General features: G+C 45.3%; 1 protein-coding gene across 1 annotated transcript; it reads right to left on the minus strand.

Moving 5' to 3' along the window:
* Window positions 1-6,138: 6,138 nt before the first annotated feature.
* On the minus strand, window positions 6,139-48,519 carry LOC138670885 (chymotrypsin-like elastase family member 1). Its single transcript, XM_069758634.1, has 8 exons — window positions 48,465-48,519; window positions 31,217-31,308; window positions 27,845-27,945; window positions 27,035-27,160; window positions 20,430-20,566; window positions 16,619-16,764; window positions 9,911-10,048; window positions 6,139-6,265 (listed from the first exon to the last, which is right to left on the minus strand). Exons 1-8 carry the CDS (start codon window positions 48,502-48,504, stop codon window positions 6,257-6,259), a joined length of 789 nt encoding a protein of 262 aa, XP_069614735.1. The 5' UTR covers window positions 48,505-48,519; the 3' UTR covers window positions 6,139-6,256.
* Between the last annotated feature and the right edge of the window lie 23,570 nt (window positions 48,520-72,089).

Below are 72,089 nucleotides of genomic sequence, written 5' to 3' on the forward strand. Positions count from 1 at the left end.
ACCAGGCCATAACATATGAAAAAAATACAAACTTTATTTTGAACATATCTAAAATCAATAAATTAAATTATGATTGATTGGAAGGTTACTCCTTTTATATATATATATAGTCCTTTGCCACTGTTCCAGTCATACCTGTTGGTTGTCTCTGTATTTTGGTTGCTCCATAATTTTATGTGTGGTATATGGTTTTAGATATGTTCAAAATAAAGTTTGTATTTTTTTCATATGTTATGGCCTTGTGTTCATTCTTGGTGTTAGTAATAATTATCACTTGGCTTAATTTTGATTAAAGGCGATATTATAGGTGTCAATAATGGAAAAATGTTAAGAAACAATCTTTCAAGGATAATGTCTTGTATATAAGGCAAAATATGCAAGAGGAAAAAGAAATGCTCCTCCGCAATTTGGGCTATGTTCACATGCAGTGTTTTTGCACGTCTGCATTGCTTTCAATTGTGAAAAAACATTCAATAGGAAATGTAATGTTATCATTTTAATATCTTATCTGGCCATGTGGTGTGTGAGACATGATCAGACATATTGAAAGTCACAATTTTTTTTAGGGCCATCAGCCAGCCATCATTATTTGTAGAGGGCCATCAGGTGGCACTTTCTATTTTTAAATGACCAGCAGATGTCTTGTGGACATATAAGATCAAGATAAAGTTTTTTTGTAAAACACATAATTCTACGGTTTACTGTAAATTGAATGAGGCCTACAAATAAAAGAACATAGTAGTTACAGTCAAATATGGTAGAGGTTCAAAGATATTTTAGGGTTGTTTTGCTGCCTCTGGCACTGGGTGCCTTGAAATGTGAAGATTCCCAAAGGATTTTGGGTCGCAATGTAGTGCCTGTGGTCAGAAAGCTGGGTTTGCTTTGAAGTAGGTCATGGGTCTTCCAGCAGAAAGCACCCAGAAATAAATGGAAACAAAGCACTGGAGAGTTCAGATGTGGTCATTCCAGCTCCAGTAGCATAAAGTCTCTCACCACTACCTCTAACATACAGATGCTAGAGAGAAACTGTAAATGGACACATTAAATCAGTTAATTATGCCTGATTCGATGAATTTCGGAGTAAGGATCACAGTAAAAAACCCAAATTGGTCAATGAGTGTAAAGAAGCAACAGCAAAGCTTAGAAATTATAAGGCAATAATGCCTGACTACATGCCTGTCATACGCTATACCTACTGCAACACCTCACCATAGACAAATTGCAAGTAATAAAGGTGTTATTGTAGAATATAGAATGGATTTGAACTGGCCCTGAAAATATTTTTTCTTGTGTGTGGCAGCCTCAAAGTTTGGAGAAGCGTAAATAACACTTGCAGCTTTGATGAATCTCTAAACACAGAATACCATAAAACACATGAATCGGTCAATGAGTGCATGGAAAAAAACAGCAGCAAGGCTTAGAATTGGAAATGTTTTACATAATTCTTTGTCTAAGGCCTTCTGGTACTGCAATATTTTATTAGACCTCTCAGCCATGAGGAGAGATGTAAAGTAGCATGGGTCTAGAAGGGTGACCAAAAGCAATTAGTGTTAGCCAAAATGCATACAACGTGTATGTCACGAGAAAGGCAACAAAACATAAACTCAGCCATGTTTTCCAAACTGCAAACAGCAAAGACTTCCCTGTCCCCAGCAAGAGGGCAACTGTCCATGTTGTCCTCCTCCTCATACTCCTTCTCCTCCTTGTCTTAAGGCCATCCATGCTGAACAGACGGACTGAAGGTGGTGTGGGTACTAGTGTCTGTAGTTCAGACAACCAGCTCCTGTTCCTCCTCATTATCACTCAATCCTCATTGAGAAGATAAGATAATGCTGGGCTGTGTAGCATCACCCAGTATAGTTTCTTGCTTCATCTCAACTTGCTCTACCTGCAAAGCCTCCTCTTTAATTGTGAGCATAGAGTTCAGTAGACAGAGAAGGGGAATGGTGATGCTGATTATGGTGTGTAATTGTGATTAAATTTAAGCAGTGTGTTACTTTGAATGGTTCAAGCCTATGTCCCATCCCCTGATGACGCCGCTAGCGTGGTGAAACATGTAGGGGAGACGCTGGTGCGAAAATTAACTGTCCTATTCTGCCAGATATGTGTTGGCATCCTAGGTACTATGCAAATCAATAAAACAAAGTAGCAGGCACACTGCTTAAATGTAATCGCAATAATAGAGGCAGATTAAGGACAAAAACTTTTTATACTTTTTAATATTTTAAAATTTAAATAAAAGTTTAATAAAAGTTAATTTTTTGGGTCTTCTTGTGGGGGTTTATTTGGGGTTCTCCCCAATTTATTAATCCAACAACCTTTTCACACTTGTTCTAGCTTCAAGAGTTGTTTTCCGCGCCCCCAAACAAAGTGGACCAGGAAGCTAGCTCGACATGATGCATGTGTTGTGCTCCCTTGGCAGTCACAGTTTCATCTTGCCCATGGCCTCTACCTCTACCCTCACTATCAGATTCACATCCACTTTCCCGTCCCTTACCAGGTGCCTTGCCCATTTCTCCCTGTTGAGAAAGTGTTGCAGACAGCATTACAAAGGCAGCAAACATTTTCCCACTTCAGATGGACATAGAGTATAAGAATGCAGCATCAATACAGCAATGCTATTTTTTTAACAAATTTTTTTGGGGAGGTTGAGGCACAATTATGGCACGAAAAGTGCCATATTAAATGTCACTGTCGAAAAAAACTGCAGTCTTACAATGTCAGCAAATTATGCTCATTTCAGATGAATATATACGTCTGAAGTATCAATATAGCAATGCTATTTGTAAGCAAACAATTTTTTTATGTTTTGAGACCCAGCTCTAGCACGAAAAATGCTGTATAAAATTGCAGTATTACTATTGCAGGAAAATTTTCACCTCAAATTAACGTACAAGACTGCAGTATCAATATAGCAATGCTATTGAGATCCAACCAAGTCTGGCTGTGTGTCTACTACTGCAGTATAAACGATAAATAACATTCCCCTGATCATAATAATTTGCAGGATTAAGAGCAAAAATAATATTATTGGCACCAAGAAGCTGGTTTTGGTATAAATTGCAGGCTGCAGAATAAAGGGCATGCAATTCACCCTATCCTGCCCTACACCATCCCTTCAGCACAATCTCTACTTAAGTGCTGCTGCCAGCAGTATTACTATTTATTGTAATTAGCCTTAAGAATGGCTGTTGTTGTGCTTAAAAGAAATGTTAATGTGGTTGATTTCCTGGCTAATACGCAGCTACAATTCTGTCTCACTTTCACCAGCACCTCTTCCTACCCTGCCTGTTTCTGGGGTACAGTGTGACAAGCATGGCGTCACGGCTCTTATCTAGACCTGATGATGACGGTATGCGGCCAGCCAATTACAGTAATGTCACAACCATGATAGCTACAGTATTACAGTGAATGGAAGGCAATTCGTTCTCCACTTGTTCATTGGCTGTTTAAAAAGCGCCAAACATACGAGGCAGGGACTTGAACTCTCGATCGAATGTTTAAACTAATACTTGCCGAGTAACAAGCATCCCGAGCACACTGATGCTGGTGCGAGTTACGAGTATTGGCGAGCATGCTCGCTCATCACTAATCCTTACCAATGGTAAGAAGATGCTGGGAGTTACCAGCCATCATCAGACTGATAACTATACAGGAATCACAGCACTGAAGAGACATATCCCGTTTCACAAATAAATGTTTGCATCCAGGTGCCTTATAGGTGACATCTCCTCTGATTCAAGTTGTTTCCATCCCTTTTGTCTCTGTGTAGTACAGATGCCATGATGAGATTTTACACGCAGAGCAGGTCCCTGCAGACTTCCTTCTTCTCTGTCTACAGCAGCACATCCTGAAACGGTGCCCTTAGAAAAAAAACATATTATATTACCCCATAAATATAAATATTTCCCCTGCTGTGCCCCTAAATAAATAATTGCCCCTTACTTTGCTTCCTGTACAAAATTCCCCTTACACTGCCCTCCTCCATAGTATCCCCCATACCACCCCCTCTCTATAATGTCCCCCTAAATTGCACCTTTCCAAAATATTTTTCCCCCACTGCCTCTCTGCATAATGATCCCACTCATAACCCTTTTAAATGCCCCTTAATGGCCCCATAATGGCCCCACAGTGTCCTCCATTATGTCACTCATTGCCCCATAATGGCCCCCATTCCTTCATAATGGCCCCACAGTGTCCTCCATTATGTCACTCATTGCCCCATAATGGCCCCATAGTGTCCTTCATTGCTCTATAAGGTTCCCATTGCCTCAAAGTGCCCTACAATGGCCTCCATAGTGTCCCTCATTGATCCACAATGTTCCTCATCGCCCCCTAATTTTCCAAATTGGCTCATAATGTCCCCCCATAATGGTACCCATAGTGTCCCCCATTGCTCCATAAAGTCCCTCAGTGCCCCATAATGTTCCCCATAGCCTCATCATTATATTCCCCATAATGACCTCCATAATATTCTACGTTGCCCCATAATGTTCGCCATAGCCTCATAATGTCTCCTATAATGGCCTCCATAGCGTGCCCAATTATCTTTCCCAATGCTCCATGATGGCCTCCAAAAACTAACACCAAGCAACAAACAAACTGAAAAGACTCCTGAAACGCTTAACGGTGCACGCAGCGTTCTCTGCACCTCTGCGGCCCTGCACCAGCAGCAGTGTGATGTCAGCAGCATGCTGACGTAATCACGCTGCTGCACGTCGATGCTGGCACAGAGTAGTGCTGCTCTGCCCGCAGTTTTCAAATGTATTCATGTCTGAAAGACGTTAATACATTTGAATTTAGGATGGAGGGAGCGGCGTCTCCCGGGCAGCTCTGCGTGCCGCACAACATACTTCGTAAGGCCGCATGGTCTGCAGGCCTGTCATATACTACATTAAAATGTACATACTATTTATTAGTGTTCATTCAGTAAAGTGCTGTTAGAAAGCATCAGCACCACTCACTTTTGCATCAGGAGGTGAGCAGTGCTGACGACATTACATGGACAGATGCCCGCTAAGGACATATACTGGTCTAATGCACCTGCCTTATTAAGTAGAATAAAACATGATGCCTGCTGGCTATGCAAACGTTCTGGGAGGTTCTTTTTGACACAACATTACTAGTACTAAACACCTTCCAATGAAAAGGTGAGTGGTGCCTGGGAAACCCCTTTTTGGATCTACAGTTGAGTGATAATTTTGGATGATTTTGTGTAGGGCAGCAGATTTGGAGATATGTTTGAGTTGTGGAGCACTCTACCCCTAGATGAAGGCACGCAGCTGAAACGCATGTTAGGGCCTTGTCACCACACCACCAAGACATATCTTATATATTAGATTACTTGCCCCATGTTTACCACTTTGTATTAACTTCTGCTATACTCTTTGCTGTTACATGCTGATATCGATTTGGCACATGGTTTCTTTTTGCATGGTTTCTTTTTGGCACAACCCGTTATATTACCATACTATTCTGCCTCTTGCTGTTTTGTGGTGCCAGCCATTGGATGACTCACATGTTTAATCTCTATTTTATGTCTCATCTACCTAATAAAGGTGCATTTTTATACCATTGGTTCCTTGTGCACATCTTCCTTCTCCTGTAGATTCTATAAAATCTTATCAGTCACAACTACCTCTTCCGACAAGCCTACAACCTCCAGCAACCACCGATTGACCAAACCGCTTCACGACCAGCTCTACTTCGCCAACTGTATCCTCACCCATACCTTGTAGCATGTGAGCCCTCGCGGACAGGATCCTCTCTCCTCCTGTACAATCCGTGACTTGTATTGTTAAGATTACTGTACTTGTTTTTTTTTATTATGTATACCCCTCCTCACATGTAAAATACCATGGAATAAATGGCGCTATAATAATAAATACTAATAATAATAATAATAACTGGCATTTCTTGCCTCAGTAATGTACAAAATCTGTCTTTATTGAGTGCAGATTTTACCCGGGAATTGAGGATTTTGAGAATGAAGCATCAGTTCTGCTTGAGAAATTAGCAGATTTCTCTCATAAGATATATTACAAACTTGCTTATTTATTGATTTATGAAATAAAAAATAAAATGAGGGTTACACTTTAAGGGACAACTGTAGTGAACAAACTGACACTAAAGACAGTCTGTGAGAAAGAAGTCTTTTAATGGAGTAGCATAGAAAAATATTTCCACTGGTGTTAAAATAAAGTGATAAGATAATCTATTCTGTATTTTCTGAGATTGTCCAAGTCCAAGTAGCAATTTAGACATTCTGAAAGAAAAAAAAAAGTCCAGGTCAATTACTTCAGCCAGCAACCAGTGGTATCTGGCCCCTTTCTGTAGAAATACATCTTTATAAAAATACCAAGCTTCATGGGATTAGTAAATGTCTGTTCTCATTGCTAATATTTTTTCATCCCTATGACAGAGTTGTTCATTTTTTTCCAGCAAAAACAGATGATTTTTCCTCCGTATAACCATCCCACCATGTGCAGTTCTTTATTTCCTTTACTATATACGTCCATATAAGTCAATAAATAAATAATAAAGGTCACATACAATTTTATATCATAATTATTGTAAAATATCAGGGAAAAATGCATATACATGCGGATAATAACCCATTTGTAATTCTTTTTTGGGCACCCATTGACTTATATACTTATTAGACAAGTCAGTATTTTGACCATATCATCATTTTTATGCATCTTTTCCGACTCCAAGCTGTATAACTTGAATGTTTATTGGATGAAGCAGATCAGGTGATGTGTATTTGTTTAATGCGGGAGTATGCGGTCTAAGGATACAACACCCTTTATCAAGGTGTGTAGAATTGTTAGGCTGGTTTCACATTTGCGTTTTTTTTTGCGTTTTAGCGCAAAAAAACCGCAAAAAAACGCATGCGTTTTTTCCTATACTTGACATTAAAAACGCATGCGTTTTTTTGCATGCGTTTTTTTGCGTGCGTTTTGACGATGCATGCGTCATTTCTATGCATGCGTTTTGTTGCAGAAATGCAACATGTAGTAATTTCTAGCGGCGTTTTTTTGTCGCAAAAAAACGTATTGATGTCTATGTAAATGCATGCGTTTTTAAGCACATGTGTTTGCATGCGTTTTAATAGAAAAACACAAGAAAACACACTGATAAGCCAACCCCCAACCCTAACCCAAACCCAAACGCTAAGGGATCCTAACCCTAACCCTAACCCTAAGGGATCCTAACCCTAACCCTAACTCAAACCCTAAGGGATCCTAACCCTAACCGTTAGGGTTAGGGTTAGGGTTAGGATCCCTTAGGGTTTGAGTTAGGGTTAGGGTTAGGATCCCTTAGCGTTTGGGTTTGGGTTAGGGTTAGGATCCCTTAGGGTTAGGGTTAGGATCCCTTAGGGTTAGGGTTAGGGTTAGGGTTAGGATCCCTTAGCATTTGGGTTTGGGTTAGGGTTAGGGTTAGGATCCCTTAGCGTTTGGGTTTGGGTTAGGGTTAGGGTAGGATCCTTTAGGGTTAGGGTTAGGGTTAAGATCCCTTAGTGTTTGGGTTTGGGTTAGGGTTAGGGTTAGGATCCCTTAGGGTTAGGGTTAGGATCCCTTAGCGTTTGGGTTAGGGTTAGGGTTAGGATCCCTTAGCGTTTGGGTTTGGGTTAGGGTTAGGATCCCTTAGGGTTAGGGTTAGGGTTAGGATCCCTTAGGGTTAGGGTTAGGATCCCTTAGGGTTTGGGTTAGGGTTAGGATCCCTTAGCGTTTGGGTTTGGGTTAGGGTTAGGGCTAGGATCCTTTAGGGTTAGGGTTAAGATCCCTTAGCGTTTGGGTTTGGGTTAGGGTTAGGGTTAGGGTTAGGATCCCTTAGGGTTAGGGTTAGGATCCCTTAGCGTTTGGGTTTGGGTTAGGGTTAGGATCCCTTAGGGTATGGGTTAGAGTTAGGGTTAGGATCCCTAGGGTTACTAGGGATCCTAACCCTAACCCTAGCTATTTCTGCTTATAGTGGGTTTTATTGTTGATTTTGATGATTGGCAGCTGTCACACGCATGTAAACGCGTCAAAACGCCGCGTTTGTATTAAAACATGCAAAAACGCTTGCGTCTAAAAAACGCAGCGTTTAAACGCGTTTAAACACGTTTTTTTACCAAATGCGTTTGCGTTTAAAACGCTGCGTTTTTAAACGCAAATGTGAAACCAGCCTAAGACAGCTTATTTTTCTCTGTTGAAATGGACCAAAAAAGAGATTTAGCTGACTGTAAGACTTGTAATATTCTATTTCTTTTCAGTGGGATGGGGAGTGACCAAAGAACCATCAAAAGTTTTGTTGTAAATAGCAGGGCAAAAAACAAGTTGAGAAGGAAAGATTAGTTAATTGCGAAAGATTTGAGAAGAATCAAATCGGAAGCGACCAGGAAGCCATTATCCTCCAGGGCTGTCATTTTCCAGAACTGCAGCCTCCTTGGAGAGCCCAGGAGTACAAGGTGTTCAGTGACGTCACTTGTTGGGGTAGCACTGGTTGCTGCACTCGAGATGTTCTTCTTACAATGTGCTCTTACCGGTTCGTTACTTCTGATCTGAGCCGGGAGTGCACTGTCACTATGTATATTGTATAGTGACAAGAATCTATTGAGCATACATCAGAATTGACAACCAACACATGCTCACTAGAGCAGGGACTAGCTTAGCCCCTGAAATGGAGGTCAGTGATGACACTTTGTTTCAGGGAGGAGGAGGCTGCGGCAGTGACAGCAGCCTCTATTTCCTGTTCCGGATGATGTTTCGATTCAGTATCCCAGCTTGCACTGGAATTCTGAAAATGAAGTGTCATCAAAGAGGAGGTAGTAAAAAAAAATATATATAGCAGTCAGATAGTGTTGTGAGGGAAGGATATGGAATTTTTGATTAAAGTGTATTAGAAGAAAAGTTTAGATTATGGCATTAAATAGATAGGGATTTAGGATTAAAATTAATTTGTGCTACGAACCACACTTTAAAGATGAAGAAATAATGACATGGCCCCTTCCTCGCCTGACTTAAACTCTACTGAGAACTTGTGGGCCCTTCCTAAATGGGAGATTTACTGAGCACCTCTCTGATCAGTGACTGGGAGGCCATGGTTGGTGCTGCCCAAAATGTTGATCATCAACAGATTAAGAAACTGACAGACTCCATGGATGGACGGTTTATAACTGTTATTGAACAGAAGGGCAACTATGTTGGTCGCTGATATTTTTTAAATGACAGAAATATATTTTGTACATTTTGAGATATTTGTTATTATTTTCATTATAAAGGATGAAAATAAACAAGTGAGATTAATTAAATTACAATTTTTCATTTAGTTGCATAATAATTTTGGTCACTAATTGTTTCCAATAATTCTACACACAGATATTATCCATACGAAAAACAAAATCTCACTTTTACTTTTTTAAATATTCATGTTTATTAACCTTTTGGATTGACCGACAGCACTGAAGTTGTTCAGTAGTAAAATTATTCATCAAAATTATAAATTGCCCAATAATTGTGCACATTGTGTAATTGGTGAGTTTGATTCTAAATATGAACCAAAGTACATGATGCTGTGATTTGTTTATATGTAAATCATCAGTTCCAGTGTAAAATCGTTGAAGTGAACTACCACATTGACGTGTATTGGGCAGTGTGCTATAAGTTTTGCATACTGACAGCACATGGACATTTAATATGTTTGTCTGAACGAGTCCGAAATAATAGTGCTTTGAAAATACAAGAAAATTGTGGACTTAACCCCAACCACGATTATATCTGCATTTCTCCTTTAGATCCTACCATTCTCCATGAGCATGATTAGGTGAATTAGACAGTAGCCCACTAGTGCCAACTTCTGTGCATTTTTGTAATATGATGTAGTAGAATATTAAAACAATTACAATTTTTTTTAAGTGTGAACTTACGCTGTTGATCCAGGGGATGTGAGAAGATACTCTGGTGAAAACAGCAGTATTGCATCCCTGGAAAGCCAAATAGCTAGCAAGACCGTGAACTTGGTAGCCACCATCGACGTCACAGTTCAGAGGGCCACCAAAATCTCCCTAAAAAGAAAAGATGGATCCATAAACATGATTTTGTGATAGATAATTCTATTAGGCTGATTCAGAGGTGTCGCTTGAAGCTTTTTGGTTCCATTACAAAGCTATGATGTACCATTTATTTTACAAGAGTGTCCTTATATAAAGGGTCACATGACATGTCATGTGATTCTGGCAGCCAGTCAGAGGCTGGCGATCAGCTGCAGCCTTTCAGCATTTTGTCAAATTAGAAGTCCAGTCTGGACTTAAGGCCCCTTCACATTAAGCGACGCTGCAGCGATACCGACAACGATCCGGATCGCTGCAGCGTCGCTGTTTGGTCGCTGGAGAGCTGTCACACAGACCGCTCTCCAGTGACCAACGATGCCGGTAACCAGGGTAAACATCGGGTAACTAAGCGCAGGGCCGCGCTTAGTAACCCGATGTTTACCCTGGTTACCATGCTAAAAGTAAAAAAAAACAAACACTACATACTTACCTACAGCCGTCTGTCCTCCAGCGCTGCGCTCTGCTTCTCTGCACTCCTCCTGTACTGGCTGTGAGCCGGAAAGCAGAGCGGTGACGTCACCGCTCTGCTTTCCGGCTCACAGACAGTACAGGAGGAGAGCAGAGCACAGCGCTGGAGGACAGACGGCTGTAGGTAAGTATCTAGTGTTTGTTTTTTTTTACTTTTAGCATGGTAACCAGGATAAACATCGGGTTACTAAGCGCGGCCCTGCGCTTAGTTACCCGATGTTTACCCTGGTTACCAGTGAAGACATCGCTGGATCGGTGTCACACACGCCGATCCAGCGATGTCAGCAGGAGTCCAGCGACGAAATAAAGTTCTGGACTTTATTCAGCGACCAACGATCTCCCAGCAGGGGCCTGATCGTTGGTCGCTGTCACACATAACGATTTTATTAACGATATCGTTGCTACGTCACAAATAGCAACGATATCGTTAACAATATCGTTATGTGTGAAGGTACCTTTAGAATGGGTGATCTAACTATTCAGAAGGGCTTTGTCCAATAGTGGACAATCCATTTAAGCCATACAGTAGCTTGGTGATATAAACTCATCTCTCTCACCCACAAAGCTCTCCACAGTTCTGCACTGCCTTATATCTCCTCTCTCATCTCCGTCTATCGCCCTAAACGTGCCCTCTGTTCTACAAATGACCTAAGACTAACATCCCCCGTAATCTGAACCTCGCACCTCCGTCTCCAAGACTTCTCTCATGCTGGGCCAGCTCTCTGGAATGCACTTCCCCAGACGATCAGACTGATACCTAGCCCCGACCTATTCAAGTGCGCTTTGAAAACCCATCTCTTCAAACAAGCCTACCACATCAACTACTCAGTAAACTAACTTTGTCCTGTTCCTTCCTTCCAAATATTATCTGCATGCGAATCTGCACCCTACTATTCATCTGTCTCCACACCCTCCATGCACACGATAACTGCACTTGATACTTGACTATTGCACTTAAACACACGGGCTGATGACCGGATCATGCAGCTTCATATGAAAATCCCTATTTATTATAATTGCCAGACCTGAAATAACAAGCACTTTTCACCTATTGTGTCCCCCCATTTCCTTGTAGATTGTAAGCTTGCGAGCAGGGACCTCACCCCTAATGTCACTGTTTAAATTGTCTTAACTTGTACTGAATTTATTGTCTGAACATGTCCCCGCTTATTGTAAAGTGCTGCGGAATATGTTGGCGCTATATAAATCAAAAATTATTATTATAAATTATTATTATTTCCAGATGCTGTCCACCTCACGTAGCTGCCAGTAAAGTATGCTCAGTTTATGCATTAAACACTTACCGGTCACTGTCTTCTGCCATTTTGGCTGCTACGGTCATCTCCAGCATCAGGTGACCACAACTGTCACCAGCCAGCTCACACGGCATTTCTGTGTGGATTAGAAGTAACTTTTTCAATGGAAATCTATGAGACTCAGAATGGGACTCTCATAGACATACCTCAAGAAAGGAAGTAATAGTCCAATGTGTGATTCACCAAGAAAAATCTGTGGTCACATAATGCAGGAGAGGAATAGAGCAACTCTAGAAATGGCAGGAGACTGTAACCTGTAAGTATTTTAATGCACACGATAGAGAATATATATATATATATACATACATATACACACACATACACACATACACCCATAGAGTACACACACATACACACACACACACATACACACACATACACACACACATACACACACACACACATACACACATACACACACATACAAACATACACACTACTCATTGATATTAGGTAGGGGAAAAAAATAAATTGCTGGAGTGGTGCTTTAGTTTCAGTGAACTGTCCTCACCCTGAAAATGGTTCTACAAAAATTTACACACAATTGAACAAACACTGTAGCCTTGATTAATGAAGACTAGCAGTATAATTGCCTGTCTTGACAAAAAGTGCAGTGGAGTAAGGCACCAAATTAATTAAGAGGTGTGTACCCCTTAACCCCTTCCCAACCTTTGACGCAGCGTATGCGTCATGAAAACCTGTGCCAATCCGACCTGTGACGCAGCATATGCGTCATGGCCGGATTGCGCTCCTGCAGGCCGGGTGAAAGGGTTAACTGTAATTTCACCCGGCCTGCAGGGACAGGAGGAGTTCTACTTTAGCCCAGGGGGGATGGCTTCACCCCCACGTGGCTACGATCGCTCTGATTGGCTGTTGAAAGTGACGTTTCACTTTCACTTTCAATCAGAGCGATAGTAATATTTCACCAATGAAAATTGGTGAAATATTACAATCCAGCCATGGCCGATGCTGCAATAGCATCAGCCATGGCTGGAGATCGCGATCTGACCCCCCCCACCGCCACCGATCTCCTCCCCTCCGGTCCTCCGGTCCTCCGTCCTGTCATCTAGCATCCCCCGCTCCCCTCCCGTCTCCTGTCCGCTCCCTCCGCTGTCCGATCCCCCCCCATCATACTTACCGACCTCCCGTGTGCCTCCCGGTGTCCATCCGGCTGCTGCATGGGCGCCGCCATCCTGGAAAATGGCTGGCGCATGCACAGTGCGCCCGAGGAATCTGCTGGCTGGCAGATTCGTTACAAGTACATTTTGATCGCTGTGATAGGCTCTATCACAGCGATCAAAATAAAAAAAATAATAAATAAACCCCCCCTTTATCACCCCCATGGATAGGGACAAAAATAAAATAAATAAATTTTTTTTTCTTTGCCCCACTAGGATTAGGGTTAGGGTTAGGGTTAGTTGACACTGCGTCTAAGCAGTCCGTTAGACGGACTACGTTACACCATGGCATAAACGCGGTGTAACGTAGTCCGTTATGGCCGCCATTGACAGCAATGTCGGACGCATCACTAGCGCACTCCCACAATAGGTGTACACTAGGGATGTGCCGTCATTGAGTGACGGACCCGGAGACGCGGGCTGCAGCGTTTCCGGGTCCGTCACTGCTAGCGCAGATAGAGCTAGCAGATGCTCTATCTGCGCTAGCGCGATGCAAACGTCGGCACTTGCGCTAGCAGCAGCCCGTTAGCGTATGTGCTGAACGGGCTGCTGCTAGCGAATTGTGAACCTGGCCTTAGGGTTAGGGTTTGGGTTACGGCTAGAATTAGGGTTAGAACTAGGGTTAGGGTTAGAATTAGGCTTTGTGCACACAGTACGGATTTGGCTACGGATCTGCAGCAGGTTTGGCCGCTGCGGATTCGTAGCAGTTTTCCATCAGGTTTACAGTACCATGTAAACCTATGGAAAACCAAATCCGCTGTGCCCATGGTGCGGAAAATACCGCGCGGAAACGCTGTGTTGTATTTTCCACAGCATGTCAATTCTTTGTGCGGATTCCGCAGCATTTTACACCTGCTCCTGTATAGGAATCCGCAGGTGAAATCCGCACAAAAAACACTGGAAATCCACGGTAAATCCGCAGGTAAAATGCAGTGCCTTTTACCTGCGGATTTTTCAAAAATCTCACACGAATCCGCAGTGTGGGCACATAGCCTTAGGGTTAGGGTTGGAATTAGGGCTAGGGTTGGAAATAGGGTTAAGATTAGGCTGGGGTTAACGGTATGGTTAGAATTAGGGGTGTGTTGGGGTTAGGGTTGGGATTAGGGTTAGGAATGTGTTGGGGTTAGGGTTGCGATTAGGGTTATGGCTAGAGTTGGGATTAGGGTTAGGGGTGTGTTGGGGTTAGTGTTGGAATTAGAATTGAGGGGTTTCCACTGTTACGGCACATCAGGGGTCACCAAACGCAACATGGCGCCACCATTGATTCCAGTCAATCTTGCATTCAAAAAGTCAAATGGTGCTCCCTCCCTTCCGAGCCCCGACGTGCACCCAAACAGTGGTTTAGCCCCACATATGGGGTGCCAGCATACTCAGGACAAACTGTGCATCAATTATTGGGGTCCAATTTCTCCTGTTACCCTTGTGAATATAAATTGCTTGCTAAAACATAATTTTTGAGGAAAGAAAAATGATTTTTTATTTTCACGGCTCTGCATTGATAAGTTCCCTGGGGGGTCTAGTTTCCAAAATGTGGTCACTTGTGGGGGGTTTCTACTGTTTAGGCACATCAGGGGCTCTGCAAACACAACGTGACGCCCGCAAAACATTCCATCAAAGTCTGCATTTCAAAAGTCACTACTTCCCTTCCGAGCCCCGACGTGTGCCCAAACAGTGGTTTACCCCCACATATTGGGTACCAGTGTACTCAGGACAAACTCAGCAACAACTATTGGGGTCCAATTTCTCCTGTTACCCTTGTGAAAATAAAAAATTGCTTGCTAAAACATCATTTTTGAGAAAAGAAACATGATTTTTTATTTTCATGGCTGTGCGTTGTAAACTTCTGTGAAGCACTTGGGGGTTCAAAGTGCTCACCACATATCTAGATAAGTTCCTTGGGGGGTCTAGTTTCCAAAGTGGGGTCACTTGTGGGGGGTTTCTACTGTTTAGGTACATCAGGGGCTCTGCAAACGCAACGTGACACCCGCAAAACATTCCATCAAAGTCTGCATTTCAAAAGTCACTACTTCCCTTCCGAGCCCCGACGTGTGCCCAAACAGTGGTTCCCCCCCACATATGGGGTATCAGCCTACTCAGGACAAACTGGACAACAACTTTTCAGGTCTAATTTTTCCTGTTACTTTTGTGAAAATAAAAAATTGTTGGCTAAAAAATAATTTTTGAGGAAAGAAAAATGTTTTTTTATTTTCACGGCTCTGCGTTATAAACTTCTATGAAGCACTTGAGGGTTTAAAGTGGTCACCACACATCTAGATTAGTTCCTTGGGAGGTCTAGTTTCCAAAATGGGGTCACTTGTGGGGGAGCTCCAATGTTTAGGCACACAGGGGCTCTCCAAACGCGACATGGTGTTCGCTAAAGATTGGAGCCAATTTTTCATTGAAAAAGTCAAATGGCGCTCCTTCCCTTCCGAGCCCTGTCGTGCGCCCAAACAGTGGTTTCCCCCCACATATGGGGTATCGTTGTACTCAGGACAAATTGTACAATAACTTTTGGTGTCCAGTTTCTCTTTTTACCCTTGGGAAAATAAAAAAATTGTTGCTAAAACATCATTTTTGTGACTAAAAAGTTAAATGTTCATTTTTTCCTTCCATGTTGCTTCTGCTGCTGTGAAGCACCTGAAGGGTTAATAAACTTCTTGAATGTGGTTTTGAGTACCTTGAGGGGTGCATTTTTTAGAATGGTGTCACTTTTGGGTATTTTCAGCCATATAGACCCCTCAAACTGACTTCAAATGTGAGGTGGTCCCTAAAAAAATGGCTTTGTAAATTTTGCTGTAAAAATGAGAAATCGCTGGTCAAATTTTAACCCTTATAACTTCCTAGCAGAAAAGAATTTTGGTTCCAAAATTGTGCTGATGTAAAGTAGACATGTGGGTAATGTTACTTATTAACTATTTTGTGCCACATAACTCTCTGGTTTAACAGAATAAAAATTCAAAATTTGAAAATTGCTAAATTTTTAAAATTTTAGCCAAATTTCCATTTTTTTCACAAATAAATGCAAAAATAATCGACCTAATTTTACCACTAGCATGAGGCCCAATATGTCACGAAAAAACAATCTCAGAACCGCTAGGATTCGTTGAAGCGTTCCTGAGTTATTACCTCATAAAGGGACACTGGTCAGAATTTAAAAAAACGGCCAGGTCTTTAAGGTCAAAATAGGCTGGGTCATGAAGGGGTTAAATTCCTTGGCACATTTTTCAGCTGCTGTGAGCCAATGTGAGAAATGTACTTTGGTGACAAATTATAATAAATTTGCCAACCTAACTTGGCCATGCCCTCTCTTGGCTATTCCCTGCTCGTCCTTCAAAAAGATGTCCTAGGGAGCCAGGAGTGGCATAAAAATGGTAAAAGTTGTCAATTTTACTACAAATTGTGCAACAAATAGTTTTGCACTAAAATTATTTAAAAAAACCTGTTTGATGAATCAAGGCCTGTGTTCCGTTCATTCTGTATGTTGTTCATAGATTTGACCAATTAACATATACTGTATGTAAAAAAATATGTATGTTGAAAGAATAAAAAATGACTGATCTTACCTTGCATCCGGCCTGAATTCCATTACCACCGGCACACACCGTCCTAGTTTTAGCACTGCTGCCCCAGTAGGAGCTGGTAGAGCAGGTAGAGTAATCTACGATGGGCAGAGGGGCCTGCTGGAGGATGGATGGCAGAAAGCCACAAGCTAGGAAAGTAAAGCAAAACAAATTATGTTACTCATTAATATGTTCAAATGATAGAAATTACCTATATATAACTGGCAAAATGATATAATGATAATCTGCAGGTAAATGGTGTAATAATCAGCTGAGGCTGGTTAACTGGAGCAATGTCTGCAGGGAGAATATGAATTTGTATTTCTCCCTGCAGGCATTCTCATCCAGTCTTGGGGCACAATAAGCTCAGCGGTAGTCGCTCCTCTGCACCCTGAGTGATCGCTTGCTCCTCAGCGTATGTGTGCAGAGTAGGCTATTGGTCAAGGTGCAGGGAGGGAGTGATCACAGTCTGCTCACTGTATAGTGATAGGTGACTGTGATGGCTCCTAGCACTGTGCCCATGACTGGAAGTGAGCGGCTACAGGGAGAATATAACTTCCTTTTCTCCCTGTAGCCGCTGCATAATATACACACATAAGCCCCAATTCATCAAAGCAACTACGCCAGCATTCTGGGATAAATTGCCTTGAAAATTTGACAGCTACATAGAAATACATACTGTAATGTTCATGTCAGGAGAGCAGATGGCCAGTCCGAGGGCTGCAATGTGACCCTCGGGCATACAGCAATCTGACTCACAGTGACGTCGGCTGGGAGGTGTGGGCGGGTTTATTGGCGGGGAAGAGGTGAATATTCATTAAGCGTATATATATTTGGCTAATCAGTAACACTGGCAGAGGGGTGGGCGGGATTATGGGTGAGGGTAGGGGTGAATATTCATTAAGCATATATACACACATCGGCAGAGGGGTAGGCGGGATAATGGGCAGGGGTGAGTATTCAGTTATCATTTCCATATGCTTGATTTGCCGGCATGAGACAATAAATTTGCCCAGGGCTTACAGGAACAACAGGGCCACGTACAGAAATAAAGGTTACAAATCCTGAAAAGGGTTGCCCAAGCCCTATTTCAGGATATTATTGGTATACTACAAAGAAATGATGATGTACAATAACAAATTGTAACAGATTCCCTTTAAGAGGATAATAATTTTGATGGGAGTGCTTCTTAAAACATGAGTTATTCATTCAGAATCTTGGTGTAAATTTATTATTTATTTATTACGCTTTGCTTATATAGCACCGTCAAATTCCACAGCACTTTACAGACATTGTCATCACTGTCCCCGATGGGGCTCACAATCTAAATTCCCTATCAGTATGACTTTGGAATGTGGGAGGAAACCCACGCAAACATGGGGAGAACATATAGGAAATGTGCACACATTGCGGATTTACCTGCGGATCCGCAGTGGATTGGCTGCTGCGGATTCACATGTAAACCTGTGAGAAAACGCTGCGTTGTATTTTCCGCAGCATGTCAATTCTTTGTGCAGAATCCACAGCGTTTTACACCTGCTCCTCAATAGGAATCCGCAGGTGTAAAACCGCAGGTGAAATCCGCATAAAAAATGCAGGAAATCTGCCATAAATCCGCAGGTAAAACGCGGTGCGTTCTACCTGCGGATTGTTCAAAAATGGTGTGGAAAAATCCGCATATGAATCCACAACGTGGGCACATAGCCACACACTCAGTGCAGATGTCGTCCTTGGTGGGATTTGAACCCAAGACCCCAGTGCTGCAGTGCTAACCACTGAGCCACCGTGCTGCCCACAATTATTTCTACCAAGGATATGTACAAAATATATTCCTCAAATTTGATAGACATACGAAACCATCTCTCTGTACAGTAACGCAACCTCATATATTAGCTCACCTTTGCCACTAGCTGAAGAGGGCATATTTAGCTCCCATGATAAATAATATTAGATGCTACACTCTGGAAGTTATACAGGTCCTTCTCAAAAAAATTAGCATATAGTGTTAAATTTCATTATTTACCATAATGTAATGATTACAATTAAACTTTCATATATTATAGATTCATTATCCACCAACTGAAATTTGTCAGGTCTTTTATTGTTTTAATACTGATGATTTTGGCATACAACTCCTGATAACCCAAAAAACCTGTCTCAATAAATTAGCATATTTCACCCATCCAATCAAATAAAAGTGTTTTTTAATAACAAACAAAAAAACCAACAAATAATAATGTTCAGTTATGCACTCAATACTTGGTCGGGAATCCTTTGGCAGAAATGACTGCTTCAATGCGGCGTGGCATGGAGGCAGTCAGCCTGTGACACTGCTGAGATGTTATGGAGGCCCAGGATGCTTCAATAGCGGCCTTAAGCTCATCCAGAGTGTTGGGTCTTGCGTCTCTCAACTTTCTCTTCACAATATCCCACAGATTCTCTATGGGGTTCAGGTCAGGAGAGTTGGCAGGCCAATTGAGCACAGTAATACCATGGTCAGTAAACCATTTACCAGTGGTTTTGGCACTGTGAGCAGGTGCCAGGTCGTGCTGAAAAATGAAATCTTCATCTCCATAAAGCATTTCAGCCGATGGAAGCATGAAGTGCTCCAAAATCTCCTGATAGCTAGCTGCATTGACCCTGCCCTTGATGAAACACAGTGGACCAACACCAGCAGCTGACATGGCACCCCACACCATCACTGACTGTCGGTACTTGACACTGGACTTCAGGCATTTTGGCATTTCCTTCTCCCCAGTCTTCCTCCAGACTCTGGCACCTTGATTTCCGAATGACATGCAAAATTTGCTTTCATCAGAAAAAAGTACTTGGGACCACTTAGCAACAGTCCAGTGCTGCTTCTCTGTAGCCCAGGTCAGGCGCCTCTGCCGCTGTTTATGGTTCAAAAGTGGCTTTACCTGGGGAATGCGGCACCTGTAGCCCATTTCCTGCACACGCCTGTGCACGGTGGCTCTGGATGTTTCCACACCAGACTCAGTCCACTGCTTCCTCAGGTTCCCCAAGGTCTGGAATCGGTCCTTCTCCACAATCTTCCTCAGGGTCCGGTCTCCTCTTCTCGTTGTACAGCGTTTTCTGCCACATTGTTTCCTTCCAACAGACTTACCATTGAGGTGCCTTGATACAGCACTCTGGGAACAGCCTATTTGTTGAGAAATTTCTTTCTGGGTCTTACCCTCTTGCTTGAGGGTGTCAATGATGGCCTTCTTGACATCTGTCAGGTCGCTAGTCTTACCCATGATGGGGGTTTTGAGTAATGAACCAGGCAGGGAGTTTATAAAAGCCTCAGGTATCTTTTGCATGTGTTTAGAGTTAATTAGTTGATTCAGAAGATTAGGGTAATAGGTCGTTTAGAGAACCTTTTCTTGATATGCTAATTTATTGAGACAGGTTTTTTGGGTTATCAGGAGTTGTATGCCAAAATCATCAGTATTAAAACAATAAAAGACCTGACAAATTTCAGTTGGTGGATAATGAATCTATAATATATGAAAGTTTAATTGTAATCATTACATTATGGTAAATAATGAAATTTAACACTATATGCTAATTTTTTGAGAAGGACCTGTAGTGCCAGGAATATTATAGATTGTTAAAGTATATATATAAAGTATATATATAAAGTATATATATATATATATATTTTATTTTATTTTGCATTTTGTCTACTTTTATATTTACTAAAAATAGTTTGAGAATGAACCTGGACCACTCAAAATTCAGTAATTGTAAAAAAAAAAACCCTAAATGTTTAATCAGCCATCTAACATGTACTATGGACTGTAGTAAAACTTACTGCGAATTCTTCCCCATCCTGTAATGGTACATTCGTGGTTATTGGCCAGGACATCACCATCAGCTGGGAGAGCAGCCAGTTGTACATAGCTGTTCAGGGAAGCGCTTGAAGCCAGGGACAGGATGGCGATATCATTACTGAAAGGAAAAACATGACGGCAAGCTTTAATCAGTAATGTTACCTTTCATTCAATCCTAACACTGTCATTAATTAAAGGGAATCTATCGCCAGGTCTTTCTACCCCATCAAAGAGCAGCATGATGTAGAGGAAGAGACCCTGATTCGCGTGATGTATCACTTACTAGACTGCTTGTTCTGTTTTATTTGCTACAGATCTAGCACTTCTCTGAATAAGCCCAACCAAACCACTGATTGGCAGCCTTCTGTGACACTGTGCATAGTCAGAAAGCTGCCAATCAGTGGTGGGGGTGGGTTATACAGAGCTCATGAATATGGAGGTCTAGATGGCAGCAGGCTTGCTTGATCTCTAGTCTTAATATTCTGCAAATAAAGCAATGATTTTATTAAAACTACAGCAAGCAGCCCAGTAAGTGACTCATCATAGGAATCAGGGTCTCTGTCCCTGCATTATGCTGTTCTCAAATTAGGTGGCAAAAACCTGCTGACAGATTCCCTTTAAGGCTCATTGAGAATTAGTAAAGGGCGGGTGGTGACTTTGTATTCTGTTAAGAAGCTGAATAATTTAAGTAACCTGTGTAGTCTCGAAAGCTTGCAATTTGTTACGATCTTTTCAGTTAGCCATTAAAAGGTATCAACCACTGAGGACTCTCAATTCTAAATATTAATTTAAGTAAGTCACTAATGAATTGTCAAGTGTTCCTCTATACAGAGACCAACATCTGGATAAAACTAAAAGGGAATGACCCTTTTTTAATCAGTTGGTTTCCCTGAGGTTAAGCTAATCACAAGATGTCCTACTGCTGAGGCTTTGAGGAATTAGCTGTGATATGTAACATTAAAATCCTTTTTCTGATTGCATCTCTTGGAGCGCCGTAGATCATGGTTATCTTCTTCTACATTTGGGTGGACTTCCACTACCATCGTAACCGCCTCATTGAACAGTTGCTGCCCAACCATTATATCCAGTGATCTTAATGTGACCTTGTTCCCTTTCAGTCTGCTATGATGTAGCATTCTGATACTGTGATCTTCGCCTGCTCAACATGAGTCGCCCTCCAGGGCCGTGGAGTACCCGGTACCGGGTTCAATATTCACAGGGGGATGTCACGGTGGCGACCAGGACCCTGGGACACCACAAACATCTTATCACTCTTGCCAAAGTTGCACAAAAAAAGGAAATAGAGCAAAAATGAAACAACACATAATTATATGCATTCTAGGTCTGAGTGATGGCTTATTGATGGGCTAAGTAATGTCTCACGTAATCTAGTAGTGGATTTGGCACACATAACAATATGGAAGAAAAGCAATTATATAATGGTCAACAACAGCTAGACAGGAGGCCTTATGTGGTTTAGGCCATGTTCACACGTTCAGTATTTGGCCAGTATTTTACCTCAGTATTTGTAAGTCAAAACTAGAAGTGGGTGAAAAATACAGAAGTGGTGACGTGTTTCTATTATACTTTTCCTCTGATTGTCCCCCTCATGATTTTGGCTTGCACATCCTGAGGTAAAATACTGAACGTGTGAATGTGGCCTTAGTCTGAGTCAGAACAGCACAAGAGTAGGCTCATTTATCTGTCAGACTGAGGTCACATACTGGAGTAGAGGATACAGAATTGGCTCTCGAAGTAATGAAGTAATCATGTAAGGCTTTATCAGCTGGACTCACTTAGGGAACACTTACACTGACCGACATGCGGGCGTAAACGACTACTGATTGACTACATAGGAGCCGAATAGCAGATGTTTAGTAACGAGTTTAGGCAGGCCGACCGTGCTTCCAATGGAGCAGAGAGATCAGTAATAGATTGTTCAGTGCTCATAGGCTGCCATATTTCTCGGCAGCACATATTCTGTTTCCACAGGTCGATGTGCTGCCAAGAACAATGATTTTTTTTTTTAAAGCAAACTAAAAAAATCTATTTATCTAATGAATGAGCGATTGCTCATTTGTTGGGTGATTGATTGGCAGTTTATTTAGTCTATTTATACTGCATGATTATTAGGATATCAGTGCTCCTAGGAACCCTCATTCCCAATAATCATGCAATAATAATAATAATAATCTTTATTTATATAGCGTCAACATATTCTGCAGCGCTTTACAGTTTAACAGTTTCAAACACAACAGTCATAAGTAACAACGTTAACAATACAATAATTAAAGCAAAATAAGACGACCCTGCTCATGAGAGCTTACAATCTACAATGAGGTGGGGGAGATACAAAGTACAGGTGTGTAGTTACAATGATGTATTTACAATGATGGTCCAGCCATCTTCAGGGGGTGGGGGATAGATGGAGATAGTGAATGGGCTACACACACACACAGACATAAAATGACTTTGATTAGTGAACGTGGTAGGCCGCTCTGAATAGTGCAGAGGTTACTCAAAAGGCATTTGCAGAGCGCAGCGGTCGGCTAGGCCGATAGACCGAAATGAGGGAGGAGATGTATGGGGGTGCCGCACTGTGGAGAGCTTTGTGGGTGAGAACAAGTACTTTGAATTGTATCCTGTAATGAATGGGCAGCCAGTGTAACGACTGGCGAAGAGCGGACGCGTCCGAGTAATGATTAGCTAGATGGACAACCCTGGCTGCTGCATTAAGGATAGACTGGAGAGGGGAAAGTCGAGTAAGGGGGAGGCCAATTAATAGAGCATTGCAGTAGTCCAGGTGGGAGTTGATCAGGGTGACAGTGAGGGTTTTTGTTGTTTCCATGGTGAGAAAAGGGCAGATTCTAGAGATGTTCTTTAGGTGTAAGCAGCATTAGCGGCAAGAGATTGTATATGGAAGGTGAAGGATAGATCGGAGTCAAACATAACACCCAGACAGCGCGCCTGCTGCCTAGGCATTATTATGGTGCCACCCACGGAGAGGGAAATGTGAGAATTAGGGAGGTTAGTAGACGGCGGGAGCAGAAGAAGTTCAGTTTTGGAGAGGTTGAGTTTCATATAGAGAGCGGACATGATGTTGGAGACTGCAGACAGTCAGAGGCGTTCTGTAGTACACGTGACTACCATGACGTGTATAGTTGTGTGTCATCAGCATAAAGATGGTACTGAAAACCAAATCTGCTGATGGTCTGTCCAATTAAGGCTGTGTAGAGGGAGAAGAGAAGGGGCCAAGGACTGAGCCCTGAGGTACCCCGACAGTGAGGAAGAGGAGATGAAGTGGAGCCAGAGAACAGAACACTGAAGGAGCGGTCAGAAAAATAGGAGAACCAGGAGAGAGCAGTGTCCTTAATGCCTAGTGACTAGAGCCTAGAGAGTAGGAGAGGGTGGTCAACAGTGTCGAAAGCTGCAGAAAGGTCGAGAAGAATGAGCAGAGAGTGGTCACTGTTACATTTTGCTGTCAGAAGGTCATTGGTTACCTTGATGAGTGCAGTTTCTGTCGAATGTAGGGGGCGGAAGCCGGACTGTGAAGGGTCTAGGAGGGAGTGAGTAGAGAGGTAAGGGGAAGGCGGGAGTATATCAGGCGCTCCAAGAGTTTAGAAATGAAGGGGAGATTGGAGACCGGTCTGTAGTTGTTTGTGCAGGATGGGTCGAAGGTGGGTTTCTTTAGTAATGGAGTAATGATACAGTGTTTGAAGGAGGAGAGGAAAATGCCAGAGGAGAGGGAGAGATTAAAGATTGTAGTTAGGCGAGTTGTGACGACTGGAGAGGGACTGGAGGAGATGTGAGGGAATGGGGTCAGTGGTGCATGTAGTTGGACAAGAAGAGGAGAGGAGCTTGGAGACATCTTCTTCTGTGATGGGATCGAATGTGGAGAGTGAGCCAGGGCTGTTTGACTCTGTTTGGAGGTTCTGAGGGTGAGGGGAGCTACTTGGTCAAGGGTGCTTCTAAGAGTGTCATTGAAGTGATGTACAGCCAGCTCAGGACAGGAAAAAGAAGAGATTGGGGACAATGATGAGTGTAGGGAGTCTGAAAGTGCGTGAGGATTAATATCATGTAGATTTCTGAATTTGTGGTAGGTAGGAGAGTGCTGGGGTGGGCGAGGAATTGTGAGTGTGAAGGATAGAATGTTATGGGCAAAGAGGGGAAGCGGTGAGTTATCTAGGTAGGAGATTGAACAGAGCCGGACAAAGGCCAGGTCCAGGGTTTTACCGTCTTTGTGTGTTTCAGAGAGCTGTTGAGAGCTGTGAGAGGCCTAGAGAAGTGGTTAGTGATTGAAGCTGAGATGCAGATGTGGAATTGGGGCTGTTAATGGGGATGTTGAAGTCTCCCAGGATAAGGGTTTGTAGTTCTGAGGACATGAAGTGTGGCAGCCAGGCAGAGAAATGGTCCAGGAAGTGGGTGGGTGAGCCTCATGGGGCCGATATATGACTGCTACTCTGAGGGAGAGGGGGATGAAAGAGCCTGATGGTGTGGACCTCAAAAGAAGAGAATGAGAGTGATGGAACTGGGGGGATGACCTGGAACGTGCATTGTGGGGACAGGAGTATGCCTACTTTACCACCATGTCTGTGGAGCGCCCCCAGACACAGGGCCACGAGTTCTCGGTATCGGGCCTCTCTGGTTCTGTTCTGAGGCTGTCACGGTTGCTAAACCCGGTCCGCGACCCTGCTAAGGGGCGTCCAATAAAGGTGGTGCAGTCTGTCAGGGGTTCGTGACGCCACCTGTGGTGTTCGGTCAGGGTGACCGACGCTGCTGTGGGGTCCGCTGGGGTGAGGGAATGGCAGCTGGATGGTATACCTTCCCACAGGTGAAGGATGTCCCCAAGGCTTCCCAGTAACGTGGATGGTAATGGTGTGAGGTGCAGACAATAACGAGGACACAAGGTTGCAGTCTCTTTACCTCTTTACTGAAGACTTCAGGATCCTCAATCCAGAGCACGCTTAACAGGGCTATCTGAGACCGGCCGGTCCGATGGGCACATCCAGAGTTTCCTTCGCAGATGGAAATCGTTGCCTACCACTAGCACCTGTGTGTTGTAGTCCTACCCTGCTGAGCATTTGGAATAGTCCTCACAACTGCTGTCCTTGTTCGTTCGTTCTCTACAGCTCTCTCTCTCTTTGGTTCCAGATGTTTCTAGTTCAACGTCCCCCAGGTATGTTATGGCTAGGACGCACCCGTATGACGGGAAGGCCTGGAGGTCTTCCGGGACCCTAGAGACGCCCCTCTCCCACTGTTGCCCCCTATGTCTTCGTAGGTGTAGTAAGGTAGACAGCCAACCTATGATTAACTGTCCTGCGGAGTTCGAAGTAAGACCTAGAGTCACTTACTCCCGCAGTGTTCCGGCCACCGGCTACGCGCCTCAGTAGGATGTTGCCTCGGTCTCATGGCACGACTCCTACTGGTACTCCTTTGTGCTTGATCTCGTTTACACTGTTCCACAATATCCTTCCCTTCGTGTCTCTCTCTTGGATACCGCCGCGGGGTGTGCAGGCGCGGTTCCGTTACGTTCTGCTCTGTTCGCTAGGCACCTGCCAGGTTCCCACTCCTGACAGAGACCCCCCTGTGTCTTCTCCCTGCAACACCCCCTGCCACGGGATGTTGCCTGAATCCAACCCAGTCAGCTTCTGACTAACTTCCTCCCCAACCCCTAGTTTTACCAGTGTGAGGAGTGGCCCAATAAATAAAGCCTTTTTCTCCCCCTAGTGGCCGGAGTGTGAAGTGTAATGTGTTCTGGTGATACCTGGTCAGGAGAACTCCTTTAGTGCCATCAGACGTACCATCACTCCCCTTAGTGGCAGAGCGTCATACTGCAATGACCAGGTCTCTGGGGCGCTGCATCTGTTTGTGGGTCTCGGGGAATGTGAGAATTGTAAGCCACCATGGGAAATGGCAGCAGGAGAGACAGTGTCAGAATCCTGAATCCAGGTTTCTGTGAGGGCCAACAGATTAAGAGAGTTTTTCCAGAAAGTAATTGTGTAGGAAAGGAAGCTTGTTACATTCAGACCATGGATTCCAAAGGGCACAATTAAAAGAAGGAGATGAAAGAGTGCAATTAATATTAGTAATATTATTAAGGTTTCGATGTGAGGTAGGGTAGGGGTTGAGGTTGGTGGATGGTGGACCAGGGTTGGGGGGAGATATCCCCTGAAATCAGTAGGAGTAGGAAGATAAAAAGCATGTAGTTTTTGGAATTGTATGAAGTTTTTTTGTGCAGTGTGTTTGGGCAAGATGGGCTGAGGTTTTTCAGGAAGGTGAGAAGTGCATGGGAGCTGTACATGGGAGAGGGAAGGGGAAAGGAGCTGATGTATATGAGTTGTGATGGAGGGGGGATGGAGCGGTGAATATGGATAGCAAGGGAACATAGGAGGATAGGAATAAAGCACATGGTTAGAAGGGAGAGCAGAGTGTGGGTTACCTGACTCCTGTCCTTACTAACTGCCGTGGAATAACTGCTGTATCATGACGCAAATGCAACTTCACTTTGTTGGAGTGAATTTTCTGTATTCAATTCAATAGTCTAAATAATGATATGACAACATCTATGAACGGAATTTCCTCTTACCCAGAAGCCACACTTTTGGAGTTAAAGCTGTCATGCTTCGTGATGTTGGACACAGCAATGATCTGCTCAGTACCTTCATTCACTCTAAGGTTATGTTCTCCAAGTACCACACGGAAGTTGACATCCCTGTTAAACAGGAAGCAACATCATTTATTTTGGTTATGATTAGGAGAGCAATAACATTTATTTAGGGCGGAAAAATCAATATTGTCAATTTATTGTCCAAAGTAATCTGAAGTAGGCCATATACCACAAATTATAGTATGGAAAAAAAATATTCCATAAGTGTATGCATTGAAACTAATGACTTCTATACCTGCTCCAGACTATGAGTTTTGGAAACTAGACAGTTACTGAGTCATTTATAGGCATTTCTTCACCAGTGTGGAACATTAAGTTCTCTGCCCTGTCCTTCCAGTTGCATTGAAAATATAATATTTCCACCTCTATTGCAAATGAGATTTATTGTCAAAATGTATTCATTTCTTGCTGTAAACCGAAGAAACAAGACCAATTATTTACCCGAGCACAACTAATATAACAAATGGTTTCTCCAAATTCACCACAAAGTGCCACTTTTACTGACTACTCCAGTGTCGGGTCATTAGTACATAGTAGAGCACCTTAGGCTGTTATAACCTGCTGCAAACGTGATGCATAGCGAGATACTAACTTCTGGTATCGTTCCATATGAATCTTCGCCTGTTCCTCATGGGCAATGGCTTCCATACAGATGCTTACTCTATCCATTAGACCTTCAGTATTTTATTAATCTGCATGATCCCAAAATATAAAAGTATATAGGAATACCTGTCAACACACTGGGCAGTAGTCAGCACACGGTTGGCAAGGATCAGGACACCTCCACAGGTGTGGTACCAGTGGGAACCAGACTGATACTGGAGGGAGACCTACATGGACAGAGCAAAGATATTACTATTCAGGTAAACGTTACACAATATTTGTATCCCAGGATGTTATAGGTTAATTTCATGTCAACATATGGTTTTCAGGGAGCTACATGCTACAAGCAAAGCTTTTCCAGAGGTGACCAGGGTCTACACAAGGGTATACAAGGGTACATGGATTGAGAGCAATTATTAGGAAGTTTTGTAAATTTCCTATAATAATAATGAAAGTCTCCAGGAAAAAAAATACTATTATCACAGATTTACCATGACAGAGGAGCCAGAAGACTGCAGCGTCTGATTTCTCCTACTCCTGCACTGATTAGAAGCACTTCATCTTCTTATTAATCAGTGTAAATTTATTTTGGCATTGCAGGGGTTAATCTGCTCTGTTGAGAGCTCCTGAAGTGTTTAGGCTCTCAGCTGTACACTGTTAGCCACTCCCATCTCCTATATAATCTGGGTCCTGGCTAGAACTCATTGTCAGAGTTAGCTTATGCTGCATGGCTGGAGGTTGTTGGTGGCTATAATAGGAGAGAGGCATTTGGTGGATTTATCTGTGACTGTTGCTTGGTTTTGAGTGTGTGATAATTCCCTTTCGTCTCCTACTTCACCTTCAGAAGTGATCCGGGGAGCAGGGCGAGCTAGAGCGCAGCCTAGTGTTTAGGGGGCCCTAAAAGTCCCTTTGGCCTATAGAAAAAGACTATTGCTATTAAAGATTTAAAATATTTGGGGGGCCCCGTTGAAGCTTTCGCCTCTGGGCCCATGAGTTTCAAGTTACGCCACTGGAAAACACACTTGTAAATCTATCGTTAGTATAGCTGATGTGCAAGTATACAAAGACATACACAAGTTTTTACAATACTTTTGTTATCAGACTTGCCGCCTATAAACCAGCAAGCTCCCTAATAAGAGGACAAGGCATCTGTGGGATATCACACTCCTCCCAGCTATCCTACAAGAGTATACAGCTTGTATTCTGCCTGTGCTGTGGTAGATATAGACCTTCATATAATAGCTTCCCTTTAATTCAATTGACCCTAAAATGAGCATGATATTCAGAAATGAAATGAGAATCTTCACTTTGCACTGATGAGGGGCAAAAACCGTTAAACAGCTGTCTGAAAATAGAGGTGTTTTTCCTGTTGGTAAGATTCTGGTTTGGTTGAATATATTAAGACATGTGGCAAGACGTTATCGGGTCAACAGTGACATATAGAGTGCACTAAGTGCCTTCAGTACTTACAGTAAGTACCTACCTTTCTAACTTACCGGTAATGAAGAAAAAATTGGTTGATTCTGCACTGCTGTAGGAAGAAGAATAATGTATGCCAATCAAAATAGTAAGTGGTTTATTTGTATTACCGAATAAACCACTTACTATTAGATTGGCATCTGTCAGGCCATGTTCACACAGTGTGTTTTTTACCGCGGAAACGCAGCGGTTTTGCCGCTGCGGTTCCGCAGCTGTTTTCCATGCAGGGTACAGTACACTGTACCCTATGGAAAACAGGACCCACTGTGCACATGGTCCTGAATTGAAAAAAAAAAACCGCACTGATTAGCTGCGGTAAAAAAGAAGTACCATGTCACTTCTTTTTGTAAAACAGCAGCGGTTCTGCACCCATAGACCTCCATTGTGAGGTCAAACCCGCAGTAAAACCCGTAGATCAAAAATAGATCTGCGGGTTTTATTGCGGTTCTTGGTGCAGAACCGCTGCAGCAGGAAGTGCGGGGAAGCGGGCGGAAGTGCGTGGGTGGAGTGTGGCTGCCCCGATCCCACCCCCCCATGCTCCGATGCCCCTCCCCCGTGCTCCGATGTCACCCCCCCGTGCTCCGATGCCCCCCCCCGTGCTCCGATGCCCCCCCCGTGCCCTAATCTCCCCCCCTTATACTTACCCGGCCTCCCGGTGTCCGTCCGGCCGTCTTCTCCCTGGGCGCCGCCATCTTGCAAAATGGCGGGCGCATGCGCAGTGCGCCTGCCGAATCTGCCGGCCGGCAGATTCGTTACAAAGTGCATTTTGATCACTGAGATATAACCTATCTCAGTGATCAAAATAAAAAAAATAGTAAATGACCCCCCCCCCTTTGTCACCCCCATAGGTAGGGACAATAAAAAAAACAAAGAATTTTTTTTTTTTTTCACTAAGGTTAGAATAGGGTTAGGGTTAGGGGTAGGGTTAGGGGTAGGGTTAGGGTTAGGGGTAGGGTTAGGGTTAGGGGTAGGGGTAGGGTTAGGGGTAGGGTTAGGGGTAGGGTTAGGGGTAGGGTTAGGGTTAGGGTTAGGGTATTTTCAGCCATTTTAACCCTAAAAAAATTCCTAGAAAACACACAGACTCTGGCTAGAAAACTGCATCAAAAAACGCATCAAAAAACGCATCAAAAAACGCATCAAAAAAGGACCAAAAAAGGACCAAAAAAAGGACCTGCGTTTTCTGCCAAGAGCTGCAGTTTTTTTAAAAAACAGTCCTGAAAAAAAAAGGATGGAAATCAGGAACGTGTGAACATACCCTCATTCTTCTTCTTACAGCAACGCTGAATCAACCCATCTGTTTTTTCCATTGCCTATGCTTTATTGTACCTGTTCACACTTGCCTTATTCTGTTTGGAGGTGCTGTTCAGTTTTTAATTTTTGTTGTACACTCTTTTCTAACTAAACATTTCTCCCATCAGCCTAAAGCATTTTTAATTACAGCTGAACTTAAGGCCTCTTTTACAGGTCCGTGTGTCCAGTACATGTGGTATCAGTTTTTCTCACGAATCTTGTATGGTGGCTACAGAGACCCTGACTAATTTCTCTTGGAAAAGCCTGCTCCCAAAAAAAAAAAAAAATTTGTTTGATAAAATAAAAATGATGAAAAATGATGACTAGTGGGTTTTTAAGCTGCTGCTGGATCTATACACTTTGCTTCATATCATCTTACTTGAACATGTTATTACTAGTGATGAGTGAATATACTCGTTGCTCAGGTTTTCCCGAGCACACTCAGGTGGTATCTGAGTATTTGTGACTGCTCGGAGATTTAGTTTTTGCTGACACAGCTGCATGATTTACAGCTATTAGCCAAGCTGAGTACATGTGGGGGTTGCTAGGGAATCCCCACATGTAATCAAGCTGTCTAGTAGCCGCAAATCATGCAGCTGCAGCAAGGAAAACTAAATCTCCAAGCAGTCACAAATACTCAGATACCACCTGAGTGTGCTCGGGAAAACCTGAGCAACGAGTATACTCGCTCATTATTAGTTATTACCATTTCTTAATATAACTACAGACCTGCCACGGCCAGGCGTTGGGTGCGGCGTTGGAGCCTCCAACCACTCTTGAGTTGTCTTCTACATCCTCTATGTACTGCACAGAGCAGTGTCCTATGTTGAAGAAAGGAAGAACAGATAGAAATTGTTGATTTTCCCCCTATAAATCTATGATCTTATAAAGGCGGAAGGCTGCCGGTCAGGAATCATGTGTCTCCTAACTTGAGATATCTGTTTATATAGTGTTTCATTTAACAATAAATGATTAAATAAGTTATTAAATACTCTGGTGACATTTTTTTTGCTTCATCCATTTTTGTAATTATTGGCAAGTGAACATGAATAAGATGCTTCATTACTCCATTACAGATATAGCATATATTCACAGTGTCAATGGCGCCTGATTACATTAAAGGAAGACCGTAACCGAGTTTTTTCTTCCCAATCTGAGATCAGAGTAATGTAGAGACAGGGATCCTGACACCAGAAATGTGTGACTTAAGGTACCGTTACATTTAGCGACGCTGCAGCGACCTAGACAACGATCCCGATCGCTGCAGCGTCGCTGTGTGGTCGCTGGAGAGCTGTCACACAGACAGCTCTCCAGTGACCAACTATGCGGGGTGCCCTGGTAACCAGGGTAAACATCGGGTTACTAAGCGCAGGGCCGCGCTTAGTAACCCGATGTTTACCCTGGTTACCAGCGTAAACGTAAAAAACAAACAAACACTACATACTTACATTCCGGTGTCTGTCCCCCGGTGCTGTGCTTCTCTGCACTGACTGTGAGCGCCAGCTGGAAAGCACAGCGGTGACGTCACCGCTGTGCTCTGCTTTCCGGCCGGCCGGCGCTCACAGTGCAGAGAAGCACAGCACCGGGGACAGACAGCTGAAGGTAAGTATGTAGTGTTTGGTTTTTTTACGTTTACGCTGGTAACCAGGGTAAACATCGGGTTACTGCGCTTAGTAACCCGATGTTTTCCCTGGTTACCAGTGAAGACATCGCTGAATCGGCGTCACACATGCCGATTCAGCGATGTCTGCGGGAGTCCAGCGACGAAATAAAGTTCTGGACTTTCTGCTCCGACCAACGATGGCACAGCAGGATCCAGATCGCTGCTGCCTGTCAAACTCAACGATATCGCTAGCCAGGACGCTGCAACGTCACGGATCGCTAGCGATATCGTTCAGTGTGAAGGTACCTTTACTGGGCTGCTTGCTGTAATTTTAATAGAATCACTGTTTTAACATCAGGAGATTATCATTCAGACTAGTAAACCTGCTGCCAGATAGTCCTCCATATTCATGAGCTGTGTATAAGTCCGCCCCCACCACTGATTGAGATGAGTCGCCCTACCAGAGCCTGGGGTACTCGGCACCGGGTCCGCTCATAAAGGGGATGTCACGGTGGCTGCGACCCGGTCCATGCCCTGGGCACTCAGTTAAAGGGTAAAGGTCTTTTAAGGTAAAATGTGAATAAAGTCTGTCGTGACACCACCTGTGGTCAATAGTGGGATGGATGCTGCTTTAAAGGGGTCCTCTGGGGGATGTTGTTGCAGCAATGATGGTAACACTTCCCACAGGTGAAGCGGGGTCCCCAGGGTCCTAAGGTGTATGGTGATGATGCTGTATGTCGGTCAATTGTAGTCTTTACCTGGTTAAGGCTAGTTTCACACTAGCGTTTTGAGGAGCTGCGGAGGGCTGCGGACTTCCTCCGTGAAGCCCCACCCTCGGCCGCACCTCCGCTGCTAGCTCTGCCTACTTCTGCATGCGGCCTGCATGCGGCGTGCGTACCTATCTTTAACATTAGATACGCAGGTCGTGCGGCTGTATGCAGATGCTTCCCATGCGTTGTTTTGACGATGCGGCGTAAAAAAGAAATTGCTACCAGCTGCATCCTACGCTGGTCACCGCATCATCAAAACGACACATGCGGAAGCATCCGCATACAGCCGCACGACCTGCGTATCTAATGTTAAAGATAGGTATGCAGGCCGTATGCAGGCCGCATGCAGAAGTAGGCGGAGCTAGCGGCGGAGGTGTGGCCGAGGGTGGGGTACTGAATATATAACAGTCCTCTGTCCAGGGTACCGACAACAGATACATTAGGAGTCCAGGCAGCCTGGAAACAAGCGGAATCCCCTTGGCAAGTCAGGTTGGAAGCCTTCCACTTTGCGCTCACTATCAGTCCCTTGCTGGCTGAAGTGTCTTTCCTCCTGTCCTGGAACAGGTACCTGTATGGTAGGCAGCTCGAGCCGTTCCTTCTGGGGTCTCTGCACGGTGACTCCAGGCTCCAGGATGCTGCTGTACCACAGGCTTAAATTGGGCAGTATACGTATAGTCCTTCGCCCTCCAGTTCTGCAAAGTGTCCTACAGTTCCACTCTAGCCTCAGGCTCCCGGTACCCAGTCTCTGGCTCCTCAGAGGCCCACTCGCAGCATCCTTGAGCCCTCAAATCTCTCCTCTGCTCTTTTCCTGTCTGGCTTCGCGCACAGACTGTCTGCTCCAGACTAAACTGACTCCTCCTCCAAACCAGGATCTTTATTCAGGGAAGCTGTCCTAAGACAGGGTTTTGAGCTCCTCCTCCTGGCCTGGATTCAGAAGGTGTTGTGTGTGATTTACCTGCCAAAGAGATCCCCCTTGTTTGCAGGCATAGCACTACCCTCCCCGAGAGGAAGGCAGCACTGTGGTACCCAAACTCCTGGGGTGCCACAGACAGCTTTCTGTGTACACTGCACAAGGGCAGAGAGCTGCCAATCAGTGGTGTGGTCGGGATTGTACAGAGCTCAGCATTCAGAGGACTGCTAGATCTGTAGCAGATAATGGATTTTTATCAAAATGACAATGAAATCAGGTTCTCTGTCCCTACATCATGCTGCTCTCAGACGGGGTAGCAAAAATCTGTCGACAGTTTCCCTTCAAAGGGAACCTGTCACCTGAATTTGGCAGGACAGGTTTGCGGTCATATGGGCGGGGTTTTGGGGTGTTTGATTCACCCTTTCCTTACCCCCTGGCTGCATGCTGGCCGCAATATTGGGTTGAAGTTCATGCTGTGTCCTCCGCAGGCAGGCATGTACTTCGGAGGACACAGCATGAACTTCAACCCAATATTGCGGCCAGCATGCAGCCAGCGGGTAAGGAAAGGGTGAATCAAACACCCAAAAACCCCACCATATGACCGCAAACCTGTCCCGCCAAATTCAGGTGACAGGATCCCTTTAATACTCGTACAATATATTTTACACATAACTTTTTTCGATTTTAAATGTAATGAATGAATAGCCGTAATCCATTCATTTCCGAATATAGTGTACGTAATGAAAACATTTTCTTGCCGTTGATTGAAAATAAGGTTGATATTGTGTGATTAACCCCTTCACCACCTTGGATTTTTCCGTTTTTGCTTCTACGGTTTTTGTTCCCTTTTTCCCAAAACCATAAATTTTACAGTTTTCCAACAATGTGACCATGTTGATTTTTGTGGGACAAGTTGTACTTTTCAACGACACCATTTGTTTTACCATATAATGTATTGGAAAACAGAAAAAAAATGAGAAAAAAGTGCGGTGAAATTGAAAAAAAAAAGTGCAATTTCTCATTTATTTATTTTTTTACAGTGTTCACTAAATGTTAAAACTGACCAGCTATTATGATTCTCCAGGTCATTACGAGTTCATAGACACCAAAAATGTCTATTCATTTTTTATTTACCGTAAGTGGTGAAAAAAAAAATCCGAAGTTTGCGATAAAAATAAAGTCACCATTTTCCATACACATAGCGTCTCCATTTTTCATGATCTGCGTCTAAGTTAGGGCTTATTTTTTGCGTGCCAAGCTCACATTTTTTATACAATTTTGTTGTCCATACGATCTTTTGATTGCCTGTTATTGTATTTCAATGCAATGTTACAGTGAGCAAAATTGCCAATTGGATTAATTCTTGTTATATATTGATAGATCGGGCGATCCTGAATGCGGCGATAACAAATATGTGTCTTTATTGTTTTATTTTGAATGGGGCGAATGGGGGATAATTTAAACTGATATTTTTCATCTTTTTAAAAACTTTTTTTTTACTAGCTTCAATAGTAGAAGCTGTGATCTTCTGATTGCTTGTGCTACTCACAGCAGGGATTCAGACCTGCTCTATGTAGCAGGAATGCTCACTTGCTATGAGCACTAGCCACTGGGTGGACCTCATAGCTATCTGGCAATCACAACTGCAGGGGTCTACTGCAGACCAGCAGTTGCCACGCCAACCCATGGTCATGTGACAATTGCACCAATGGGCAGGGTTTGTGACACGGTTCTGGCGTGATCATGTTAAATGCCGATGTCCGAGATTGACATTGGCATTTAACACGTTAACAGCCGCGGGTGGATCATGATTCCACCCGCGGCTGTTAGGGGTACATATGCCAGAAAAGTTGCGGGCTCATCGCCGGAGCCTGGAGAATACAGGGGGAAGCGACCTATGACTGGTCAGAGTAATGTGGTCATACATATCATAGAGGTAGATTGTACGGCTATTAGGGGTCCAATGCAGAGATGGTTCCAGAGGTGATGATCCCATCCCTGTAATAATTAATGAGACCCTGTGCAGAACTTCCTTTTTCAGAGTAACTAAATTCTTAGTAAATCAATCGAGAAACTATTTTTACATATTTGCAATAAGGCTTCTTGTCATCTATGGATGTCACTGAGATTAAAGAGAATCTGTCAGTGCAGAATATTTTCCCAACTTCTCTTTGATTTGCAGCTCTGAATTCATAGAGCCAGAAAAGGGCAGAGACAGGAAAAAAACAAGTAGGTGGAAAGGTGCACAGAACAGTTTGGCCACATCAAGGGTGCACCAAGTGCCTGTGCTTGGTTTGAGCAGTCATTCTGTTTTGACAGACACCTTTTAAACTCTCCCACCCAAGGTAGATGCCTGATATTGTGCATAAAGAACCATGTATTTTAGATGGTAAAGCACAGAAATTGCAGAACAACGCTTTCAGTACATATTCATGTGAGATGACAATCTATGAGCTGCCTAAAGATCCAGAGATGTTTTAGCAAAGGTCATAAATTATAATGTGTCTGCCTTTTTCTCTTCCTTTGAAAAAAAAAATATTATACACGTTAAAAGCAAAACACCCAATGTACAAATCTATACTACGTAGTAACGTATGGCTTACCGCTAGTGTTGAGCGATACCGTCCGATATCCGGAAATATCAGATCGGATTGGATCGGACCGCTACCCAAAAAATTTCGGGTATCGCCGATTCCGATACCGGAAACCAATGCAAGTCAATGGGACAAAAATATCGGAATTAAAATAAACCCTTTCTTTCCTTGCAGGTTAATTCTACATGAAGGAAAACAACTAAGAATAATGTAGAATGTATTGGGGGAGGTGGAGGAGACATTAAAGGCAAAGAGGTTTAGACCAATCAAATTGAATAGCAGGAATTCATTTTTTTTAAAAAAAGATTCACAGTTACAAAGATATTGACTATGTTCAGCTTTTTTATATTTTGTCAGAAATTTATGTTTCACTACTTCCATGCTCTTAACCTTCTTTTTTACTTCTCCCACACTTTCTCCTTCATCATCCTCAGCAGCAGCATCTTTGTCATCAACTTCTTCACCTTATTCATCTTCTTCTTCTTCTTCACCTTCTTCCTATTATTCCTTTTTTTTACATTCTTCATATTCTTCTTATTCAACTATTATTCTTCTTAATATTCTACTTCTTCATCTTCATATTCTTCTTCTTCATCATATTTTTATTTGTGACAGGCATTCCTGTAGTTGTTATCTATAAAAGTTTGAAGATTACACCTTCCGTTCTGCCTGTCACAAAAGATTTACAACAGGATTTGTCCGCGTTCAGTTTTGCCTGCAGCAGCAAGTTTTTTCCAAGGGGCACCATGAGGAGGAACGGACTCACCCCCATACACTGCTTAGTCTTCTTCTGCTTATAATTTAGATAATATCTTTTGCTCTGATTTTTAGTTTTATGCTTAATGTTCTTCTGCTCTTTGTTCTGCAGCTTCTTGTTCTTCTGCTTCTTGGTCTTCTGTTTCTTGTTCTTCTATATCTTGGTGGTTGTCTTCTTGCTCTTTGTCCTTTTGGTTATCTTCAGGGTCATCTTCTTGGTTTTCTTCGGGGTGGTCTTCAGGGTTGTCGTCTCCAGGGTCGTCGTCTCCGGGGTCGTCGTCTTCTCCGGGGTCGTCATCTTCTCCGGGGTGGTCTTCAGGGTTGTCTTCTTTAGGGTCATCATCAGGGAGATCCAGCGTGATTACCAAAAACCATTTCAAAAAGCTTGAACTTGGAAATGTAGCAGGCTGAGGAGCTGCCGAGAACCAAGGACCAGCTGATGGTATTGGAAACTGGTTACTAAGCAGCAGGTACCCATGCCAGAAAGCACTACCAAGGACCACCAGACGTTGGTGGTACTCGGATACCGAGAAGGAGGCAGCTAAGCCAAAGGCTCTGCCTGGAACCTGCTGACGGTACTGGAACCAGGATGGGTAGCAGAAGGTACAAGAGCCAAAGACACTGCCAAAAATCAGCTGATGGTACTGGATCCCAGATGGGTAGCCGAAGATACAAGAGCCAATGGAACTACCGAGGACCAGCTGTTGGTACTGGAACCCGGTTACTAAGCAGGAGGTACCTGTGCCAGAAAGCACTACTAAAGACCACCAGAAGTTGGTGGAACTCGTATATCGAGAAGGAGGCACCTAAGCCAAAGGCTCTGCCTGGAACCAGCTGACGGTACTGGAACCAGGATGGGTAGCAGAAGGTACAAGAGCCAAAGACACTGCCGAGAGCCAGCTGACGATACTGGAACCTGGATGGGTAGCAGAAGGTACAAGAGCCAATGGAACTACCGAGGACCAGCTGATAGTATTGGAACCCGGTTACTAAGCAGGAGGTACCCGTGCCAGAAAACACTACCAAGGACGACCAGACGTTGGTGGAACTCGAATATCGAGAAGGAGGCACCAAAGCCAAAGGCTCTGCCTGGAACCAGCTGACGGTACTGGAACGAGGATGGGTAGCAGAAGGTACAAGAGCCAAAGACACTGCTGAGAACCAGCTGACGATACTGGAACCAGGATGGGTAGCCGAAGGTACAAGAGCCAATGGAACTACCGAGGACCAGCTGATGGTACTGGAACCCGGTTACTAAGCAGGAGGTACCCGTGCCAGAAAGCACTACCAAGGACCACCAGACGTTGGTGGAACTCGAATATCGAGAAGGAGGCACAAAAGCCAAAGGCTCTGCCTGGAACCAGCTGACGGTACTGGAACGAGGATGGGTAGCAGAAGGTACAAGAGCCAAAGACACTGCTGAGAACCAGCTGACGATACTGGAACCAGGATGGGTAGCCGAAGGTACAAGAGCCAATGGAACTACCGAGGACCAGCTGATGGTACTGGAACCCGGTTACTAAGCAGGAGGTACCTGTGCCAGAAAGCACTACTAAGGACCATCAGACGTTGGTGGAACTCGGATACCGAGAAGGAGGCACCTAAGCCAAAGGCTCTGCCTGGAACCAGCTGACGGTACTGGAACCCGGATGGGTAGCAGAAGGTACAAGAGCCAATGGAACTACCGAGGACCAGCTGATGGTATTGGAACCCCGTTACTAAGCAGGAGGTAGCCGTGCCAGAAAGCACTACCAAGGACCACCAGACGTTGGTGGAACTCGGATACCGAGAAGGAGGCACCTAAGCCAAAGGCTCTGCCTGGAACCAGCTGACGGTACTGGAACTCGGATGGGTAGCAGAAGGTACAAGAGCCAATGGAACTACCGAGGACCAGCTGATGGTACTGGAACCCGGTTACTAAGCAGCAGGTACCCATGCCAGAAAGCACTACCAAGGACCACCAGACGTTGGTGGTACTCGGATACCGAGAAGGAGGCAGCTAAGCCAAAGGCTCTGCCTGGAACCAGCTGATGGTACTGGAACCAGGATGGGTAGCAGAAGGTACAAGAGCCAAAGACACTGCCAAAAATCAGCTGATGGTACTGGAACCCGGTTACTAAGCAGGAGGTACCCATGTCAGAAAGCACTACTAAGGACCACCAGACGTTGGTGGAACTCGGATACCGAGAAGGAGGCACCTAAGCCAAAGGCTCTGCCTGTAACCAGCTGACGGTACTGGAACCAGGATGAGTAGCAGAAGGTACAAGAGCCAAAGACACTGCCGAGAACCAGCTAATGGTACTGGAACCCGGATGGGTAGCAGAAGGTACAAGAACCAATGGAACTACCGAGGACCAGCTGATGGTACTGGAACCCGGTTACTAAGCAGGAGGTACCCGTGCCAGAAAGCACTACCAAGGACCACCAGATGTTGGTGGAACTCAGATACCGAGAAGGAGGCACCTAAGCCAAAGGCTCTGCCTGGAACCAGCTGATGGTACTGGAACCAAGATGGGTAGCAGAAGGTACAAAAGCCAAAGACACTGCCGAGAACCAGCTGACGGTACTGTAACCCAGATGGGTAGCAGAAGGTACAAGAGCCAATGGAACTGCCGAGGACCAGCTGATGGTACTGGAACCAGGTTACTAAGCAGGAGGTACCCATGCCAGAATCCATTACCAAGGACCACCAGACGCTGGTGGAACTCAGATACCGAGAAGGAGGCACCTAAGCCAAAGGCTCTGCCTGGAACCAGATGACGGTACTGGAACCGAGGGGGACCTATTCAAGATTGACTTCCAAAGAACCAGCTAATGGTGCTGGAACTCAGATAGGCAGCAGAAGGTCCACATTAAAAAAAATTGCAAGGCCACGAGACGGCCGGAGTTACCGAAAACCCACAGTCCCACAGGGGGAGCTTTTCCTATTGGTACTACGGAACCAGCCTTGATTGCCAGATCCCGCAGCCAACATAGGAAGCACCTAAACTGCAGGCACCATAGAGTCGGCTAACACGACCGCAACCCGACAGGACAACGTATTGGAGGCTAAGTGACCTTGACACTACCTGGAAACAGCTATGCCAGCTGGATCCAGGCTGGGCAGGAGGGAGTACCCATTCCAAAGACACTTCTGAGCAGCAACTGGCGGTGTTGCTGCCCAGGGATTAAAGGAGAAACAGAGTGTAGGCAGAGGCCTAATTGGAGCAAGATTAATATCTGTAGTAGTGTGAATGTTGACGGAGCAGGCAAAATTGCCGGACACACAGCTGGGGATCAGCTGACGTTACTGAACCCCAATAACACTGGAGCATGTGTTGACTGTGCAGACGGCACTTCTGAGCAGCAACTGGCGGTGTTGGAGCCCAGGGATTACAGGAGAAACAGAGTGTAGCCAGAGTCCTAATTGGAGCAAGTTTAATATCTGTTGTAGTGTGAGTGTGGATGGAGCAGGAGAAATTGCCGGATACACAGCAGGGGATCAGCTGACGTTACTGAACCCCAATAACACAGGAGCAAGTGATGACTGTGCAGAGGTCACTTCTGAGCAGCAACTGGTGGTGTTGGAGCCCAGGGATTACAGTTCAGGAGGTAGAAACCTGAACACAACAGGAGACCTGGATACTGGTGCCAACCAATTATTTAATCTAGAAGAGGACTGGCAAATTCCTGCGAGATCCAGGCCTTGATTATTTTCAGAAAAGTAAACCGGTCAACGTTATCGGAGGATAGTCGCATGTGACGGTCTGTTAGTACACCACGTACGGCACTAAAGACGTGTTCCGATAATACACTAGCAGCAGGGCAAGCCAGCATCTCCAATGCATACTGGCTAAGCTCTAGCCATGTATCCAGCTTAGAGACCCAAAACTTGAAGGGGGAAGAGCCATGTGGGAGAACACTGAGAGGGCAAGACAAGTAGTCTGTCACCATCTGACGGAATCGTTGCTTCAAGCTGACTGGAGTCGTCTGTGATGGTGTAGACATTTGTGGCAGGGACACAAAACTTTGCCACATATGGGCCATACTGGTCTAGCCTTGTGCTGAGGCACTGCTTCTGCTCCCTCTTTGTGCAGAGCTTCCTCCTCTGCCTCGACGCACTGAGCTGCTTTGTAAAGCACTAGCAACACTGCTCTCGGTAGGAATAGAGAACATGATGGAATGCACCAGTGTGTCTTGTACTCCTGCATTTTACGCTCCCAGTTCAACGGTGTTATGAGGCTTTGTAAGTAGTCCCAGTAGCGAGGATCTAGGAGGGTGTACTCCCAATAATCAGACGTGTTGAGAATGTGGGCGATGCGGCGGTCGTTTCTCAGGCACTGCAACATGAAATCAACCATGTGCTGCAGACTGCCAACTGGCCAAGAAGCGCTGTCCCCTGCTTGAGCCATCATCTCTGCCTGCTCTGCATCACCCCACCCTCGCTCTTCATACTGACTACTAGAGCATTGTGTACCTCCCTCCTCTGGACAGATGTCTTCCTCCTCCATTGACTCCTCCTCATCCTCCTTACAAAGTGTCCACTGCCTAGGCCTTTGTGAGGAACCACTTTGCGCAGACTGTCCAGAAGCAGATGGCATTTGTGACTCCTCATCCTCCACCTCTTCCACAACCTACTCCCTTAGTGCTTGCAGTCTTTTTTCAAGCAGGCAGATAAGGGGGATAGTCATGCTGACTAGTGCATCATCTGCACTCGCCATCCGAGTGGAATCATCAAAGGCACGCAAAACGTGGCAGATGTCCTTCATAGAGGCCCACTAAGTGGTAGTGAAGTGTGAACGGCGCGCAGTGTGACTTGTTTGCGCCTGATGCAGCTGGAGCTCCATTAATGCTGCCTGCTGCTCACACAACCGCTCCAACATTTGTAATGTTGAATTCCACCTGGTGGGTAGGTCACATATCATGCGATGTTCTGGAAGGTGGAATAGGCGCTGCAGAGCTGCAATGCGCGATCTTGCCATGCTGGAACGCCGCAAGTGAGTGCACTCTAGGCAAATCTTGTGCAGCAGTGCATCAAGATCCAGATAGTCCCTCAAAAAAGTCTGCACCACCAAGTTGAGCACATGTGCCAGACATGGGATGTGAGTGAGGCTCCTAGGCCCAGATCTGCCACCAGATTTTGGCCATTGTCACACACTACCATGCCTGGCTGGAGATTCGCTGGCACAAACCACACGTCGCTCTCCTGCTTGATGGCATTCCAGAGCTCCTGCGCTGTGTGGCTTCGATTCCCCAAATAAATTAATTTCAATACCGCCTGTTGATGTTTGGCCACGGCAGTGCACATAACGGTCATAAGAGGTAAGCGATCACGGGTCCAAGTGGAGGTAGACCGTGAACCGTGACGGCTCCAGCAGTGATGATTCAGAGGAGTATGAGGAAGAGTCAATGTGTACAGACTGGATTCCTGCAATCTTTGGAGTTGGCAGAACACGTACAGCGCCACTCTCAAGATCTGTACCCGGCTCCAAAACATTTACCCAATGGGCAGTGAGGGAAAGGTATCGTCCCTGTCCACGGTTACTGGTCCACGCATCGGTGGTCAGGTGGACCTTGCTACTGATGGCGTTTAGTAATGCATGTTTAATTTTTCCCTCCACGTGCTTTTGCAGGGCAAGGATGGCTTGTTTGCTGAAATAAAAGCGGCTGGGTACGTTGTATTGTGGGACTGCCAATGCCATGAAGTTACGGAAGGTGTCAGTCTCCACCAGCCTGAATGACAGCATTTCAATGGATAGTAGTTTTGCAATGCCAGCATTCAGAGCCTGTGCTCGGGGGTGGTTTGCAGAGTATGGGTGCATTTTCTCCCATGCCGGTGCTACCGATGGCTGTAGACTGGCCTAGGAGTGTGAGGATGACAGGGAACGTGGTGCTGTGGGTGGAATTACACTTTGTCTCTGTACAAAAGTGCCAGAGGTTCTTCCATGGCGATCCTGTGAGGAAGCCGAACCAGCTGTGTGTGAGCTGGAGGAAGAGGCTACAACACGAGCTGAAGAGGTGGTAGGTGGCGCTGTAGGTTGGCCTAGGTCTTCAGTGTGTCTTTGAAACTCCACCACATGTTTCCACATATTTGTGGTATTGACGTTGCTCACACTTTTTCCTCTTTTCACTTTCTGATTACACAGCTTGCATTTGACAAAGCAAATGTCATCTGCAACTGTGTCAAAAAGGACTAGGCACTGCAAGTCTTGGGAGCACCCGTTTTGGGTTTTGGAAGAGGCATGCTCCTAATGGGTGCCGAAGTGGAGGCTACTGGCAACCCAGTCTGCCCCCTCCCTTTCCCTCCTTTTTGGGCCATTCGGGGAATCTCTTCCTCAGAGCTGCTCCCACCACCTTCCTGTACCTCACGCCATGATGGGTCAAGGACCTCATCATCTACACTACCCTCTTCCAACAACTGCTTCTCCTGGGTAGTCTCGGCAGCACAGTACGCACCAGAAAGTGGCACCTGAGTCTCATCATCAGATGCGTACAGAGGTGTGCTGACCGTAGGCACTGGCCCACCCACCTCTTCAGATTCAGAGAGACAAAGCAGTTACACATCACTGCATACTGCCTCTTCAATTTCTCAAATGCTGCTTGGCTGGCCCCCTCTTTCCAAGCCAAGAGATTCAGAGAACAGAAGTAGAGATGGCTCCTGTCCAGGGCTCTCTGACTGCCTGGGCAGTTTGGCAGGTGGTGAAGATACAGATGGGTGCTCTTCAGTGCTCTGGACCTGAGAGGATGTGGCACTAATTGAAGTCGATGCGTTAGCTGCCATCCATCCGACAACGGCTTCAATTTGTTCCTCTCGCAGCAGTGGGGTACGGCAAGCTCGCTCCCGATCGCTGCAGCGTCGCTGTGTGGTCGCTGGAGAGCTGTCACACAGACAGCTCTCCAGCGACCAACGATGGGGGTCCCCGGGTAACCAGGGTAAACATTGGGTTACTAAGCGCAGGGCCGCGCTTAGTAACCCGATGTTTACCCTGGTTACCAGCGTAAACGTAAAAAAAAAAAAACACTACATTCTTACATTCCGGTGTCTGTCCTCCGGCGCTGTGCTTCTCTGCACTGTGAGCGCCGGCCAGCCGGAAAGCAGAGCACAGCGGTGACGTCACCGCTGTGCTTTCCGCCTGGCGCTCACAGTCAGTGCAGAAAAGCACAGAGGACAGACACCGGAATGTAAGTATGTAGTGTTTTTTTTTTTACGTTTACACTGGTAACCAGGGTAAACATCGGGTTACTAAGCGCGGCCCTGCGCTTAGTAACCCAATGTTTACCCTGGTTACCCGGGGACCCCCATCGTTGGTCGCTGGAGAGCTGTCTGTGTGACAGCTCTCCAGCGACCACACAGCGACGCTGCAGCGATCGGGATCATTGTCTAGATCGCTGCAGCTTCGTTAAATGTGACGGTACCTTTACTCCCTGCCTTCTTCATCTTGGTAGACTGATAAAGATAGGCAGAAAAGTACTAAGGGCTTAGTGTGCTTATTCCTGAACCACTGCTAACAGGTATAAGAAACACTAATTTTATTAAGAGTGGACTAGACTTTAATATGAGCTAATGTGGCCTACACAACTGTAAGGTGGAGTGTTTGCTGAACTTTATATCCTCTTTTGTTATCACAAAAAAACACTGGATGTGCCCAAAGATGTAAAACTGATAGTATCACAAACTTTTTGTAGCTATTACAATGCAGGAAGGTAAGGAATTTATTAACACTTAAAAGGGGCAATGGAATTCTATACCAGATTACATATATACAGTGGGGCAAAAAAGTATTTAGTCAGTCAGCAATAGTGCAAGTTCCACCACTTAAAAAGATGAGAGGCGTCTGTAATTTACATCATAGGTAGACCTCAACTATGGGAGACAAACTGAGAAAACAAAATCCAGAAAATCACATTGTCTGTTTTTTTAACATTTTATTTGCATATTATGGTGGAAAATAAGTATTTGGTCAGAAACAAACAATCAAGATTTCTGGCTCTCACAGACCTGTAACTTCTTCTTTAAGAGTCTCCTCTTTCCTCCACTCATTACCTGTAGTAATGGCACCTGTTTAAACTTGTTATCAGTATAAAAAGACACCTGTGCACACCCTCAAACAGTCTGACTCCAAACTCCACTATGGTGAAGACCAAAGAGCTGTCAAAGGACACCAGAAACAAAATTGTAGCCCTGCACCAGGCTGGGAAGACTGAATCTGCAATAGCCAACCAGCTTGGAGTGAAGAAATCAACAGTGGGAGCAATAATTAGAAAATGGAAGACATACAAGACCACTGATAATCTCCCTCGATCTGGGGCTCCACGCAAAATCCCACCCCGTGGGGTCAGAATGATCACAAGAACGGTGAGCAAAAATCCCAGAACCACGCGGGGGGACCTAGTGAATGAACTGCAGAGAGCTGGGACCAATGTAACAAGGCCTACCATAAGTAACACACTACGCCACCATGGACTCAGATCCTGCAGTGCCAGACGTGTCCCACTGCTTAAGCCAGTACATTTCCGGGCCCGTCTGAAGTTTGCTAGAGAGCATTTGGATGATCCAGAGGAGTTTTGGGAGAATGTCCTATGATCTGATGAAACCAAACTGGAACTGTTTGGTAGAAACACAACTTGTCGTGTTTGGAGGAAAAAGAATGCTGAGTTGCATCCATCAAACACCATACCTACTGTAAAGCATGGTGGTGGAAACATCATGCTTTGGGGCTGTTTCTCTGCAAAGGGGCCAGGACGACTGATCCGGGTACATGAAAGAATGAATGGGGCCATGTATCGTGAGATTTTGAGTGCAAACCTCCTTCCATCAGCAAGGGCATTGAAGATGAAACGTGGCTGGGTCTTTCAACATGACAATGATCCAAAGCACACCGCCGGGCAACGAAGGAGTGGCTTCGTAAGAAGCATTTCAAGGTCCTGGAGTGGCCTAGCCAGTCTCCAGATCTCAACCCTATAGAAAACCTTTGGAGGGAGTTGAAAGTCCGTGTTGCCAAGCGAAAAGCCGAAAACATCACTGCTCTAGAGGAGATCTGCATGGAGGAATGGGCCAACATACCAACAACAGTGTGTGGCAACCTTGTGAAGACTTACAGAAAACGTTTGACCTCTGTCATTGCCAACAAAAGATATATTACAAAGTATTGAGATGAAATTTTGTTTCTGACCAAATACTTATTTTCCACCATAATATGCAAATAAAATGTTAATAAAACAGACAATGTGATTTTCTGGATTTTTTTTTCTCAGTTTGTCTCCCATAGTTGAGATCTGCCTATGATGTAAATTACAGACGCCTCTCATCTTTTTAAGTGGTGGAACTTGCACTATTGCTGACTGACTAAATACTTTTTTGCCCCACTGTATATGTGTTCAAAGCTATCTAGTGAACTCCAGTGCAAACAAATAAAGTGAGTGGAAACCACTCTCATGAACAGTAGAAACCAACCACCAGAGCTATAGACCCAAATTTCAAGAAATTAGTAGCACGGATATACGTATCATAAAAATATTACTTTATTTGCAGTGGTAACAACATATTGTATGTGCACATGTTTGAAAGACATAAAAAACATATAATAAGTGACATAAATAAAATCACCAATATATATAAAAACCTAAATAGGTATAGGGTACACCATAAAAGGAAGGGTTACTCTCAGGACTCCTGCTAGCAATCTCTAAAATATAGTGTGTGCCACAGGTGCTAAAAAAACGGGATGCAAAAATAATGTGAACGTGTAAAACCAGAAAATATGGGGTTAAAATATATAACCCGCGGTGTAAGCAATTACAATGGCTATACACCGTGCAAAAAGTGCAATGTGCAAATCATGAAGCAAAGAAACAAGGTGATAAGTGTAAAAATATTTTGGTAAAAAGGGGGAAGAAGTGGTGAGAAGGTAATATTTAGGAGTTCCCGTACCTTGAAGGCGTCACCAGATCCAAACAATGCCCACCCCGACGCTCGTTCGGATATAGAATCCTTCGTCAGGGGGTGTCAAGTACCGTAATCAAGGAGTTTATATACAGTGGAGTGAATCCGACGTCAGAGGCCGGGGTATTGTGCGGCGCAGACGCTGACAAGCAATTCCGGAAGTTCCCGCCCCCCCGTGTCACGTGGTCGGACGCACGGGAGCTGAGTACCCGGCATTGCCTAGACCACAGAGACACAAGGAACAAGGACAGCGAACCACTGAAGGCACATGCGCACAACTCCGGCGTACTGATGTGGGTGAAGAGTTGAAGGGGCTAGGTCATGTTCAGCATATGGGGTGTGGCTTACCCATTGCTAGATGTGGAACAAGAGTGACAAAATGGGAAGGGGAAGGACAGAACAAAATTTGCAAACAGCCTCAGTATGTGGGGGGAATGACTAAAGATATATATACAATGTTAGTACACCCATATGGCTTTTAACATGGGGGAGAGCTACCAATTGGGCTTAGCAGCAGTAAGGAAAGGAAAAATATGTGCAAAGCTGCAATTAAATAAATATAATAAAACGACATGCATCAGGAAGTTCTGGATGAACATAAATTAGAATTATAAGTAATGATCACAAAAGTAGCATAAACAAAGACAAATTTAACAGCCTGTACACACAGAATAAATGGATATATATATTTATATTTATATATATATATATATTTTTTTTTTTTTTTTTTAAACCTACAATGCAATAGATGAGGCTCCAAAAAATAGGCTAATACTAATCTGGCTGGGGCTGCAAGGCTGCAAGGCACAAGCCAGCAAAAAGGCTCCTCTATCTACTCCTATATAGTGTTTTCAAGCAATCTAGCTGGATACGGATAGAAACACAGTAATAGGAGAAATCAGGAAAAATGTGCAGCATCACTAATTCAAAAAAGGACGATGTAACCGTATGAGGCAGTGACGCACGCTGAGCGGACTACAACCAGATGTGGCTGCAGAACACACTGCAGTGTGAGCTGCACTCACACACAGAGACCTCGCAGACAGCCGTGAACAGCGTTGCAAGGCCAAAAAAAGGTTCTCACACAGCGGTTGCTAAAGTAGCCTGGGTAAAGCACAATGAAGCATATCGCTATCTCAAACTGTCCCTCAGTCAGAACAGCAGCGTTCTGTCCCTAACTGAATTCACAGCAGAGTGAACCCAAAATGCCATGCCATTAGTTACATGCATAACAGGATGTGCCCACACTTCTTAGGATTCCTCATTGGCTGAATTAAATCAAACTGGCTCATTGCATTATGGGAACTTCCGATTCCGGTATTCGATATTTTAAAAGTATTGGAACTCAGTATCGGAACTCCAATACCGCGAATATCGGCCGATACCCGATATTGCAGTATCGGAATGCTCAACACTACTTACCGCAAAGGACCAGGACAGCAAGGACAAGAAGCCTCAACATTCTGATCAGGTTCTTGTGGTCTGCTAGGTGCCTTCATTACAGGTACAACACTTTTATAGACCTGGAGTTAGGTGCTGGGAATTTTTTTGGATGTGACAGGTGCAATGGTTCTTTTTTTACATGGAAAACAAGGACGAATTACATAATTTTAGATGTAACAAAAATAGAAGCAACAGATTGTAGTAATAATAATTCTTATATCATCATCATAATATGTATCCACAAAGGAAGATTTGCAAATCTGTATAATGGAGATGGCTCCATAACATTGGGGGATACACACAGAGGGCCTGATTCACCATTCACACATTTTTTTAACCCCTTCATGACCATGGGATTTTTCATTTTTCCGTGTTCGTTTTTCACTCCCCTCCTTCCCAGAGCCATAACTTTTTTATTTTTCTGTCAATTTGGCCATGTGAGGGCTTATTTTTTGCGGGACGAGTTGTACTTTTGAAAAACATCATTGGTTTTAGCATGTCGTGTACTAGAAAACAGGAAAAAAATTCCAAGTGCGGTGAAATTGCAAAAAAAGTGCAGTCCCACACTTGTTTTTTGTTTGGCTTTTTTGCTAGGTTCACTAAATGCTAAAACTGACTTGACATTATGATTCTCCAGGTCAGTACGAGTTCGTAGACACCTAACATGACTAGGTTATTTTTTATCTAAGTGGTGAAAAAAATTCCAAACTTTGCTAAAAAAAAAAAAAAAAAAATTGCGCCATTTTCCGATACTCGTAGCATCTACATTTTTCGTGATCTGGGGTCGGTTGAGGGCTTATTTTTTGCGTGCCGAGATGACATTTTTAATTATAGCATTTCGGTGCAGATACGTTCTTTTGATCGCCCGTTATTGCATTTTAATGCAATGTCGCGGCGACCAAAAAAAAAACGTAATTCTGGTGTTTCGAATTTTTTTCCCGCTATGTTGTTTAGCAATCAGGTTAACGCTTTTTTTTAATTGATAGATCGGGCGATTCTGAGCGCGGCGATACCAAATATGTGTAGATTTGATTTCTTTTTTTTAATTTATTTTGATTGGGGCGAAAGGGGGTGATTTAAACTTTTATATATTTTTTATTTTTTTAACATTTTTTTCAACTTTTTTTTTTACTTTTGCCATGCTTCAATAGCCTTCATGGGAGGCTAGAAGGAGGCACAACGCGATCGCCTCTGCTACATAGCAGCGATCTGCTGATCGCTCCTATGTAGCAGAAATGGAGGTGTGCTATGAGCGCCGACCACAGGGTGGCGCTCACAGCCACCGGCGATCAGTAACCATAGAGGTCTCAAGGACCTCTATGGTTACAATGGAGACGCATTGCCGACCCCCGATCATCTGACGGGGGTCGGCGATGACGTCATTTCCGGCCGCCCGGCCGGAAGCGGTAGTTAAATGCCGCTGTCTGCGTTTGACAGCGGCATTTAACTAGTTAATAGGTGCGGGCAGATCGCGATTCTGCCCGCGCCTATTACGGGCACATGTCAGCTGTTCAAAACAGCTGACATGTCCCGGCTTTGGTGCGGGCTCACCGCGGAGCCCTGCATCAAAGCAGGGGATCTGACCTTGGACGTACTATCCCGTCCAAGGTCAGATAGGGGTTAAGTCATTTTTTAATTTTTTTTTATTTTGTGGCATTCGTTGCCTTTTTTGTACCATATTCATCAAAATTATGCACATGGTTCATAAAGTCAGAATTTTTTTTGTCTGTATTTAACCATTTTTGCAACTTTTAGAGCAAAATCACGCGTATTTCAAAATGTCGTAAAAAAATAGCTCAGAAATTCCAGATAGTACATACAATCATTTTGAGGGGATTGGAATGCATTAGTGACTAATTCTGCAACTTTTTGAAAAGCTGCAAATGATAAATCATGAGAAAACGTCTGGAAACCCTAAACATCACCTACAGTGGCAATCTAAAATAGAATAAAAAATGGCACAATTGTAAAGGTGAATTTGGTGCAAACAAAAAGACAACATATAAAAACTCGACAAAAAAACGAGTTTCTCTAATTTGACTTTCATGTACTGTAAAACTATACCACCCTTTTGCAGGATAGGCCATTTGTGTTAGATCAGTGGGGCGTCTAAGGCCAGAGTCACACTCAGCGTAGGGAAATATGGTTCGTATTTTACATGCGTAATACGCAGAAATTATCCCAAAACTGAGATCCGTATGTCATCTCTAGGCAGGGTGTGGCAGCGTATTTTACATATGTCATCCTCCGTATGTATTCCGTATGGCATCAGTACAGTGAGATTTTCTCGCCAGCTTTCAAAATGGACATACAATGGATCCATGGGCTCAAATATTCATGAAAACATATATACAGTCATATATATATATATATATATATATATATTTAATACAGCGCTAGATAGCTTAAAAGCCGGTAATTCAATTGCTGGCTTTTGCTATCTCCTTCTCAAATCCGACAGGACATGAGACATGGTTACATACAGTAAACCATTTCATATCCCTTATTTTTGTACATATTCCTCATTAGTAATGTTACACGTGCATGTGTGTAAAATTTGGGGGCTCTAGCTGTTAAAATAAAGGGTTAAATCACGGAAAAAATTGGTGTGGGCTCCCGCGCAATTTTCTCCGCCAAAGTGGGAAAGCCAGTGACTGAGGGCAGATATTAATAGCCTAGAGAGGGACCATGGTTATAGGACCTCCCTGGCTAAAAACATCTGCCCCCAGCCACCCCAGAAAAGGCACATCTGTAAGATGCACCTATTCTGGCACTTAGCCTCTCTCTTCCCACTCCCCTGCAGCGGTGGGATATGGGGTAATAAAGGGTTAATGTCACCTTGCTATTGTAAACCAGGTTAATAATGGAGAGGCGTCAATAAGACACCTATCCATTATTAATCCAATAGTAGTAAATGGTTAATAAAACACACACACACACACACATTAGGAAAAAAGTATTTTATTGAAATAAAGACACAGGGTGTTGTAATAGTTTATTATACTCTCAATCCAATTGAAGACCCTTGTCACCTGAAACAAAGTTAAAGTAAAAAAACAACAATGTAAATCCATCTTAAGGGGTTAAATAATTTTACAAGCAGGAGTCTGCTAATGCAGCTGCCCCTGCCTGTAAAAACTGGGGAATGAATGGGAATGTGTTCCTGTTTCCATAATTGTTCTCTTGTGTCTACAAGACTGGGGAGCTACCCACCACTCCTCTTGGGCTATCTGCACAAAAGCTGTTCTACTCTGTATGCACACATGGATTTTTCCTCTCTGAACCCTGTTCACACAGGTAATATACAGATGATCAGGTTTTTAAATACATCAGATAGGGATTGCATACATTAGTTAGGACTGCTCTGATAAGGGTATACCGTGAAGTTTGGTAGAGCAGCTTAGTATACATTTTTTGCAAAAAACATATCAACCAAATACCCTGTTTATTACATCTTTTACTAGCACTTGCGGATTACTGCAGCATTTTTTCAAACTGAGTGTTTTTGGTTTTACTATTCTCTTTTGTGTCTTCAGGTTTCTTGGTGGTGTGTGAACATGATCCTACAGACTTGTTCACTGTGCAAGTAGCCCAAGTGTTCCTGTTTCCATGGCTGTGCTATATACTACGTGGCTGTGCTATATACTACGTGGCTGTGCTATCTACTGCGTGGGCTGTGTTATATACTACGTGGGCTGTGTTATATACTATATTACTGTGCTATATACTACGTGGCTGTGCTATATACTACGAGGCTGTGCTATCTACTGCGTGGGCTGTGCTATATACTACGTGGGCTGTGCTATATACTTCATCGCTGTGCTATATACTACATGGCTGTGCTATATACTACGTGGCAGCTATATACTACGTGGCTGTGCTATCTGCTGCGTGGGCTGTGTTATATACTACGTGGGTGTCACGGAGTTATCGCGACAGAGCAGTACCAGAAGACAACGGCGTCTGATGGCTTCTGCTTCATCGCTGAGAAGAAGCACTTCTCCTGTGTATTAAGTGTTTTGTTTTCTTTCAGCAGGACAGGGGTTAATAGACCATGTGGAAATTCCTGCTTTCAGCTGGTTAGCCACTCCTCTCTTCCTTTGAAAGCTAGGCTTTCTGGTCAGATCCTTGTCTGAGATAGCACTTGCTTGATAGACCTGGAGTAGTGAGGAGCTGGTGTTTGGAGAGCTGGAGGAATTTATTGTGCGACAGTTGTATGGTTGGTACGCTTGGAAAATTCCTCATCCTTACCTGCTTAATTACCCTCCCCGTCCTTCACACCCTGGTGGATACCTCTGTTGTTTGTGAGAGCATATTTTGTGTGAGTGGAGTTTTCTTTTTACCCTTGTGTTCTGTCCTCACTAGCTGTGGCAGGCTCATATGTAGCTATACAGTCAGCTAAACCGCTATACCGGGGTCCAATAAGGAGACTGTGGTTGAGTCTGTGCTTTATTAAACGTAGTGGTATATTGATGCGGTGAAACTGTGAACAATGATATACATAGAATCAGTGCATGGCATAGAACAGATACATAATACACATGATATACATTATGCATAACATTTAGAAAGCTAGTGACTAAACTGGGAGTACAACTGGTTAAACTAAGCTAATATAGAGCAGGAATATCTATATGAAGCATAAAGACATACCGGCAATGCAATTGCAAGGGGGATGAAGTGAAGCGTCTTTCCTTGAAGGCAAACTGAAGAAAGTGAAAGGAAAAATGGAGGGAAATGGAGGCTGAGCTACCATAATGCATTGCAAAGGAGGAGGAGAATCAGACATGGATATTACAAAAACAGAAGATTGAACTGCCAACATAACTCTGACCGCTAGAGGGAGCCAAAGCATCACAAACAAATAAAGATATGAATATATCAATACTGTATACTGAGGAAACTGCAATTATGCAAGCAAATTATCGGGGGTAGCAAATTGGATGGCATTGACAGAACACTCCCCGTCTGGCATCAACGGATGTCACTACTCCTTATTCCGAAGGCAACAATAGGACCAGTTCAGATACCGGTCTGGAAAATGTCTTAGGTTCATTCCCTTTGGTCATCCTTAGCTCAACTTTGCGGACGTTGCCGTCCTTGCTCGTGAACGTTGCGGTAACTAGGCCAAGTGGCCACTGGTTCCGATGAATCTGACAGTCTTTCACAAGAACAAGGTCACCTATGTTCAGATTAGGATTAGTAGATTGCCACTTCGTCCGTGGCTGCAGGGTAGACAAATATTGTTTGCGCCACCTGTCCCAAAAAGTATTTGCAAGACTTTGTACCTGTCTCCATTGGCGCTTGTAGAGGTCCTTCGCGTCGAATCCTCCTGGAGGGGCACTGGACAGTCCTGTTTTCTGGGTAAGTAAAGTAGCTGGAGTCAATAACAAGGGCTCCTCAGGGTCGTTAGGAACTGGAACCAGGGGTCTTGCATTGATTATAGCTGCAGCTTCAGCCATGAAGGTGATTAGGCTTTCGTGGGTAAGCCTCGCTGCTCCTTTAGATTTTTCCATGTCATGAGTTCTGGTGGTCCCGAATGAGCGAGCTATATGAGTCAGGCAGGTAATGGCTCGAGTAAGTGACTTCCAACTTGAGAATCTGTCGAACCTGCAAGATCCAAGCTGGATAACAGAGGTCATTGTATGTAGTGTAGACACCTGAGGGCGGATTTCAGCATCTGAGTCCTCTCCTACTAGTTCAAAGGTGTCTGGAAAACATTCCTCAATGTACAATAGTTTTGGTCCAGAGAGCCACGTTGTGCTTCCTAGTCGACTTGCGTCAACTGCTCTAGTTGCATGATCTGCGGGATTCTGGTCTGTGGGTATGTAATGCCACTGCTGTGGGTGAACTGATCTCCTGATTCGTAGCACTCTGTTATTGACATAAACGTAGAATCGCCTGGTTTCGTTGTGGATATATCCCAGGACTACTTTGCTGTCTGAGTAGAACTTGGCTTGTGTCAGGTCGATATCCATTTTGGATGCGATGAACTCCGCTAACTCAACGGCTAAGACTGCGGCACAAAGCTCTAACCTGGGTATAGTGTGCTCTGGTTGTGGTGCGAGTTTGGCCTTTCCCATGACGAAACCAATGTGGCACTGACATTTGGAGTCTACAGTTTTGAGGTAGGCAACAGCGGCAATTGCTTTGACAGAAGCATCTGCAAATACGTACAGTCTTTGGCTCTGTATCTCAGTAGATGGCACAGGGGTGTATGGTCTTGGCATATGCAAGTTGGAGAGTGCCGCTAATGAGTTGTTCCACTCTTCCCACTGGATCCTCTTATCAGGTGGCAGAGGTGCATCCCAGTGAGATGTTTCCCTAGTTAAGTCTCTTAGTAGGGCCTTGCCTTGTATAGTAACAGGAGCTGCGAAACCCAAGGGATCGTATAGACTGTTGATGGTAGACAGGACGCCTCTACGTGTGAAAGGCCTTTCTTCCTGGCTGACCTGAAAAGTGAAAGTGTCTGATTGTAGATTCCAGAGAAGCCCGAGGCTGTGTTGCATTGGTGCGGGGTCTGACCCCAGGTCCAGGTCTCTGAGACCATTACATAGGTCTTGAGAAGGGAACGCTTCCATGAGTTCTTGGCTGTTTGAGGCTATTTTATGAAGCCTAAGGTTCGAGTAGGCAAGCATGTCCTGAGCTCTCCTGAGAAGACTGATGGCAGTCTCATTTGAAGGCATGGCTTTTAGACAGTCGTCGACATAAAAGTTCTTTTCTATGAATTGTCTGACATCTGCTCCGTATTCTGGTTCTCCTTCCTGAGCTGACCTTTTGAGTCCGTAAATGGCGACTGCAGGTGAAGGACTGTTGCCAAAGATGTGCACTCTCATGCGATACTCTGTGACTTCTTTAGTAGGATCATTGTCTCTGTACCAGAAGAATCTTAGGAAGTTCCTGTCTCTCTCTCTCACAAGGAAACAGTGGAACATTTGCTGGATGTCAGCGATGAAGGCAATGGAATCCTTACGGAAGCGCATAAGTACACCCAGTAGTTTGTTATTGAGGTCTGGTCCTGTCAGCAGAACGTCATTCAGGGAGACATCATTAAATTTAGCACTGGAATCAAACACGACTCTGATCTGGCCTGGTTTTTTAGGGTGGTATACTCCGAACATGGGTAGGAACCAGCATTCTTCAGAGTCTTTGAGAGTGGGAGCTAGTTCTGCGTGACGGTTTTCAAAAATCTTTGACATGAAGGAGAAAAAGTGATCTTTCATCTCTGGTTTCTATTGCAGATTACGAATGAGAGAGGAGAAACGTTGTAATGCCTGATTTCTGTTGTTCGGTAGACGTGGTCTGTGGGTTTTGAAGGGAAGAGGTGCGACCCAGCTGTTGGTCTCATCTTTAACGAGTCCCTTGTCCATTACCTCTAAGAACAACTTGTCCTCTACCGACATTGCCACTTGGTTGTCCTGCTTAGTTCTCTGGAAGACTGTGCACCCTAACTGATCCTCATAGCTTCCCGACACTATACTGCTGTCGTGAATAAAGTCTATTAGATGATCAGGTAGTTGGATGCTGTGTGGCAGTTCCCTGACATGGAACTCATTGTTACAAGGTTGAAACAGAGATGGACGTCCTTTCTCCAATGTATTTGTCAGCATGCTTGTCACAGAAGATGGGGCGTGCATGCGTCCCAAGCATACGTTGCCAATTATGACCCATCCTAGGTCTAGCCTTTGGGCATAGGGAGCATTGTGGAGTCCATTGATATGACGTCTCACTTTATGAACCTGCAGGATATCTCTCCCCAACAGCAAAATTATCTGGGCCTGATGGTCGAGTTCCGGTATAAGGTGCGCTATTCGCTTTAAGTGAGCGTGATGGATTGCTACATCTGGTGTAGGGATTTCAGATCTGTTGTCTGGGATCTGGTTACATTCGATGATCGTAGGTAGCGGTAGGCAGAATTGTCCGTCTAAAGACTCGATCTGGTAGTCAGTAGCTTTCCTGCCTGCTGTTGTCACAGTACCTGCACACGTCTTTAAGGAGTAGGGTGTGCTTGGCCCTTTGATGTTGAATAGGTCAAAGAACGTTGATCTAGCCAAGGATCGATTACTTTGATCATCCAAGATAGCATACAGTCTTACAGCTTGGTCTCTATGGCCCTTCGGGTATACTTTGACGAGGCATATTTTTGAACAGGACCTACTGTCTATTGTCCCTTTGCAGACCTCGGTGCATTGTGAAGTGATCTCTGGCGTAGCTGTATCAGTGCTCCTTTCCTCCCCGCCATGCTCACTGTCAGCTGGCGTGTTTTGTGTACTCCATGGAGCTGGGCCAGGGTGTAGAGCGGTGTTATGATCTGTGGTGCCACATTCTGTGCATTTTACACTGACCTTGCAATCCTTGGCGAGATGAGCTGTGGACGAGCAGCACTTGTAGCAGATACCGTATTCTTTCAGGAAGCTTCTGCGATCTGGCATAGATTTTCCTCTGAAGGCTCTGCATTTCAGGAGAGGATGAAGTGGGCACTGCTTGTCAGGGTCCTGCACCTTTGTCTCTGATTGGGAGCAGCCAGCAGACCTGTAATTAGAACCTGGAGAAGAAACATAAGTCTTGTGTACTTCCACAGATGTTCTGCGTGGATTTGCAGGTGGTGACGGTGTGGCATATGGCATTGCAAAGTCAAAGCTGGGATCGTTTCTAATTCTTGCTTGTTGGTGTATGAAGTCAACAAAAATGGAGAAGGGAGGGAATGGAACGCTGTGTTTGTATTTGTACGTGGAACCATGTGTGAGCCACCTCTCCTGTAGATTGTAGGGCAACTTCTGGACTATAGGGTTAACACCTCTGGCTGTGTCGAGAAATGCAAGTCCCTGTAGGTCGTCCTCGTATTTGGCAACTTGGACTTCCTTTAGCAAGTCGCTTAGCTCTCTAAGTTTCTGGAGACCTTTGTTAGATATTTTAGGAAAGTCATTGATTCTTTTGAACAAGGCTCTTTCTATTACTTCTGCTGAGCCGTAACACTCATCCAGCCTTTTCCAGATCTCTTTGAGGCCAGTCTCAGGGCGGTTTATATTAATGTCTCTGACCCTTACTGCGTGTTTGACTGACTCTTCTCCCAGGTATTTGACTAACAGGTCTATCTCTTCCCTGTGTTGTAGCCCCAAGTCTCTAATGACATTTTGGAAGGAAGCTTTCCAAGCTCTGTAACCTTCAGCTCGGTCAGTGAATTTCATGAGTCCCTTGGCAACCAGTTCACGTCGTGTGAAGAACTTGGCAAATTCTGTCGTGAACCGGTTGTCAGCAGAGTATACTGGTGATGGGTCGCCCTGATAGTGATGTGAGGTGCGTTCGTACCTGTTAGTGTCCTCATGGTGGCGCCAGCCGGTGTCGTATTGCTTCGGTCTGACGTAAGGTGTGTCAGCAGGGTGATTCACGTTGGTTACCTGATGAGGGGCAGGGTAGTCATTAGCAGAGTTGTTTTGCCTCACATTTTCGAGTTTGTTTCTGTCCTGAGCCTCGTGACGACTCTCGCTCACTTCGCTGGAGGTGTCGTATTCTGGTTTTGGTACTGGTTCAGGGTTATAGTTTGGATCAGGAAGTTCATTAACATACTGAGATGTGCGTTGTGGTGAGTCTTGCAGTGGGAACTCCAGACTCGACATACTGCTTTGGCTATGCAGCTTGGGATTTTGCGCGGCTTCTAGCGATCCTGCTTCGGCGAGGGCTGCGGCAGCTTCCCTTTTTGCCGCTAGGCTTTCTAAGGCGGCATCCACACGTGCCTTCTCTAACTGCGTTCTTCTCTCTTGGTCGGCTCTCTCTAAGCGTGACCTTCTCTCTTGCTCGTCTCTCTCTAAGAGTGACCTTCTCTCTTCGTCATCTAGGCATGCTTTTTCTAATTTAAGTTGCATCTCTTGGTCAGCAAAGCTCGCTCGTATTTTGGCGGCTTCAGCATTTGCGCGGGCAATGGCGACCGCGCTGCTGATGGATGTTGTCTTTGAGGAGACGGAAGTAACAGATCTTGTCCTATGTGATTTGTGAGACATGGTGTCTTGGGAGAGTGCTTGGCTGTGCAGAGATTGCTGCAGCTGTATTCAGTCTCTGTGTAGCCGGTGACTTGAATCCCACTAGTTGGATGGCTGCCGTTTCACTGTTCTGTCCTCACTAGCTGAGGCAGGCTCATACGTAGCTATACAGTCAGCTAAACCGCTATACCGGGGTCCAATAAGGAGACTGTGGTTGAGTCTGTGCTTTATTAAACGTAGTGGTATATTGATGCGGTGAAACTGTGAACAATGATATACATAGAATCAGTGCATGGCATAGAACAGATACATAATACACATGATATACATTATGCATAACATTTAGAAAGCTAGTGACTAAACTGGGAGTACAACTGGTTAAACTAAGCTAATATAGAGCAGGAATATCTATATGAAGCATAAAGACATACCGGCAATGCAATTGCAAGGGGGATGAAGTGAAGCGTCTTTCCTTGAAGGCAAACTGAAGAAAGTGAAAGGAAAAATGGAGGGAAATGGAGGCTGAGCTACCATAATGCATTGCAAAGGAGGAGGAGAATCAGACATGGATATTACAAAAACAGAAGATTGAACTGCCAACATAACTCTGACCGCTAGAGGGAGCCAAAGCATCACAAACAAATAAAGATATGAATACTGTATATCAATACTGTATACTGAGGAAACTGCAATTATGCAAGCAAATATTCGGGGGTAGCAAATTGGATGGCGTAGACAGAACACCTTGTCTTTGTTGCCCTGTTTGTTGGGTTGGTATACTGTTGTACACGGTAGCGCCTCTCTTCCCCGGGTGGGGAGGGGGACAGATGCAGGGCGGCAGTCAGGAGACAGGGCGAGGGCGGAGGCCCCGGCATCCTCGCCATCTGAGGTATCCCGGGGAACAGGGCGAGTTAGAGCGCCCCTTAGAGCTAGGGCCAGGAAAGGTGCCCCTGGTCCCAGTTTACTCGCCAGTCCAATCGTGACAGTGGGCTGTGCTATATACTACGTGGCTGTGCTATATACTATGCGGCCGGCCGCGACCAATCAGCGTTATTGGTGTGGAATTTAACCCCCACTCACAGCGCGACGTACATACATACATATTCTAGAATACACAATGCGTTAGAATCGAGCCACCATCTAGTCTACTATATAATCGTCTAAGGGTCACTTCCGTCTATCCTTCTGTCTGTCTGTCATGGATATTCATTGGTCGCGGCCTCTGTCTGTCATGGAATCCAAGTCGCTGATTGGTCGTGGCAAAACGCCCACGACCATTGCCATGTCCAATCAGCGATGGGCACAGTCCGGCGGCAACATGGCCGCTCCTTCCTCCCCGCAGTCAGTGCCCGCTCCATACTCCCCTCCAGTGAGCGCTCACACAGGGTTAATGGCAGCGCTAATGGACCGCGTTATGCTGCGGTGAACTGCACTCCATTAACTCTGCTATTAACCCTGTGTGAACAACTGTTTTACTATTGATGCTGCCTATGCAGCCTCAATAGTAAAGAGATCTAATGTTAAAAAAAAAAAAAAATCATCATATACTCACCTTCCGGTGCCTTTTCCGCTCCTCGCGACGCTCCGGTGACCGGTCCATGCATTGCAATCTCGCGAGATAATGACGTAGCGGTCTCGCGAGACCGCTATGTCATCATCTCACGAGACCGCAATGTACTCTTGAGTCCGGAGCGCGCAAGGAGCATCTGTAAACGCTTCCTGGATCCAGGGGCCAAAGGAAGGTGAGTATAGTTCACCTCCACGGCCTCCCCGGTCCCCTAGCTCCGGTGGGCTGTCACCTCCCCTACCTCCCCCGGTCCCCAAACCCCGGTGGACGGGCTGCTCTCTCCACCGCCTCCTCTGCACAGTCGGCGCCGGCAGTGTCGGGGATGGAGCGGCGGCGCAGAGCCGGTATCGCCCTCACCGCGCTGTCGCTGCTCTTCTCGGTCACCGCGTTCTGCAGCAATTACTGGTGTCAGGGCGTCCGCAAGGTGCCAAAACCTTTCTGTAGTGGCGGCGCCTGGGACAACTGCATCCGCTACAATAACTCCAACTCCAACAGAAGCAGCGCCGCCGTGCACTACAGCTGGGAGACCGACGACGACAAGTTCATCCCAGCCCATTGCTGGGCAATATACTATGTGCCTGGGCAATATAGTACGTGACTGGGCAATATAGTACGTGACTGGGCAATATGCTATGTGGCTGGGCAATATACTACGTGGCTGGGCAATATACTACGTGACTGGGCAATATACTATGTGGCTGGGCAATATACTTTGTGGCTGGGCAATATACTACGTGACTGGGCAATATACTACGTGACTGGGCAATATACTACGTGACTGGGCAATATGCTACGTGGCTGGGCAATATACTACGTGGCTGGGCAATATACTACGTGGCTGGGCAATATACTATGTGGTTGGGCAATATACTACGTGACTGGGCAATATACTACATGGCTGGGCAATATAGTATGTGACTGGGCAATATACTACATGACTGGGCAATATACTACGTCACTGGGCAATATACTGCGTAGCTGGGCAATATACTATGTGACTGGGCAATAAAGTACGTGACTTGGCAATATACTACGTGGTTGGGCAATATACTATGTGGGCTGCGCAATATACTACGTGGACATGCATTTTCTAGAATACCTGATGCATTAGAATCGGGCCACCATCTAGTATATATGTAATCGTCTGAGGGTCTGTTTGTCTGTAACGGAAATCCCGCATCACTGATTGGTCGCGGGCGGCTGGCGCAACCAATCAGCGACAGGTGCAGTCCGGCCGTGAATTGGCCCCTCCCTACTCCCCATCCCGGACCAACTTTTTTACTATTGATGCTGGCTATGCTGGCTTGATGCTGGCTATGCAGCATCAATAGTAAAAAGATATAATGGTAAAAGTAATTAAAAAAAAAACAAAACATGCTATTCTGACCTTCCGTTGCCTCCGCAGCTTTCCCGCTCCTCCCGATGCTCTCGGCAGCTTCCATTCCCAGAGATGCATTACGAAATTACACAGAAGACATAGCGGTCACTGGCAAAGACCGCTAAGTCATCTGGGTAATTTCAAAATGCATCTCTGGGAACGGAAGCTGCCGGCCGCATCGCGAGGAGCGGGACAGCTTCGGCGGACGACGGAAGGTGAGTATATAACTATTTTTCATTTTAATTCTTTTTGTGGGCTGTGTTATTTAATACGTGGCTGCTATATACTACATGGCTGCTATGTACTACATGGCTGCGCTATCTACTGAGTTGACTGTGCTATATGGTATGTGGCTGCTATATACTACGTGGCTGTGCTATCTACTGCGTGGGCTGTTTTATATACTACATCACTGTACTATATACTACATGGCTGTGCTATATACTACGTGGCTGTGCTATATACTATGCGGCCGGCCACGACCAATCAGCGATATTGGCGTGGAATTTAACCCCCACTCACAGCGCGACGTACATACATACATATTCTAGAATACACAATGCGTTAGAATCGAGCCACCATCTAGTCTACTATATAATCGTCTAAGGGTCACTTCCGTCTGTCCTTCTGTCTGTCTGTCATGGATATTCATTGGTCGCGGCCTCTGTCTGTCATGGAATCCAAGTCGCTGATTGGTCGTGGCAAAACGCCCACGACCATTGCCATGTCCAATCAGCGATGGGCACAGTCCGGCGGCAACATGGCCGCTCCTTCCTCCCCGCAGTCAGTGCCCGCTCCATACTCCCCTCCAGTGAGCGCTCACACAGGGTTAATGGCAGCGCTAATGGACCGCGTTATGCTGCGGTGAACCGCACTCCATTAACTCTGCTATTAACCCTGTGTGAACAACTGTTTTACTATTGATGCTGCCTATGCAGCCTCAATAGTAAAAAGATCTAATGTTAAAAAAAAAAAAAAAAAATCATCATATACTCACCTTCTGGTGCCTTTTCCGCTCCTCGCGACGCTCCGGTGACCGGTCCATGCATTGCAATCTCGCGAGATGATGATGTAGCAGTCTCGCGAGACCGCTACGTCATCATCTCACGAGACCGCAATGTACTCTTGAGACCGGAGCGCGCGAGGAGCATCTGTAAACGCTTCCTGGATCCAGGGGCCAAGGGAAGGTGAGTATAGTTCACCTCCACGGCCTCCCCGGTCCCCTAGCTCCGGTGGGCCTTCACCTCCCCTACCTCCCCCGGTCCCATAGCCCCGGTGGGCTGTCACCTCCATTGCCTCCCCCGGTCCCCAAACCCCGGTGGACGGGCTGCTCTCCCCACCCCCTCCTCTGCACAGTCGGCGCCGGCAGTGTCGGGGATGGAGCGGCGGCGCAGAGCCGGTATCGCCCTCACCGCGCTGTCGCTGCTCTTCTCGGTCACCGCGTTCTGCAGCAATTACTGGTGTCAGAGCGTCCGCAAGGTGCCAAAACCTTTCTGTAGTGGCGGCGCCTGGGACAACTGCATCCGCTACAATAACTCCAACTCCAACAGAAGCAGCGCCGCCGTGCACTACAGCTGGGAGACCGACGACAAGTTCATCCCAGTCCATTGCTGGGCAATATACTATGTGCCTGGGCAATATAGTACGTGACTGGGCAATATAATACGTGACTGGGCAATATGCTATGTGGCTGGGCAATATACTACGTGGCTGGGCAATATACTACGTGACTGGGCAATATACTATGTGGCTGGGCAATATACTACGTGACTGGGCAATATACTACGTGACTGGGCAATATACTTTGTGGCTGGGCAATATACTACGTGACTGGGCAATATACTACGTGACTGGGCAATATACTAAGTGACTGGGCAATATGCTACGTGGCTGGGCAATATACTATGTGGCTGGGGAATATACTACGTGGCTGGGCAATATACTATGTGGTTGGGCAATATACTACGTGACTGGGCAATATACTACATGGCTGGGCAATATAGTATGTGACTGGGCAATATACTACATGACTGGGCAATATACTACGTCACTGGGCAATATACTGCGTAGCTGGGCAATATACTATGTGACTGGGCAATAAAGTACGTGACTTGGCAATATACTACGTGGTTGGGCAATATACTACGTGGGCTGCGCAATATACTACGTGGACATGCATATTCTAGAATACCTGATGCATTAGAATTGGGCCACCATCTAGTATATATATAATCGTCTGAGGGTCTGTTTGTCTGTAACGGAAATCCCGCATCGCTGATTGGTCGCGGGCGGCTGGCGCAACCAATCAGCGACAGGTGCAGTCCGGCCGTGAATTGGCCCCTCCCTACTCCCCATCCCAGACCAACTTTTTTACTATTGATGCTGGCTATGCAGCATCAATAGTAAAAAGATATAATGGTAAAAGTAATTAAAAAAAAAAAAAAACATGCTATTCTGACCATCCGTTGCCTTCGCAGCTTTCCCGCTCCTCCCGATGCTCTCGGCAGCTTCCATTCCCAGAGATGCATTGCGAAATTACACAGAAGACATAGCGGTCTCTGGCAAAGACCGCTAAGTCATCTGGGTAATTTCGAAATGCATCTCTGGGAACGGAAGCTGCCGGCCGCATCGCGAGGAGCGGGACAGCTTCGGCGGACGACGGAAGGTGAGTATATAACTATTTTTCATTTTAATTCTTTTTGTGGGCTGTGTTATTTAATACGTGGCTGCTATATACTACATGGCTGCTATGTACTACATGGCTGCGCTATATACTGAGTTGACTGTGCTATATGGTATGTGGCTGCTATATACTACGTGGCTGTGCTATCTACTGCGTGGGCTGTTTTATATACTACATCACTGTACTATATACTACATGGCTGTGCTATATACTACGTGGCTGTGCTATATACTACATGGCTGTGCTATATACTACGTGGCTGTGCTATATACTATGTGGCTGTGCTATCTACTGCGTGGGCTGTGTTTTATACTACGTGGGCTGTGTTATATACTACATTGCTGTGCTATATACTACGTGGCTGTGCTATATACTACGAGGCTGTGCTATCTACTGCATGGGCTGTGCTATATACTACATGGCTGTGCTATATACTACGTGGCTGTGCTATATACTACGTGGCTGCTATATACTACGTGGCTGTGCTATCTGTTGCATGGGCTGTGTTATATACTACGTGGGTGTCAGGGAGCTACCGCGACAGAGCAGTACCAGAAGACCACGGCGTCTGATGGCTTCTGCTTCATCGCTGAGAAGAAGCACTTCTCCTGTGTATTAAGTGTTTCATTTTCTTTCAGCAGGACAGGGGTTAATAGACCATGTGGAAATTCCTGCTTTCAGCTGTGCTTGGTTAGCCACTCCTCTCTCCTTTGAAAGCTAGGCCTTCTGGTCAGATCCTTGTCTGAGATAGCACTTGCTTGATAGACCTGGAGTAGTGAGGAGCTGGTGTTTGGAGAGCTGGAGGAATTTATTGTGCGACAGTTGTATGGTTGGTACGCTTGGAAAATTCCTCATCCTTACCTGCTTTATTTACCCTCCCCATCCTTCACACCCTGGTGGATACCTCTGTTATTTGTGAGAGCATATTTTGTGTGAGTGGAGTTTTCTTTTTACCCTTATCTTTGTTGCCCTGTTTGTCGGGTTGGTGTACTGTTGTACACGGTAGCGCCTCTCTTCCCCGGGTGGGGAGGGGGACAGACGCAGGGCGGCAGTCAGGAGACAGGGCAAGGGCGGAGGCCCCGGCATCCTCGCCATCTGAGGTATCCCGGGGAACAGGGCGAGTTAGGGCGCCCCTTAGAGCTAGGGCCAGGAAAGGTGCCCCTGGTCCCAGTTTACTCGCCAGTCCAATCATGACAGTGGGCTGTGCTATATACTACGTGGCTGTGCTATATACTACGTGGCTGTGCTATATACTACATGGCTGTGCTATATACTATGCGGCCGGCCGCGAACAATCAGCGATATTGGCGCGGAATTTAACCCCCACTCACAGCGCGACGTACATACATACATATTCTAGAATACACAATGCGTTAGAATCGAGCCACCATCTAGTCTACTATATAATCGTCTAAGGGTCACTTCCGTCTGTCCTTCTGTCTGTCTGTCATGGATATTCATTGGTCGTGGCCTCTGTCTGTCATGGAATCCAAGTCGCTGATTGGTCGTGGCAAAACGCCCACGACCATTGCCATGTCCAATCAGCGACGGGCGCAGTCCAACATGGCCGCTCCTTCCTCCCCACAGTCAGTGCCCGCTCAATACTTTCCTCCAGTCAGCGCTCACACAGGGTTAATGGCAGCGCTAAAGGACCGCGTTATGCTGGGGTGTAACGAACTCCATTAACTCTGCTATTAACCCTGTGTGAACAACTGTTTTACTATTGATGCTGCATATGCAGCCTCAATAGTAAAAAGATCTAATGTTAAAAATAATAAAAAAAATAAAAAATCATCATATACTCACCTTCCGGTGCCTTTTCCGCTCCTCGCGACGCTCCGGTGACCGCTCCATGTATTGCAATCTCACGAGATGATGACGTAGCGGAGCACGGGGGAGGGGCATCGGAGCACGGGGGGGGGCATCGGAGCATGGGGGGGTGGGATCGGGGCAGCCACACTCCGCCCACGCACTTCCGCCCGCTTCCCCGCACTTCCTGCTGCAGCGGTTCTGCAGCACAAACCGCAATAAAACCCGCAGATATATTTTGGATCTGCGGGTTTTACTGCGGGTTTGACCTCACAATGGAGGTCTATGGGTGCAGAACCGCTGCGGCTCCGAAAAAAGAAGTGACATGGTACTTCTTTTTTCCCGCAGCTATTCAGCGCGGCTTTTTTTCCCGATTCCCGCATCATGTGCACAGTGGGTCCTGTTTTCCATAGGGTACATTGTGCAAAAACGCTGCGGTTCCGCAGTAAAAAACGCACTGTGTGAACATGGCCTTAAGGTTACTAAAGTTCTTTGCTGGCCTGTGAAATCAAGTACAGAAATGCTTGATGAATCACCTGCTGCAGATATTTTAGTAACGAGGCCACCTACAAGTGAAGTTAAGATACTGGTGATTACATTAGATTCGCAACACCTGTTAGATTGACAAAACATTAATAACGTATATACATATATTATATATATATATATATACACACACACATATTGTGATGCAGCTATAGGACCATACACAGTGAGAAGGCAGGGACCCAGGCAAGTTCGAACAAAACGTTCCTTTATTGTGTTACTTCACACAGTCTATACATTATACGGCTTCTTCATACAGTCCATTAGTAATACATGGCTATATGATGCAGTCAATAAACAGGCCGAACTTCCCTCGGTCCAGTTTCCATGGGTCACCACACCCCGGTATCAAGTCTCTGTACTCAGTGCACTGCACTCTTTATCCTCTGGAGTGCAGCCGGGTAAACATATGACAGCTCAGGATGCAGGGTGTCAGTCTCTTTAGTTCCCTTTTGCCTCTGTGTTGCACCACACAGAAAGAGTTCTGCAGACACTTGCTGATGCTTTGTCAGTTAATTAAATACCAGTCCAGCTGGCTTTGTTCAGTGTATGCACAGATTTCCCAGGAAATTGTTGTCCTGGTGTTATGCCCAAGCTGAATAGACACATAGAAAAATGTAGCAGGGTAAGTATGGGCTACGTACAAGGATAGCAAAGAGGGGGGGGGGGGGAAAAGGGGGGGGGAATTATAGCGTGCTTCAACATGTGATGTACTTACAGTCATTGGTGGTGTAGTGTAGGATGCAGGTACAGCGGCGTCTGTGCAGTGTGTGTGCTGTGCGCGGTGAACCGCGTTTTATGTCCAAGCGCCAAGACCCCTGCATACGCAAACCTACATATGGACAGATTTGAAAGGGACTACATCTACCCCAACCCACTATTCCAACAACATGCTGTAACTTGGTATCATTATTGGTGTTGAGTATTCCGATACTGCAATATCGGGTATCGGCCGATATTCACGGTATCGGAGTTCCGATACTTTTGCAATATCGAATACCGGAATTGGAAGTTCCCATAATGCAATGAGCCAGTTTGATTTAATTTAGTCAATGGAGAATCCTAAGAAGTGTGGGCACATCCTGTTATGCATGTTAGACATGTAACTAATGGCATGGCTGTGATTGGCTGCTGAAATGATGTCATGATGCACTATAAAAGCCGCCGCCGCCATTTTAGGTTCACTCTGCTGTGAATTCAGTTAGGGACAGGACGCTGCTGTTCTGACTGAGGGACAGTTTGAGATAGCGATTTGCTTCATTGTGCTTTACCCAGGCTACTTTAGCAACCGCTGTGTGAGAACCTTTTTTTGGCCTTGCAGTGCTGTTCACGACTGTCTGCGAGGTCTCTGTGTGTGAGTGCAGCTCACACTGCAGTGTGTTCTGCAGCCACGTCTGGTTGTAGTCCGCTCAGCATGTGTCACTGCCTCATACTGTTACATTGTCCTTTTTTGCATTAGTGCTGCTGCACATTTTTCCTGATTTCTCCTATTAGTGTGTTTCCATCTGTATCCAGCTAGATTGCGTGCAAACACTATATAGGAGTAGATAGAGGAGCTTTTCTGAAGCCTTGCAGCGCTGTTTATGGCTGTCTGCGAGGTCTGTGTGTGTGAGTGCAGCTTACACGGTAGTGTGTTCTGCAGCCACATCTGGTTGTAGTCCGCTCAGCATGCGTCACTGCCTCATACTGTTACATTGTCCTTTTTTGCATTAGTGCTGCTGCACATTTTTCCTGATTTCTCCTATTAGTGTGTTTCCATCCGTATCCAGCTAGATTGCTTGAAAACACTATATAGGAGTAGATAGAGGAGACTTTCTGTGGGCTTGTGCCCTGCAGCCCCAGCCAGATTAGTATTAGCCTATTTTTGGAGCCTCATCTATTGCATTGTAGGTTACCTTCCTGCATTGTAATAGCTACAAAAAGTTTGTGATACTATCGGTTTTACATCTTTCGGCACATCCAGTGTCTTTTTGTGAAAAAAAAGGAAATAAAGTTCACCAAACACTCCACTTTACAGTTGTGTAGGCCACATTAGCTCATATTAAAGTCTAGTCCATACTTTATAAAATTAGCGTTTCTTAAACCTGTTAGCAGCTGTTCAGGAATAAGCACACTAAGCCCTTAGTACTTTTCTGCCTATCTTTAGGCAAGGAGAAAGGCACGTGGTCGTGGGCGTGGAGTTTCTGCAGGGAGAGGACGTGGGGATTCTGTGCCTGCTGCGGGCACCAGTGACTCAGCATCCCCCAGTTTTACCAGGGAACAGTCCTTTATGCGCAGCTTTGTAGGAGTTCGCCATACCCCACTGCTGCGGGAGGAACAAATTGAAGCCGTTGTCAGATGGATGGCAGCTAACACATCGACTTCAATTATTGCAACATCCTCCAGGTCCAGAGCACTGAAGAGTAGAGTTGAGCGACTTTTAGTTTTTTAGGGTCGAGTCGGGTTTCGCGAAACCCGACTATCTCAACAGTCGAGTCGAGTGGAATCTGCCGATTATCGCGAAAAGTCGGGGATCGACCGAAACACGAAACCCAATGCAAGTCAATGGGGGAGCATAGTCGGCAGTGAGTGGAGGCCAGGAAAACATGTACAGTGCCCATTTTAATGGCAAAAACATCCATTCTTGTTACTGAAGCTTGTCAATCTTAATTTACCTTATAATAATAGTAAGGCATTGAAAATTGGGGGTCATTTGGCTAAAGTTGTGGGGGGTAGGGCTGGTTCAAGTATTTAGTGGGCCCAGGAATTCTGGACCACGTCACGGCAGTGGAGCAGGGAGAGGTAAGTATTTCAACTTTGCAAGTGCTGTGATCCTGAGCAAGCAGGGGGGGCCCACTCATTGGCATTGGCACTGGCACAGGGCCCCTCAAAGTACGGCAGTGTGTTTGCACGGCGGGGGCGCCTCCCACCGGCAGTGACACTTTTGCGTACTATGAGGGGCCCTGTGCCAGTGACGTCGCCAACGAGTATTCCTCCCCCCACCTGATGAAGGAACCTGCACTTTCATCTGCACCTTCCTCTTTGTCCCCATGTAAGGTGGTATGGTATGCGGGAAGAGGAACCTGACTTTCAGCAGGGTCACAATCTTGCTGTGTAGCGTGCACGGAGAATGTTGCGTTATGGGTCAATGTACCAGCAGACTCATCTATCACTGGCTGGGCAATGGGCAGGATGAGGAGGAAACACAGATATAGGCTCAAAGAATAAAGTGGGCTAAATGCAGTTCAAAATTGGTAACAGGACTAACCAGGGGGCATTGCAGTGGAGGACAACTGTAATGAGAGGCTGACACAGAGAGTAGGCCCAAATCAGTAAGTAGCCTAAATGCAGTTCAAAATTGGCAACAGTAGTAAACAGGCGGCACAGCTTTGTTCAGTGGAGGAGAACAGCAAGGAGCGGCAGACACCGATAGTAGGCCCCAAGCCAACTAGTAGGCCAAATGCAGTCTAACATTAACAACTACTTAACGAGAGCCTGAAAATGGAAACCAGGAGAACAGCAAGGAGCGGCAGACACTGTTAGTAGGCCCCAACACAACTAGTAGGCCAAATGCAGTTGTTCCATTTAACAAATATTTAACAAGAGCCTGAAGATAGAAGCTCAGGAAAGGCAACCTGGAGAACACCTTGGAGCGGAAGACACCGTCTCTACAACCCAGACCCAACTTGTAGGCCTAATGCAGTGTTGTTTCAACAACTACTGAACGAGAGCTAGAAGATCGAAGCTATGGAGAGGCAACCTGGAGAACACCTTGGAGCAGAAGACACCGTCTCTACAACCCAGACCCAACTTGTAGGCCTAATGCAGTGTTGTTTCAACAACTACTGAACGAGAGCTAGAAGATCGAAGCTATGGAGAGGCAACCTGGAGAACACCTTGGAGCGGCAGACACCGTCTCTACAACCCAGACCCAACTTGTAGGCCTAATGCAGTGTTGTTTCAACAACTACTGAATGAGAGCTAGAAGATCGAAGCTATGGAGAGGCAACCTGGAGAACACCTTGGAGCGGCAGACACCGTCTCTACAACCCAGACCCAACTTGTAGGCCTAATGCAGTGTTGTTTCAACAACTACTGAAAGAGAGCTAGAAGATTGAAGCTATGGAGAGGCAACCTGGAGAACACATTGGAGCGGCAGACACCGTCTCTACAACCCAGACCCAACTTGTAGGCCTAATGCAGTGTTGTTTCAACAACTACTGAATGAGAGCTAGAAGATCAAAGCTATGGAGAGGCAACCTGGAGAACACCTTGGAGCGGAAGACACCGTCTCTACAACCCAGACCCAACTTGTAGGCCTAATGCAGTGTTGTTTCAACAACTACTGAACGAGAGCTAGAAGATCGAAGCTATGGAGAGGCAACCTGGAGAACAACTTGGAGCGGCAGACACCGTCTCTACAACCCAGACCCAACTTGTAGGCCTAATGCAGTGTTGTTTCAACAACTACTGAACGAGAGCTAGAAGATCGAAGCTATGTAGAGGCAACCTGGAGAACACTTTGGAGCGGCAGACACCGTTAGTAGGCCCTACCGAAGTAGTAGCCCCAATGCAGTTTTCAAATTCCTATAGGCTGAAAACCAGACTATTGACTCTCAGCTTTTTTCAGAGGAGGACAGCTGTATTGAGTGGCGCAGACAGACACAGGTAGTAGGCCTTAAACAAAAAATTTGGCTCAATGCAGTTTAAAAAAGGTTACAGGGGTACACAGGCAGCATTGCTCTGGTCAGTCGAGGACAATTTCAATTATGGACCACAGACAGACTTAGTATGCCTACTATTAAAAAAAGGATGCTCTATGCAATTTAAAATAGGTTCCAGGGGTACATGGACAGCATTTGTCTGGTCAGTGGAAGACTATTGGAAGGAGGAACCGCAGACAGGCTTAGTAGGCCTAACATAACAAAAGTAGGCTGTAGGCACTTTAAAATAGGTTCCAAGGGTACACGGGCAGCATTGGTCTGGTCAGTGGAGGACTATTGGAAGGAGGGACTGCAGACAAGCTTAGTAGGCCTAACATAACAAAAGTAGGCTGTAGGCACTTTAAAATAGCTTCCAGGGGTACACGGGCAGCAGTGGTGTGGTCAGTGGAGGACTATTGGAAGGAGGGACCGCAGACAGGCTTAGTAGGCCTAACATAACAAAAGTTGGCTGTAGGCACTTTAAAAAAGGTTACAGGGGTACACGGGCAGCAGTGGTGTGGTCAGTGGAGGACTATTGGAAGGAGGGACCGCAGACAGGCTTAGTAGGCCTAACATAACAAAAGTAGGCTGTAGGCACATTAAAATAGGTTCCAGGGGTACACTGGCAGCAGTGGTGTGGTCAGTGGAGGACTATTGGAAGGAGGGACCGCAGACAGGCTTAGTAGGCCTAACAGAACAAAAGTTGGCTGTAGGCACTTTAAAATAGGTTCCAGGGGTACACGGGCAGCAGTGGTGTGGTCAGTGGAGGACTATTGGAAGGAGGGACCGCAGACAGGCTTAGTAGGCCTAACATAACAAAAGTTGGCTGTAGGAACTTTAAAATAGGTTCCAGGGGTACACGGGCAGCAGTGGTGTGGTCAGTGGAGGACTAGTGGAAGGAGAGACCGCAGACAGGCTTAGTAGGCCTAACATAACAAAAGTTGGCTGTAGGCACTTTAAAA

Source organism: Ranitomeya imitator, chromosome 3, assembly GCF_032444005.1.
Source record: "Ranitomeya imitator isolate aRanImi1 chromosome 3, aRanImi1.pri, whole genome shotgun sequence".
Classification (NCBI taxonomy): domain Eukaryota; kingdom Metazoa; phylum Chordata; class Amphibia; order Anura; family Dendrobatidae; genus Ranitomeya; species Ranitomeya imitator.

Coding starts and splice junctions, on each gene's coding strand:
- LOC138670885 (XM_069758634.1), bottom strand. CDS start 48,504: ATGTTGAGGCTTCTTGTCCTTGCTGTCCTGGTCCTTTGCG. Junction 31,309..48,464: donor TGCTGTCCTGGTCCTTTGCG/GTAAGTAGTGTT, acceptor TCTTCAACATAG/GACACTGCTCTGTGCAGTAC. Junction 27,161..27,844: donor ACTGCCCAGTGTGTTGACAG/GTATTCCTATAT, acceptor CCTGTTTAACAG/GGATGTCAACTTCCGTGTGG.